The sequence below is a fragment of the Musca autumnalis genome, unplaced genomic scaffold (assembly GCF_047663935.1).
Source record: "Musca autumnalis isolate F117 unplaced genomic scaffold, ASM4766393v1 scaffold_4, whole genome shotgun sequence".
In the NCBI taxonomy this organism is placed as follows: Eukaryota; Metazoa; Arthropoda; class Insecta; order Diptera; family Muscidae; genus Musca; species Musca autumnalis.
In genome coordinates this window covers 1908091-1967105 of record NW_027411977.1, presented here as the reverse complement: position 1 = coordinate 1967105, position 59015 = coordinate 1908091, and the positions used below count along the sequence as shown (strand labels likewise).

Here is a 59015-nt window from a genome sequence, read left to right as displayed (position 1 = left end):
TAACGATTCAAGCAATGCAAATTTCTTAGTTCTTGCTCAAAAGATGATTTCGAACAAATTATTTTACAATTAAAACAAATACTTTTTTTGATTTTGAATGAGGAAAAAGTTGTCGTTGTCGTAAATTTTTCGTGATACCATAAAATAACCCTACGACAACGACAATAACTACAAAAACGTCTACGCCGAACAATTGTTTTGATTGTAAAAATTGTAGGCTTGGTTTTTCTTCTGGATTAAAAGTCTAAACATGATCTACTAACAATCCTATTAATTTTTTTACAAAAAGAATTCTTAAAATTTGATATATTGATATATTAGCTAGCAAATATATTCATAATACCAATCAGTCGTTTCGACGCGTCAACCGTAATATGGCTGCATATCTCCCAAATATGTATATTTTCGCCCGATTTTAGGTACTTGGTCCATAAACATCGATACGTGTCTCCAATGACGGAATGTGATGTTGGAAAAAGTTTGCCAAATTACATTGAAATCGGTTCAGATTTGGATATGCATAGCTCCCAACAAATTCCGCCTAGAAAGGCCCACACCTAGGCGGAATTTATTCCGCGTAGGGATATATGGCGTGCAGCACTAATTAGGCTTATATGAAGGCATTTTTTTAAATTTCTACAATGAATCCTTTGGGTCTCCGCATTTTCTGATAGCCGACGCATTGGCCTAATTAGTGGTGCGATTTTCTCAAAAATGCTTAGAACTCTTTACTTTTGGAAACTAGACACCTTCAGCTGTCCAACGCCACATTCGGGTATAGGCGCAGCATTTTTAGATTCTGTGTAATAGGCCAAAACATAAGATATCCTTGAAAAACTGACTTTTTTAATTTCCGATTTTCTCAAATTTTCTGCAATAAAATGCTTAGTGCTAAGCATGCGCGTATCATTTCTATGTATAATCGTCTAAAACATATATTTTAAAATAGTTTTTCAAAATCGTTTTTACCTTCGAACGAATCTGTTATACAACTGCTATACCACTAGTTCTGTGGGTTTTGTCTCCGCTAGTTAAAATCGATTTTATCTTCACACACATTCCAGCACCTCTCACATGACAATAAGTACACCTCCTACCAATACGCCTTCCTCACCACAACCAACAATCATAACTGTCAACCAAAACAACCACTCTAGCAATAACCCAGCCTCTTTACACCATGCTCCACAATCCTTCTTGATACTCCAGCTTAACTGCAGCGGTCTTAGGAACAAGATTGTATACACTCATCGGATTTTTCACCGATAAATGACGATTTCCCCACGCGACTCACGGTTCATTGCTCCAGCTCCCCTGACATTAGTATAGTCAGTTCGTCGCTTCTGCCCTTTACATCTTGGCAGACCAGTGTTTCGCTGGCATCGGACCATATTCCGATAATTATATCTGTGGAGAAATCGAGCGACTTTGTGGAGCCGGAAAAGCGTTCATTCATAAACTACAACAAAGCCAATTGGCCTGGCTTTATCAATGAAGTTGACGAAGCCATCAGTCAGTTGCTGCCCCCCTCATGTGCCAAAAAGGGAGAGAGTAAAGCTATAGTACTCCGGGCAGCAAAACGCTTTATCCTTTCAGGCAGAATTCCAAACTGGAGGCCCAATTTCCCAACACCTGCGGCACGTCTGGCCGAGCAAAGGGACTTATTACGCCAGACGACACCAGATGACCTGACAATACCAGCCCTGACGGACGAACCTCGTAAACCAGCATCGCATGGAAATATGGTTGAAGCACCTGGATACGCTGGTTCGCACAAGCTGTGGGCCACCATTAAGAGTCTATCGAGAGCGAAAACCAACAATGGAAATATTGCTTTCAATTTCGGAGGTGCTGATATATGGAATGCCAAGAAAAGCGCGTTTAAGTTCTGCCGACAATTTGAGGTTCACCCAACGGAGCAGAAAAGGGGCAAAAGGGCCGTCCTCATGAGAGCTAAGAACCTTAAAAAGAAAGCTCCCATCCAAATTTCGCCAGAGGACATTAGCGCAGCTATTATCAAGGCTAAGCCATCCAAAGCCTTAGGACCGGACGGCATATCGATGCTTATGCTAAAGCATATCGGTCCGGCAGCAAAGTGCTACCTTGCACAGATCCTGTCAGTGATTCCGGAGGTATGGAAGAGTGCGAGAATCATTCCGTTACCAAAACCAGATAAGACAGCCAGCCGAGGAGACTCGTACAAACCTATCTCCCTTCTGTCACCGCTGGCCAAGGTTTTGGAATCCCTCCTGCTGCCAAGTATGACAGAAGAATTAAAACTTGCACAACACCAGCATGGTGTTCCACAAGGCGGTGTCATCTCGCCGCTGCTTTTCAACTTTTATCTATCCAAATTCCTTACTCCTCCAGCAGGCATAAAACTAACAACGTATGCGGATGATTGCACCATAATTGCCCCTGGAGAGGAAGTCGATGAACTTGAGAACCGAATCAACAGCTACATCGCCACAGTCACCACTTTCCTCAAGGGAAGAAATTAAGAGCTCTCTGGACTAAAGAGGTGAAGCCGCAATTAAACATGCAAATCGGAGATAGGACAATTCCAACCGTCCAGCACCCAAAAATACTCGAGGTTACCTTCGACAGTATGCTCATATTCGCCAACCATGCATCAGTCCTGAAGTCCAAAGTCCAGAAGCGGAATAAGGTGCTCAAAGCCATCTCGGACACTACGTGGGGCAAAGATAAGGAGATCCTTCTGGCTACTTATAAAGCAGTTAGCAGATCGGTCCTTAAATATGCTGCACCCGTTTGGACTTCCTTCATTAGCGACACCCAATGGAACCGGTTACAGACAAAACAAAATAATGCCCTGCGAATCGCTACCGGATGCGTCCAGATGACGAGTTGTAACGTGGTTTTGTCGTCGGCTGGGGTAAGCTCAGTCGCGTCCAGGGTCTCCATAAGGACCCACTAAACCTTACGAAATGAGAAGACTAGTATTCTCCCTTTCCTGGGGGCTGAATCGGGGATTTATTGAATAAATACTAATTTACAATCTACTTGTGTTCAAATGAGATAAGAATGAATTCAATGGGTATATATTTAGATTAATAGTTGGCGTTGGATTGTGCAGACTCGCTGGGATTTGGCAGGTAGGAGCTCGTGTTGAGTTACCGGCTTCTTCTAGGAGGGAAACGGTGTTGTTTGTGTTTGGTGTTCGGCTGTAGATGATCGGGATGACGATGTATTCGGTGTTCGGCTGTAGATGATCGGGAAGACGATGAATTCGGTGTTCGGCTATAGATGATCGGGAAGACGATGAATTCGGTGTTCGGCTATAGATAATCGGGAAGACGATGAATTCGGTGTTCGGCTACAGATGATCGGGATGACGATGTATTCGGTGTTCGGCTGTAGATGATCGGGAAGACGCTGAATTCGGTGTTCGGCTGCAGATGATCGGGATGACGATGTATTCGGTGTTCGGCTGTAGATGATCGGGAAGACGATGAATTCGGTGTTCGGCTACAGATGATCGGGAAGACGATGAATTCGGTGTTCGGCTATAGATGATCGGGAAGACGATGGGCTCGGCAGTCGGATGTTGATGTTCGGGATAGCGGTGTGTTCGACAGTTGGCTGCTGTTGTTCGGGAATTCAACGGGTTCGGTGTTCGGCAACACGATGGGCTCGGCAGTCGGATGTTGATGTTCGGGAGTGCGATGAATGTCGGCTCCGGCGCTCGGCTGTTGATGTTCGGGAGTTAGTCTACCATGCGCTACTGAGTACGAAACAGCTGACCCGAAGGCCCTGTGGAACAGCTGGCACGAATGCCCTGTGGAACAGCTGACCCGAAGGCCCTGTGGAACTGCTGACCCGAAGGCCCAGTGGAACAGCTGACCCGAAGGTCCTGTGGAACTGCTGACCCGAAGGCCCAGTGGAACAGCTGACCCGAAGGCCCTGTGGAACAGCTGACCCGAAGGTCCTGTGGAGCTGCTGACCCGAAGGCCCAGTGGAACAGCTGACCCGAAGGCCCTGTGTATGTATCAGCCACCACAACTTAATGGGTAGCTCTCAAAAAGTATTCCCAACACTAGGCACCGAGGCGTAAGTTGGCGGAATTAGAGCAACCTTCTGTTCCAGCCCGTATAGCAAACTCCCTGCAGTAGTAAGCTCACCATTCTCAACCATTTCTGAATTCAATTCCTATCAACATCTTAGGCGGCCATCAGACCATCTGCTTTTTCATATGTATGTTGTCACTTTGGGTATACTAATATACAGAACAGCTGATTCATACATGTGAAAAAGCAGATGGTCTGATGGCGGCCTTATGGATCATTTCAGGGGAAACGGGGCAGCCAAACTGTTACAACAACAACAGATGAATGGCGCAGAGTGTGGACTAATTTTAAAGCTACAATAAAGAGAAAAATAACTAATAATAAGAATACCGCAACTACACCAACGTTTACACAATTTTTCCTCTATTGATTTCAACACTTCACAGATACCACTGAAAATGTGGGTTGAGCCATACCGAGGTAAAAGTCATTGCCATGGGATCTTTGAATACTTCATTCTGCAAAAAAAAGACGCAAAGCAGCACACACTTTAAGGAGTGGCTGTATGGGTGTTGACTTACGGTTTTTTTAAAATCGTTTTTAAAGCGTCTACTATATAAAGGACAGCGTCTGCTGCAAAAAAGGTTCCACTGTGCTTATAATTTTAGGAAAATATTCCTTTTGTTCTGATACTTTTTCATTTTTTTCAACTTGTTATCGGCGATTATTTTCTATCGCTTTACATAAAACAAATTTTAAATTTTATCGCAGAGACGACTGGCAACGCGACACGACTCGTGTCGCAATACAGAATCGACCCATAAGTTTCTGCTGAAGACCCTATAAGGCATCTGAAATTAGCGTTATATCTTTGTTAACTGTTGTTTTAGCTTATTTATGAGATGACATGTCTTCAGTCAAATTGAATGAGGATTATTCGAACTTCTAACTCGTTTCCTTCAATATCATTTTCGTCCTTTATTTTAAGAACCGCTATAAATGTTCTGCAAAAATGTCGCTCAGAAAATTTTAGTTACGGTTCTCATTGGCAACTTATCGATATTGTCGCGTTTTCATAGTCCTTTTGTGCATTTACCCGGTTTTCCTTGAGAGAAGGACTATATTCTGTTTTTTTGTGTATTTGTTATTTATTGGTTTTTCGAATATACAGAATATACAAAAACAAAAAACATAAGCTCTGTTCCTTTACGTGCAAGAATCTTCAATTTGTACCACTTTTTACTCGAAAAGCGTTCCTTTACTTCAGACACAATACCAATCATATGGGAGCTGTTTACAACTTTGACTACTTTTGCCGGTTTTACTATTTTCAAAACTAAAGGAACAGACCAATAGTGTTACGGAATTAGGTTTAACTAATCTCCGTGTAGACGTTTTATTCCCCGATACGATTGGTACCAAATAAAGTAGGGTTCGTTTAAGATTAAGTTTCTACAATGCTTAATTTAATTTATTACACTTATTCGGAACCGACTGTTATTGCTAAGTACACAGCTTTACTTTACTTCATTACTAGTCATTGTTTACACTTCGCGATAAAATCCATAACTGATCACTGTTTGTCAACCTTCTGGTATTTATATCCCGTGGTTTTTCGTTTGGAAGTAACTAGAGCATGCATCTGGCAACCTCGAGAAATATACGGGATGACGATATTGAACTTCCGAAAGAAAGCACAAGAAAACAATAGGTATGTACGACAACCCAAAAGTTTGTACAAACTTTTAAAAAATGCTGTTCGATAACAAACTTGTAAGTAAAAGAGAGCGAATTTGTAGAGAATTGTGAGAGAATTTTGGAGTCTTTTGTTACTGAGAACTTACAAGTTTTTGCAAGCAAAATTTTCCTTATAAGAATTTGCAAGTTTGATCAGCTGATTTAATTTCGAATGTTTTGTGGTGAACTTTGCAATTCTTGGCAAAAACATAAACATTTGGTTATTAAAATAATTGCAAGGTAAAATAGAGAAGAGATAACTAAATAAATTATGGAAGACGACTTATTTTGTAAAATAGCTTATTTTGTAGTTTGTGATGATTGTTTTATTTCTAAGGTATCAAATGCCAACAAAAAGCGGCGCATCTATGGAGTAGGAGGAACACTATGTGGACGTCCAGCCGTTAATTTATGATATGGAAAGAGAATTATTTTTGTAGCAATGGATAATCAAATAATATTCGTAAACAACCTTCGATTTTTAAATTAAATCTTATCCGCCAAACTTCTTGTTTGTCAAATCAACTGATTTATATATTAATCAACTTTACAATAATTCTAAGCCATCGGGCCAATTTCCAAAGTAAACATGGGAAGTAAGAACTGGAAAGATTAAGAAAATTCTACATGGTAGTTGTTGTTGCTTAAATAAAATAACTGCGTAATAAAACTTTACGTTACAATTCAAATTTTTAAATTAACGGAAATTCAACTAAATTAACTTAAACCTATCAGTTATATTCGTAACAATAGTTTTTCCTGAGCCAAAACGGGGTAAATGTCAAAAAAGACCATGAAAACGCGACAATATCGATAAGTTGTCAATAAGAACCGTACCTAAAATTTTCTGAGCGACATTTTTGCAGAAAATTTCATGCCCAAAAGGAATTATCTCTGCCCCAAAATTTCGATTCACAGTGTAATAAGTCAGTCTTTGAAAAATCAGCACATGTTAAGTTACTGCTCTTTGGGCCATTATTATATGTGTTCTTTTACTATCTGATGGATTTGAAAACGCAAAATAAATCAATTTGGAGGCATTAAAAATATAATTTTTACATTGAAAGTTAATGCCAAGAAGCTCCTCCTTAAAAGTCAATCATCACTTTTAACTTTAAGTTAAGCGGAAAGCTCTAAATCTGTTCGGTAAATCCAAAATATAACAAAAGAAGACTTGTAATAATGGGGGTTTGATTTTTTTTTTTTGTTATTGTTGTTCTTCTTTAACTGTTTTTATGGCTGGGGAGCCGAAGAAATATATCTGCATTTAAATAATGATTAATTGTTATATATTAATATATTAAAGTAAATTAAATTGAATTTATTATTTTATAACTCAGGTTTTTTGTCTTGAGATACGTTTATTTGGCCATTTAGGCTTTGTATCATGTGTTCAGACTTTCACATTGATTCAAAACTATATTTATGTTTAAACTCATAATAAATGTGTGCATTCATGAAATTGTTAATTACATACATATATTCACATCGTAATAGAGTTCAATAACTCAGACAGTATGTCATTGCGACAAAATAAACACACAAACAAAATATTCTAGTTGAAATGCAAACGCAGATTTACTGTTGTTATTGGCTAAAAAAGTAAAAATCAATGTTGTAATATGGTTGTGGGGCAATGAACTACAATGTTTCTTTCCGTAATTATTATTTTCTATATTAAGCAATTCTACCAACACACTAGACAATGATATCCAATGTGCAATTTAGCAATAATTTAGTATTTAAGAACAAATTTATCAATAAAGTGAGAACTTGAAAAAGCCTTCTTGTGCATACATCATTTCCTCTCCGATTTAACCAAGTTCATGTGCTTGTGTTAAAACTATAATTTATCTTGGTGACACTGCCTTGATAAACGACATCTACAACCTCATTTAATTTATCTTGGTGATCCGCCTTGATAAACGATATCTAAAACCTAATTGAAGGACAAAACAGTCCATTCAACAAACATCATGTATGAATTTTAAAATAAATAAATAAAAAATCATTTATTCATTTCATTTTAATACAATATTAGCTAATGGCCTTTGTAGCCAAAGATCCTACCTCATCTGTATATTATCCTTATACATATGTATGCATTCATAAATAAATCCTCGTATAAATCCAAAGAAGATTTGGTAACTGTAATAACCAGGGTTTCGGACTCTACGAGGCGGAGTCGAAAAAAATTTTTCTAACAAATTCGGTTTGTTTTATTCTTATATGAAAAGTAAGCGAACAAACAATTTTGTTGGTCCGTTTATTCATATTATAAGAAAGACCAGACTCAGCGCCCACAAATCGGACCAAAAAGCCAAAAATAAGCCATTGGAGCAAAAAACTGACCTCGCAGCTCATTGTTCGAAAGAAGGACACACACCAAACTTCAAAAATGTAGCTATTTTAGCACAAGAAAACAATTACAAAAGAAGATACTTTTTGGAAATGCTACATATTGTAAATGTCCCTACAGAAAACCGAATGAATTATAAAACCGATACGGAAAATTGCGCTCAAATTTATTGGAACATAATTGAAAAACACAAAAAGCATTAGTTGGAAATTCTTTGTCAAGAGGAGAGGATGGAACTCGCGGTTACCTACAAGAAAGATTTATAATCCAATGTAAAAATTGTTATATTATTGTTTTATATATTTATCTTAACGAAATGTTTTGTTCTTTTTAAGTAACACAAAATCCCTGATGATCACTATCAAAGATAGTCGAAATATTGGTAATAAAAAACAAAATTGAAAAACAAAAATTCATGTCCTTTCAATTTTACTGACCTCAAGCCAAATAAGCAGAAGAATAAATTATAAGAAAACTATGAAAACATGTAGGCAAAAAGAGGATGAGGCAGAGGATATTTACTATCATTTGTGCAACACCATAATCAATTTCTATGTCTATTTTTCCATGTCAATATGTCTTTTGAATTCAGTACAAAAATTTTAAGTAATATTTTTTAAATTCTTAAGTTATATATTCTAAATTCGTCTTATCAACCGAATTGTTTTACTTTCACATATTATATCCTATATATGTAGGTGAACGTTCTTATAACCCCTTCAAGCTGACAATGTTAAAAGCTTGAAGATTTTCTCACGGGGAAGTGTGCCAGAGGAACATAACTTCGGTTTAATGTTTTCATTTCAATTGGATAAGTTCAGTATTTATATGCAGGTTTTGTAGTTGAGTATTATATAAGGTCTGATTGATAACTTCGCAAGTAAAAAGTATTTGCAAGTTCTTGCAACTACTTCTCATTTCTCTTGTATTGAACAAGTTTGTTGTCGAACAGCATTTTGTAGAAGTTTGTACAAACTTTTGTGTTATCGAATAGACCTATTAGAACGAATGTTCTCTGATAGAATATCATATGCAGAATCCAACTTATAGAAAAAATGGAAATATGTACATATTAATTATTTTTGAGTGGTATTGAAAATTACCCTCGGAGTCGACTCCGGAGTCTGGAGTCGTGAAAAAAATCGACTCCAGAGTCGGGGTCGAACTAAAAATGGCTCGACTCCGAAACCCTGGCTGACTTTCTTTCGTCATTTGATTTGTGTTGTTTAAACTTCGTCAAAATATTTCAGTTGCACACTCATACATGGTCTGTTCCAGAACTGCAAGTATCTACTAATGTTTACTATATTTTCCGATAACATAAAGGAAAAAATGTTATCGTAGTAGAAAATAGTAGCTTCTTGTAGGTTCTGGAACAGACCAACATTGTTCCTCGAAAACGCAACTAAATTTATCAGAAATAAAAATGATACGTGTTTGCTTTTTACCTGCGTTGAAATTAGTATTATTGATGTTGTGAAACACGTAGCTTCGTAGTTGTTAATTGCAGCGGCGTTAAGTAACACCATATTTCGCAGATTTTCAGTCATTTGTAAATGCGCTTATTTGGCAAATGCTTAACTTGACAAATGATGATGTTTCGTTTCATTACGAAAAGGCTAGTTTTATAAGAATCATATTCAAATATAACCATATTACAGTAAAACGGCGTTCGCATTAGTGCATCTTAACCTTCTTTATGACGATTTATTTGACGTTTGCGCTATGGAATTGACATTTGAAGCATGAATACAAAGCAACTGACAATACGGAAGTCAGCCAAACTAAATGATGTTATAATAAAAGAAAAGCCATTAAACGATGTTCCATTCCATTCTTCGTCCATGGATCTAATATTATCATTATGCCGAATAATGGATAATATTATTGATATTCGACATAATAGCCAATAAAAATACAGATTAAAAACAATATTTTAGAAATAGTTTAAAGTATTTTATTAGTTAATAAAAATAAACCAAGATGACTTTTAAGCAACGATGAACCCTTTCATTCTGCGTTAAACGAGAGTAGTAATATTTCCCGCGTTCTATTGTTTTTCAATCTTATGTATCACTTAAAACTTAAATCAAAGATAGAATTGGAGAGGTGTTTGACTTTTTAGTTGTTATTTTTGTTTTCGACGAAATAGCAGCAGAAATCAAAAGTAAAAACATATTTTATAACATCAGTGACATACATACGAGGTTCGTAATATTTTGCAAATATGTATAGAAATAAATAATTAAGCAGCAGATGTGTAATCCCAGCCACATTATTTCATAGTTTAAAGCAATAAATAGTATTTTATTGGAAACAACTTGGATCGACAACAACAAATTGAAGCTTTCCTACTACGGATAATAAACCATGCTTTAGACTAAGAACATGGGCTAGTGCTCTGCCATATTATGTATTATATAGCTGGCGATGTTTAAAGTTTTCTTGTTGTTGGCTTCATCAATATGTTTTGTTGTTTGCTGACTTATAGCTGTTGTAAATGCTGCTGCAGTTGCTGCAACTAAAAACAGCTACCTTCTGGTGGTTGCGCCAATTTGAGGTTTTCTTTGCAAGTCATAATTCGGCGTATTTCTTGCAATAACGATTTGATAGTATATTCACGATTCCATCGTGAAAGCATGGGCACTAATCTCGGATCAACCTGTCAATAAAAAAGTTAATAAAACAGTGACCACACAATTCTTGCATCGAGTTTAACTCACCACTCCATTTTGAGTAATGCAGTTTATGTTGATTTTAGTTAAAAATTTTATCGTTGGAGGCTCATCAGGGTAACGTTCTCCACAATCAATCTTTAGAGAGTACATACGATTCTCATACGGTGTCTAAAGATATAGTAGAAAGGTAATTAAAATACATACATACATGCCAATTTATTCTACAAAACTGTTTGATATATAAGTACACAGAAATATGTACACTTACACGAGGAGGGCCAATAATCATTCCAATCCAATATGTAAGAGTCATGTCATCATCATTCTCAAGACCCCATGAAATAGTACCATCGCCAACACCTTTTTGGCCTTGATCTAATTCCTCAAGTAGACGGAAATTTCTTGGAACAACTGCAAAAATATTAACAGTGTACAAAGTATAATCAAATTTCGAAAACGGTACATGATGAAAAGTTCGTATTAATATGTTATATACTTATTTAAAAAGCAACTGAAATGAAACCTGTTGCGATTGAAATGAAACCTTGTAATATTTTTTTCCAAATTATTTATTTCTTATTAAAAGAATTTCTTATTAAGGTAGAAGCGGCAATCAGCTTTATTTTAACTTTTTTGTAAATTTGGTTTTTAAATTGTAATAGGGTCTACTCATGAAATTTTAAACTTCGAAATTTGCTACCGAAAAAGTGGAATTAATTATACCGTGATGTTTAATGCATTACAATGGTAACCCTGATCTCAAAAACAATTGTTTGCTGAAAACATAGAAGGGCTTTCTTGCACGCCAGCGTTGCTATGTTTTGTTTCTCTTTTTCGTTGTTACAACATAAATAAACATTTACGGGTAATTTTACAAATTTGTTTTTAATATAATAGTTTTTTGGACTTGTTAAGATACCGTCTGTGTTTGAAAAATATTAAAAAAGCAAAAAATTTTAACAAAATCCCTTTCTAATTTTCCCTTAAATTCTTTTTAAGAGTAATTTTGCCCATCTATGGCTGAAAACCTGGCTAAGCCGTTGAAACTTTGTTGCTTATTCTCTTTTCTGATATGTGTTGATCATGTGTGCTGCAAAATATGAGTATGTGTGTGCGATGCTTTTTTATTAGAGCAACCATATCAAATAGCATCAGCATCGCTAGCAATATTTTTGTGACATTTGTTGCTACGTGTTGCCGTTGTTCATTGTTGCTAAACATATTTCGAAGAAATTTTTGCAGGCAAACCTGCAAATATTCGGTGCTTTTGCTAATATGGCGTTAGCATTTTAAACCCTGGTTTTTCTAAATTTGTTAGTTGTTGTAATTCATGCATCTACCTTATATGAATATGCCTTGAAAATAACTATGTCTATATTTAATTTAGTCTAATGGCATGAAACGGGACATCGAACAGACCTAATATTTATCACCTGGGGCGTAATTACGACATTCGATTCGACCGAGTATTTGCTCGTGAATGAAAAAATCGAACTATGAAAGCTATGTGTCCTTCATGAAACATGTAGAACAATGGTGCACAAGAAGAGAATGCTATTTTGGGTTTTTGTATGGGAAAGAGAGTTGTAGTTAACTTTTTCGTAAAGACGCGTGCATGGCTGATGTAGAAGGAAGATGGTAAAATTGTGTTTATTTTAAAGCAAAAACTAAAAAAAAAACAAAATTATTAATGAAAAAATTTAAATATTTGTTGAATTCGTTGAACAATACTTTACTAGGCGTTTACACCAGACAGTTTGTCTTCAAATACAACTCTGATTTACTAACACATACATACATTTGTCGGCTGTCTCCCAGCTGTCCATCAGTTTTTCACAGACAGTAGGGTTAACAAATTGTTGACATCTTTGTAAAAATGTGTGAGATAATAATTGAATTGTGTTGAAAACAAAAGAACATGAACAAAATCAAAATGCAGTTTGTCAAGTAATTGTTTTCGAGCCAAGAAAATGAACATTATTTTGGTATTAATTGATGAAAAATGAGAGATGATTGTGATAAAATTGTCGGATTTTTTGCAAAAATTAGTTGGTCGACTTATTTCAGATAAGATTGGAAGTATAAATGAACAATTAACACAAGTAGTCTAACAAAAAATACCGAAAACCAATAACTACATGTAATGCAAGTTGCCAAATAAATGTTTCCGAAATATCCCAGCCAGCATTTTTTGAAAATTTAAAATCAAATTCGAGTCTTTTTTGATCCGAATGCACGATTAAAAAGCTGGAATATGAGCTCATTTTCTGATCATAAATGACTCATTCGTCGGGAGGAAAACGTAACTTCAGGCGACTCTTCTAAACAAATCACAAATGAGTCTTCGTCTGCATTAGTTTCGAGTCATTTTTGCTAATTTTTTGATGGTATACAAAGTATTTTTCGAGTCGTATTTCAATCATTTATTGTTGATTTGTTGATTAATTTGGGACTCTTCTTCGAGTCTTTTATGAGTAATGTTTATAACCGTTTGAGTCTTTAGGGATTCATTTATGAGTCTTTTTGTTAGACGAAATAAATTAAAAGAATTTTCTTTTTATTCTTTTATGTGTCTTTCATTTGTCTTATTGTCTTTTCTGCTGTGCTATGTCTTTTAATTATAATTATAATTTATACTGCTTCTTCATTTCACTAGGCAAAACCTGTACATGTGTTGTGTTTGCCTATACACTTAATAATATACGTTACATTTATATCAAAGTTTTATAGAAAGTGTATATGAGAATTATCTACAACCAAACAAAAATAAAAAAACAATCAGTTTCACTTTCGAGCCCCTTTCTGATCATACAAGTGACTTAATCAATTGTTGATCACCAAATGAACTCTAAAAAGACTCCGCAATGTGATTTTTGAAAAAACAATCTTCCAAATGCTAGCTGGGATAATGGAGATCCCAAAATACCGCATATTTTCGATAAATACTTGAAAATCATGACCTTTTTGAATTTTATTCTTAACAAGGATTAACTACTAACAAGTATCAACAATATTAGGCATAGAGTATCCCTACTAGTAGGGTTACCAAATGGACCAAGGGAGTACCAGGCCATATTACATGTAAACAGAGCCCTATAGGTTTTAAACGGGAATTATCTGAGAACTAAGACGTTTTATGAGTTTTCTAGTTCACGAGTATGGACTGCCATCAAATACAATAAATATTACCTACAGCATAATTATATCAGGAGGGTTGACAGATCGGCTTTAATGGACCGGGTTATATAAACAGTAAACGACACCACCTGGGTCTCAAAACAGGGCACCGAAGTTTGTTGCTTCACTTAAAATTAATTAAAAGACAATGTCATGTCACGAAACAATTGGAAACATCGCAGTAGGAGACCAATATTGTAAAGAAAATTATGGGGTAAAGACTTCAACAATTTTCCCAAATGCATACTACGACCTATTGGACACATTTCGCGTACTCTGCAGTACTACTGTAGCATTTTTTTGATGAGAAAATAATGCTTCAGTATTAACACGGAAGCCAAAAAACTTAGAGAATTCCTCTGAACTGGCTATAAACAGTTAAAATCAGATGTCTGATACAAAATCAGTATAGACTGACAATATCTTACATATGCATTTCTAAGCGATTTTTGTACTTTTATGTCATATTTTGGTTTGTTTTAGAAAATTCCTTTATTCCTTAATGAAATTTAAGTTAAAAAAATAAATTGTAAGACCTGGTTATGGATCCAGATGATCTCGTTTACTGTTTATATAATCTGGTACATTTGTAGAAGATCTGGCAACCCTCCTGATCTAATTATTCTGTAGGTAATATTTATTGTAACAGATGGCAGTCCATCCTGGTGAACTAAAAAAAAATAGAAAACGTCTTAGTTTGGTCTTAGATATTCGCTGTTTAAGACCTATAGGACCCTGTTTACATGTAATATGACCTGGTAGCCCCTTGGTCCATATCTTGACCCTCCTATTAGGGATATTCTATGACTAATATTGTTGATACTTGTTAGTAGTTAATCCTTGTTATCCCCCTGTTTTTGTAACTATTTTTTGTTCGTTCGTCAATATTCGTAATAATTTAGGCATCCATAGCTCAGCCCCTAGATGAAATACAGACCTAATTCTTCGTAGACACGTTCTATATATAGTTAAGAAGTCCTCATTCAAAAATCAATGTTCCACATTTTCGCCAAAGCGAGTAAATCAATCAACAAAATTTGACAATTCGTGTGAGAACAATAATTTTTTTATAAAAACAGGGGGTAAGAATAAAATTCATAAAATGTCATAATTTTCATGTATTTATGGAAAATATGGGGTATTTTAGAACACCCATTATATTTCGAAAACATTTATTTGACAACTTGCATTACATGTAGTTATTGGTTTTCGTTATTTTTTGTTGGACTACGTGGGTTAATTTTTTATTTATTCATCCTATCTTGTCTTTAATAAGTCGACCAACTATTCTTTACAAAAACCCCGAAATTTTTTCACAATTACACTGCTCAACAAAATTGAAAAAGTTGAATGTTTCAGACGAAGTTGCAGTTGTTTCTAGATGAAATCGGCGAGTTCCCAGCAAAATGTTCGATGCCAAAGATGTCATTCAATCATGGGTGAAATGATCCGGCATGTCATCTTTTTAGCATCTTCATCGATGAATTTTATATGAGCGTGGACCCCAAAAGATGCTATTCATTTTTGGATCCAAAGCATGTCATTTACACTAATGCCTTGACATGTCATTTTCACCAATGATTTGGCATGTCATTTCCACCAATGCTTTGGCATGTCATTTTCACCAACTCTTTGCAATGACATTATCATTACGACGAGAGTTTTAAAAACGTTGTTTGTGATTTCGAGTCTCCGACAACATGAAGCCTATTGTAAATAATTAATCTTATATATTTAGAAAAATGTGTATAAATAAAAACAAAATATTCATCTCTATTGGATCGATAGAATGGGTCCAAATGCTGGTGAAAAGATCGGATCTTTCACGACTTCCTTTGCATTTGTTCAAATGCTAATGAGAAGATCGGATCTTTCATGACTTCATTTGAACCAATGCAAAAGATGCCATGAAATCACGTCATCGCATGGAACCCCTTCCCTCAAATTTTGCTGGGTTATTTTCAAATCCGGTCCCGGGTTTTCTCCATCAGCTCTTGTTTTTGAGATATAGCTCAAAATCGGTTTTTACGAGTTTTACCCAGACATAAACCCAATTTGAAAGATGTGGAGATACTAGCAACGGAAAATAACTATAAAAGACGCTTTACGTTAGAGATGCTGCACATTATTAATATACCGAATGACAAAAGAATCAATTATAAAACAGACACAGACCACTGTGCGCATATGTATAGAAACTTAGTGCATAAACACGGACGAAAGAAAAACTTAGTTTGACGTTACCACTAGAAAGGAACGGATACTCTTCCAAAAATTCATGTAATTTGATTGTGTTATATTTAATATTTAACTTGTAATGAAAAATTGTGTTTTTAAAATACAGATCCCTGAAGATGATTGTCGAAGACAATTGAAATATTGGATAAAAATAAAATAACAATTTAACAACAAAAATATCAACAGCTTTTTAATGACCTTAAGCCAAACGATCGTCAACAAAAATTAGAACTCAACAGGTCAACAATAACAAACAACAACAATACAGAAAAATGTTAGCTTTCTTTGTTCGAAAACAATTACTTGACAAACTGTATCTGAACGGAAAACAAAAAGAAATTGATGATTTTCAGTCATAATTATACAACTGTTTTTGCAGTTGTCTGGACGCCTACGTCACATGGACAAGTTTTCGGTTTTTGACAATCAATATATGAACTCAACTGTCCTGTTATGTGTAAACGCAGGGTTAGGTAATCATTTTGGAATAAAGTTCTGCTAGAAAAATGTACCAAATTATTTTTGTAAAACTTTTTGATATTAGGTCTGTTCGATAATCCAAAAGTTTGTACAAATTTGTACAAACTTTTACAAAATGCTGTTCGACAACAAACTTGTTGAATAAAAGAGAAATGAGAAGTTGTTGCAAGTACTTGCAAATGCTTTTTACTTGCGAAGTTATCGAACAGGCCTATTATTGTAACAGATTGCTAATGCATCTACCGTAGTAAATGTATGGTTGGTGGTGCGAGTAGGTTTTCATAGTTCGATTTTTTCATTCACGAGCAAATACTCGATCGAATCGAATGTCGTAATTAGGCCCCTGCTCTTGCAGCACATTGTGCAAATACGGGGCATACTCCAAATTTCAAGGACGTGGAAATTTTAATTCAAGAAGGAAATTATAAACGCAGATATACGCTGGAAAATACTCAAGCCAGAATGATGTGTCGAATAGTTCGTTGTTTTGCAAATCAAAATTAAATGTAATTATCTCTCAATATTTATGTTCATACCTATATTTACAAGAAAGTTATTTGTTTTTTCTTTCAAAAAGTGAAAAATCCCAGATGATGACTTTCGAGGAAAGTCGAAATATTGGAACAATAAAAAAGTAAATAAAAAACAAGTGAGAAAAGGCTATAGTCGGTACGAAGCCGACTATGTGATACCCTACACCACTACTTCTGTGCATTATCTTTTCACTCGAAAACATTTCGTTTAGTAAGATACGAAAGTTTTCACATATGTATCTGGCTTTTATAACAAATGACTTAAGGCGAACTGAACCAAAATAATTAATATTTAATTTTATATTTGACTACTATCGACATCACCAACATCAATATGCCTCTATCTCTGTGAGAAAATTTCGTGATGATCCGATCAAAATTCCGACCTGTAGTGTGATTGCAGAAAAAGTGGAAAAAAGGGATGTATTACAGACTATTGCGATATCTCTATTATTTGACCACCTACGCCAACCTATCCATAATTTTAAAGATGGGATTTTCTACTTTCTTAGTCAGGCTTTGCTTTTAGATGGTCCCCAACCAAAGCACTATAGGTAATTTGCCCAGTTTTTGAGGCAAAAAGTCAAATTTGCAACTTTTTATAATAATAATTTTTTAGTTGGCATTGGAAATAGAACATGTCAAAATTTATTAATATGAATGATATTTTTAAAAATAGCGTCATTATCGCGGTTTAAATTGCCGTCAAAGTGAGAATTTCGAAGAAAAACTAAAAAAATATAATTTGTAAGGCATATTTCAATGTATTTAAAATGGCCGAAAAGTAAACCAAATATAAATATATGTAAAATGGAGTAGATTGGCAATTGCGAGAGGAATTTATTTAATATATAATATAGCTGAAACATTTTGGGTAGCGACCAAAAAACACAAAAAGTCAGAAATAAATATGTTATTTTTCTTAAACTCACTTCATATAGACTTATACTAAATTGGCCGTGTTTGGCCGTGATTTTGCCACGTAGAACACATTACTGAAAGTCTTCTGCAATGGTATTACTAGGTTTCAAAACCCGATTTTGCCCGTTTTTTGATATTTATGAGATTTTATTAGGTTACTTCTCAATAAAAAGTCTTAAAATTGTGGAAGTTTGGTTTGAGGAAATAAACAATAAATGTAAAAATATTGTTGTTTACAATTTCATTGCAAGTAAAATAAGTAATGGCGACAAATTGTTCGGTATATACGTGGTTTTCTATAAACGGTGCGGCAGTAGTAAGCTTTATTTTATCTCTCTATTACATATTAATCATTGATACGGTTTAAGGGAATACTAAACTCGTCTTTATTAGCGTACTAGCTGAACCCGGTGCGCTTCGCTACCCCGACTCAAGTATAATATAGTTTGACACATTTATTTGTAGGCCAATTTGCTTCCAAATTTCATTAAAATCGGGTACACATAGCGTGTGTGGTACATGAAATCAGCCGAATATATGTATGGGAGCTATATCCAAATCTGAACCGATTTCAATATATTTTAGCACACTGTTTTTTAGTCCAAATACCGTCACACATTCCAAATTTCATTTAAATCGGGAATATATAGCGTGCTTGTTGCATCAAATACACGAAATCGGACAAAAATATATATAGGAGCTATATCCAAATCTGAACCGATTTCGATATATTTTGGCACATTTTGGCACAATTCCATCGCACATACCAAATTTGGAGTCTGTATCCGTAACCGTTCTACAGATATTTGCATACAAAATCGAAATTTTTGGAGGTACCTCCGATTCTGATGCTATATCTCCGGATCGGGCGGAATTTTAAAACTTTTTATAGCCTATGTTACTTTCAGGCCATATAGTGATATACCCTAAAAATTTCAGGAAGTTCGGTTCAGTGGTTTTTGAGTCCATAAACTTCAAACAAACAAATAAACAAACATACAAACATTTTTCTATTTTATATATGGCGAAAAACAAAAATTTTTTACAATCGATGAATCCGAGTTTCACCCTTTCAGAATTCGCGAACTGTTAACATATTCTATATAGTATGATATACATTCTTTAAACTGAAGTGTTTTAGGAGGAATCCCATAAGGTCGACCATTAAAATTAATTTACGTGGAAGCTGTGTTGGCATCAATGTAGAAAAATAGGTAAAAATGGGTTGAAGCCAACAAGTTTTTTTATGCTCCCTTCCGATTTTAGGCTTAACCTTACATTTTATAGACATATGCCCAAAGAAAGACTCAAAGAATACTTCATGGGCAATATGATACTAGTGTATCATTTTTCGATATATCCACTGCATCCACCTAAAATTGATGCTGACATTTTGAAGCCGGAATTTCGGGTTTTTTTGAATTGTTTTAATAATTCGGACGCGCAACAAGATAATATTCAAAACTCACATTAGGATTATAAAACTCGTGATTCTACGTCGTTTAATGCATATCTCATGAGTGTGCTCCTTACAGCATCCTAGTAATTGGAGTCTAAAGGCCAATATTTGATGCGTGATTTTTTTAAAAAAACTTATTTTTTGCGTTTGAAATTTACAAGTGCCATTCAATTTCCTTTGTACCCCGCGTGAATTTAGTTTTTTTACGCGACGGATCTAATGAGACCTTCCGCGATCGAATCCATCCACTAAAACCGCGGATATAGATACCCTGAAAATAGGAAAAGCAGCAAAAAATTATTTCGACAAATCCGCGTACTAAACCGCGATTTTCTTGAAATTTTTTTACGCAAATGGAATCCTTTATACGCGGTTATAATATTTGCGAAAACGCGTGTCATAAATTACAGAGATTCGCGTGTAATATGGGTTTTTCGCCAAAAATAGAATGGGGAGGCACATCCGCGGTTCTTGAAGAATCTAATTAAAATTGGTATATTTGGACGTGTTTTTGATAGGCGCTGATGAAACCGGATGCGCATCAAAATCGTATGCACATTGCGCGACTTTTACCAACTTTAAGGTTTTTTGCAGTGTATGATGCAACTGGTGGCACACAATGGCCCCTGAGTGAAACATCGAAATATGCATAAATTTTGACAGAGATTGATTCGCTGTATCCAAAAACGGATGCGCATCAACCGACTTTAACTAATTCGCGAATAACAGGCTTTTTAATTATAATATTAATTGAATGATTGTAATTTCAATATTACTCTTAATTTCCTACCCTTATAAGTTATCACAGTAATCAGTTAAACTCTCGCGATGGTAAACCATATGTTTTGATGAAGTTTTAACTGTATACATTCATTATTCTATGGGATTTTAGCAAAATAGTTGGAGAACTCCCAAATATTTTTTTCTAATTTTTAGAATCAAACCAAAAAAATATTTGCAACAATATTTTCCAACAATAAGTTTTTCTCGTTTGTTGTTGCTATAATATGCAATTTATGTACCCAATCTCTATAAATTTGGTATCATATTTTTCTACACATTGTCTAGATTCCGCATATATTCTTTAATTTATTTTTTGAGGGTTTGTACGGATTCTGGGACAGGATAATTTGGATTTACTTCAAAATTTTTTTATTATTTGTTGACTTTCCGCGAAAATAATAATAAATTTAATAACTATTTAAACATCTACGAATAGATATGGAATGCTGTTAACGATTTATGCATACATTTTCTCATAACAACAAAAAAGATATTTTTAAATATTTTTTCTTTATATGAGAATAAAAACCGCTATAACTTTTGCGCGCATTGGCCAATTTCGTGAACGCGAGCAGATTTGAAAGCGGATTTTTTTCCTTTACCTCTGTACCAAAAATCGTAGATGTGCTCGTAAAAAAAATTTTTAATTTTTTTCAAATGGAATTGTAAAGGAATTTTGTTATTCGCCATATATAGATATTCAAAAAATAAACAAAACTGTCGTAACAATTCATTGGAAAATCTACTCGCGGGGACAAAATTTTTGTTACTCACTACCGTGATCGTTTTCAACAGTTTGTTGTGTATAAGAAAAGTAATAAAAATTGCATTGGAAAAAATAGCTTTGTTCGTTATATACGTAGTTGCTTATAACCGTTGTTCGTTATATCCGAATTTATCTGCAAAAATCTTTGTTTTATCTCACTTTTACACATAAATAATTTAAAAAGTTAAAAAATCCTTTAATTCCACTGTTATTAATTTTTGTCTCAAAAACAGGGCAAATTACCTATAGTGCAAAGGTGTGATATCCGTCATTATTATTAAAATCGCAAAAATGAAAAGTTGGGTTTTATTTGCGACTATTGTGATATCTTCGTTGTTTGATCACTTACGAGAACCTACTTTACATCATTAAAAAGGTGATATTTTCGTGATTTCATGACGATCCGATCAAAATTGTGACCTGTAGCGTGATTTCCAAAAAAAAATTAAAAATGGGATGTATTACCGACTGTTGCGATATCTCCGTTATTTGGTCACCTACGCCGACCTAGTTTGCATCATTGTAAAGATGGGATCTTCTACTTTCATAGTCAGGCTTTGCTTTCGGAAAGTCCCCAACCAAAGCTGTGATATTCGTCATTATAATTAAAATCGCAAAAATGAAAAGTTGGGTTTTATTTGTGATATCTTCGTTGTTTGATCACCTACGAGAACCTACTTTACATCATTAGAAAGGTGATATTTTCTACTTTCATTGTCATTGTGTGCTTTTGCTTTTGGTATACCCCATAAAGAAGCGGAGATATTCGCTTTGAAAAAACGTCTTTTTATCCACATAAGTTTTTTGCCCATTCCGACCCCTGAATATTATCCGACCATCACCAAAATTAATTAGATGGACGGACGGACGCACATAGCCAGATCGACTCAGCTCGTCTAGACATTCATTGTGATATATATAAGTATGGGTCTACGATCATTATTTCGATGCGTTACAAACTTTTTGGCCAAAACCAACTTATAATACCCTCCCCACATAGTGGTGTAGGGTATAACAAAACCAAAATTGTTTTTAATTATTCTGACCTAGAGCCAAACAAAGAAGCATAAGTTTAAGCAAATCAATAATTGCAACCGGATGTAAAATTGACGAAAAATAGGAATAAACATACATATATAGGTACATGCCGTATAGCAGGCAGCTAAGAATAATCCTATCTCCAGTATTCAAACTTGGTATTCATATGACGCTCCACTATTGAGTCATCACAACTATTGCATAAACGAAGACATCACAAACATCGAACATTTGGATATTACTGTTCTGATTCAACACCCGATTAGACATTCTGAATATTACCAATTTAACTAATTTAATTAATAATTGTCTACAATGCAACATAACACCGTGCATTTCAAAATGACCCACTCATTTTGCTAATATCGGCTCAAAACGAAGAACGTTAGTTTCTATGAACAATTTGGTCCAACAAATTGTCAATAAATCCATACTTGGATGGATTCACTTATTCTTTTGCAAGGCACAGGCGCACATCTAAACTCATATTTGGGTTGTAGGTGGGAGGGGAAATGTCTTTTTCAATAATTTGTCGCCTTAACCAATTTTCTGCAGACCTTAAACCATGGAAGAATGTGTGAAATCTCAACAATTATACTCTTATCAAAACACACACGTAAAAATCACATAAAATCATACAAATAAAAATGCATTTTCTCTCGACTTTGGAAAAGAAAATTTGCAAACCACAGGAGGACAAGCCCAGTGTGAAAATCGGCTAATATAATCTTTATGATCACTAGGTCGATTAAGTAGGTTGTGTTTTCGAATATGTTGCACATTTCGGTTAAATATTGCACATATAAACACATATTATCAAAATATTAACAATAAATAATAATTTCTTACCTACACCGGATTGATTCGCCATTTTCACTCTTCTTTTTCAATCTTTCAATCTACTCTACACACCACACTCACACAAACAAGTTATGGGATGAGGTAGGGATACACAAGTCGACTTTCGAATAATCGATTAGTCGACTCATTGTTTTAAGCGGGGTACACACGATCAGTTTTGACTGTCGATTTTCAGGAATTATCGATAACTCCAACAGTGCAGCAACCACAAAATATTTTGTGGATGCCTGATGACAGACAAAAGTGAACGGCCACACTGACAAGCAACCGATTATTTCAGCAAAACTGACATTCAAAACTGATCGTGTATACCCCGCATAATATTTTGTGGTTGCTGGACAGTTTCACATTTATCGATATTTCCGAAAAATCGACAGTCAAAACTGATCGTATGTACCCCGCTTTAAAAACAACAACCACATGATAACTTTAAAGTGGGGTACACACTATCAGTTTTGACTTTCGACATGGACTCCAACTTCTTTCCATTAAAAATGTCAGTCTCGTGAATTACCGCAAAAATGTTCGCAACTTAAGTTATTTCTTTATTTTATAACAAATTCTTCGAAATGTATACACTCTTGTTTATCTTTTGAAGAAATGTGTAGGGATCAACTAACTGTTTTTTCTGTAGGGATCTGTACAGCAACTGTAAAATGTATTGAACGGAGTGCATTTTTCATAACTCTGTTGGACTACATCGAAAGATGTTGTGAAATCATAAATCCAATTGCACAACTTCCAAAAATTTTTGCCGGGAATGTGTACCCAGCTTAAAATAAAACTTGTCATCATTTAGGCCCCTGCACATACGGCGCGTTGAGCTTTGCGTTACAACAACCACATGAAAACTTCAAGAACAAACTTGGCATTACTTACACATTTTTGATGTCTTTGTTGTTTTCAACGCGCAACGCGTAGCACAACGGACCGTATGTATTTGGCCCAATAAGGTTTGCATCCGTGGATGCTCCCAGCAAAATGAAACGTCAAATGAAATCTCATCTGGATTTCATTTGACGTTTAACCTATGGATTTGACAGTTGAAATCGAGTGGATTTCGTAAATGTAAACCAAGCATAAGATGCAGTGCTTTGTATTGAATTTATATGCATTCTTCGGACTGCATTTTTAATCAGTCTAAAGATGCAATTCAAATGCAAGCCATTGCGAAATATCCCAAAATAAATAAAATGCATTTATTATTTGTGTAAAACAAGAATACAAAGAACTTTATTTCATAAACACAAATTAAAAAAGTTTCCATTAAATTCAATCGCAATTGAGCTTACTTCCTCCGTTCTCCATTTAACCCAAGGCAATCTGATTTTACTTCATCATCCTAAAGGTTTTTTATGTTGTCTTCCCATCACTAGTTCCTCATTCGACATGGACTCCAACTCAACTCCATTAAAAATTTCCGTCTCGTGAATTACCGCAAAAATGTTCGCAACTTAAGTTTTTATTTCTTTATTTTATATAAAAATTTTAATGGCTAAGTACCTTGCTTACTTCTGCTAAAAGAATAAAAAAAGGAAAGGGCAACCCAGGGGCCTAATTACGACATTCTATTCGATCGAGTATTTACTCGTGAATGAAAAAATCGAACTAAGAAAACCTATTCGCGCCACCAACCGTACATTTACTAATGTCAAGTTTACACTTACGCTCCAAAATCCACTGGATTTCACGAAATCCTGAAATACACCCCGGTGTTTATACTTATTTTTTTTGTTGATTTCAAACATATCACAATTATCAAGGTAGATGCATATGTATGTGCAGCTGATCGAACATTAATTTTCAAAACAAGCTGTTGTGAGTTGAATTAGTCATCAAAAAAATACGACAATATAGAACTTTAAAGCTTTATTTCGAAAATTATAGTAAAATTATCAATATATCGTATTAATTGTGTATTGTACTAACAAATGAAAAAATAAAAAATGATTTCATCGTTGAAACATCATAATAATAAATTTTTGTAGATAAAAGTTGTGATCAGAACCTGCAAAATATTACTACTTGCTGTAGTTTTCCCGTTTAGTGCTACAAACGCGTTCCCGTATTCCGAAATTTAGCAAGACTTGCACTTCTCTTTAAACGAAAATGGCGCTGAATAACAAACACCATCTGCTCCTGTTTTCTGTCACACAAATTTGGCATAGTAGAAAGTAGCAGCATGTTTATTAGTACCTGAATATGTTAGCTGATACGTTGATTTTGACCTTTCTGGAGTTATTGCAATTTCCGTCAGATTTCCTTTCACGCATTTTTTAAGAAATTTGTATGGGAAAGCAATTTTTGACAACTTGATCTTTTTTCTAACATTACCGTTAAAAAAGTACTGGAACACAATGGAAAATAACATTGTAACAAAGTAACTTAATATTTTTTTCACATTGTTTACACATTTTTATAATAACATTTTTTGTTACAGCAATTGACCATCTACCTTGTTTATTGTGACACGTGAAAAGTGTTGCAACTTTTGGTACTTTTTTAAGCAAAGACAGTTGCTCTGTTCCAGAACCTGCAAGAAGCTACCATTTTTTACTACGATAACATTTTTTCCTTTATGTTATCGAAAAATATAGCAAAAATTAGTAGATTCTTGCAGTACTGGAACATACCAAAAGTTGTATATCATGGGTACTGTGATTTCGATGTTGATTTCGCTGAAATCACGAAATGAGATGATTTCATTTTTGTATGCGAAATCATGATAAATTTTGCTTGATTTCGCTCGAAATCACGAAACGCCTTCCAAATCACGAAACGACGCCGAATGTAAACCAAACATAAAGCGGGGTACACACGATCAGTTTTGACTGTCGATTTTTCGGAATTATCGATAACTGTCCAACCGTTCAGCAACCACAAAATATTTTGTGGTTGCCTGATGACTGACAAAAGTGAACGGCCACACTGGCAAGCAACCGATTATTTGAGCAAAACTGACAGTCAAAACTGATCGTGTGTACTCCACTTAGTCTTTGTTTAAAAATAAACCCATTTTTTACCATCTACTTTCTTAATGTTTTTTGAAAAACACATAGGTTTTCATAGTTCGATTTGTTCATTCACGAGCAAATACTCGATCGAATGGAATGCGGTAATTAGGTCCCAATTCGAAATTTTCTCGGCCTTCTTTATTCTTTTATTTTTATTATGTCATCGAAGGATGTAGTGAAATCATAACTCCACAAGCACAACTTCCAAAATTTGCTGGGTTGTTAATGAACACTTTTCGAGTAAAAGGTGGTAAAACTTGAAGATTCTAGCACATAAAACATGGTAGAACAAACCAGGTAAAGTAAGTACTACAACAAATACAGCTCAACAACAACCACATAGGAATTTGTTTTTGTTTGTAACTTTACCCAGCAAAAAGTTTGCATCCGCGGATGTAGTTGAATCACTACAAGTGTACGGTACATTTGCCGTTGGAGTACATCTTTACCTATGAATTCACTTATAAATTTTACAAGAGAGCGCGCAGCCAGGATACACTCCATTTTGCTTCCACAGCACATAGCTAGGATGCACTCCATTTTCGATCCAAATCACAACTATTGATGTAGTGTTTTGGATTGAATTTATATGTGTTCTTCGGATTGCATTTTTAATCAGTCTAAATATGCAATTAAAATACAAGCCATTGCGAAATATCCCAAAATAAATAAAATGCATTTATTATTTGTGTAAAACAAGAACACAAAGAACTTTATTATATAAACACAAAATAAAAAAAAAGTTTCCATTAAATTCAGTCACATTTCAGCTTACTTCCTCCATTCTCGATTTAATCCAAGCCCATCTGATTTTCTTTCATCATCCTAAAGTTTTTTATGTTTCCTTCCCATCACTAGTTCAGCTTTCGACATGGACTCCAAGTCCACTCCATTAAAAATGTCCTTCTAGTGAATTACCGCAAAAATGTCCGCAACTTAAGTTGTTATTGTGTGTGTGTACCCCACTTAAATCTCTTGCTATTGGTCCTCATCAACGCACATTAAAGAAGGTAGGTCGATGGTCAGACTAGCACGATTTCAACATGGCGACGTCAAGTTTATAGGAGAGGGGTATGAAGTAGTGAAACCCATGTACATGGTTTTCTGTGTTTGTTGTGTTGCCTCTTCTTGTTCTTCGTTGCAAAATTTTTTCTTCAATTCTCTTTCATTTTTATTTTCTCAAGCAAACGTTAACAACAAAACAAACATAGATGTATTTAATAAAAACATTTAACTAATGAAATAGTGAAAATTTAACTATTAATATTAATTTAATTATTAATGTTAATTATTTTATGTTGTTTTTTGGTTTATTTATGTCTTTTATTGTTTTTATTGGTATGAGAAACACAACAAACGCGAATGGTGAAATAAAGAGGACACGCAAAGATCTTAAATTTCACGTTAACGTGTGTGGACATTAACGAAATTTGAAAAGAAACTTTAACGAAATTGGTTTCATGAAACCTTGCTAGTCTGACCATCGACTAGCCGACTCGTATCAGCTGATTGAACATGAAATGTCAAATAAAATTGTTGTAATTGTGAAATGTAAACAAACATCTTGTTCTGATTGGCCGAAGCTAAATCGCTGCAAATTTAAGCGCCAAGGCGAATTGATTCTCTTTACAAATTTTGACGTATTATGTTACGACAAAAGTTGCTTTGTTGTAGCAATTCGCCGAATAGGCTACCTTCTATATTTGCCTTGGTCCTCATAACAATATTCCGTTAAAATATACAAATTTTTTGTGATTTATAACAAACGCAGATTAAAATAAGTGGTCTGTTCCAGTACTGCAAGAATCTATTAATTTTTACTATTTTAGTTGGAGTACATCTTTTCCTACCCAGAAAAAAGTTTGCATCCGCGGATGCAGTTGAATCACTACAAGTGTACGGTACATTTGCCGTTGGAGTACATCTTTCCCAGCAAAAAGTTTGCATCCGCAGATGCAGTTGAATCACTACAAGTGTACAGTAAACTTGCCGTAGGAGTACATATTTTCCTATGAATTCACTTATGAATTTTACAAGAGAGCGCGCAGTTATGATGCACTCTATTTTGCTTCCGTAGCACACAGCTAGGATGTACTCCGTTTTTTATCCAAATCACAGCTTTTGATGTAGTCGTTTGGATTGAATTTAAAGACACTCTTCGGATTGTGTTTTGCGAAATATCCTAGAATAAATAAAATGAATTTATTATTTGTGTAAAACAAGAATACAAAGAACTTTATTATATAAACACAAATTAAAAAAGTTTCCATTAAATTCAATCACATATGAGCTTACTTCCTCCATTCTCGATTTAATCCAAACACATCTGATTTTCTTGCTTTTCTTTTCAGTAGGGATCTCTACAGCAACTGCTTATAAAATGTATCGAACGGAGTGCATTTTTCATAACTCTGTTGGACTACATCGAAAGATGTTGTGAAATCCAATTGCACAACTTCCAAATTTTTTTGCTGGGAATAGGCCTGTTCAATAACTTCGCAAGTAAAAAGTGCTTGCAAGTTTTTACAAGTACTTGCAACTACTTCTCATTTCTCGTTCACTGAACAAGTTTGTTATCGAACAGCATAGCTCTGTTCCTTTACGTGCAAGAATCTTCAATTTTTACCATTTTTTACTCAAAAAGCGTTCCTTTAATTCAGACATCATAGGCGTTTACACCAGACAGTTTGTCTTCAAATACAACTCTGATTTACTAACACATGCATACATTTGTCATTTGTCTCTCAGCTGTCCATCAGTTTTTCACAGACAGTCGGGTTGACAAATTTTTGACATTTTTGTGAAAAAGAAGTTAGATGATAATTCAAATGTGCTGAAAACAAAAGAATGTGTACAAAACAAAATATGTGAACGGAAAACAAAAAGAAATCTGTGATTTTCATTCATAATTTTACAACTGTTTTCGCAGTTGTCTGGACGCCTACGTCACACAGGCAAGTTGTGGGATTTTGACAATCAATACATGAAGTCAACTGTCCTGTCATTTGTAAACGCAGGGTAAAGGCCTCGGTACATACAGTCCGTTTATTGACACGTTGGGACACGCGTTGTCCCAAAACAGTTAAATTATGTTTAACTTTAAGGCGTTTCTACACGATATGTTTTTTACATATTCATGCATAGCAACTGTCACTTTTTTTCGCCCATATGTAATTCCTTCTGCACGGCAAAATTTTATTTTTCATTCGTTTTCTGTGGTTTTCTTTATTTATATCACGTACAAACAAAACAGCTGTTTACCTTTGGTTGTACAGACGAAAATAGAGCGCGTTCTATTCGAAAAAATACATATGTATTCACATAACACTTTGATGCATTGAAATTTCTGTAAGGTTCACACCATGTGTACAAAATTCAGATTTGTAAAAAGTGACAGTTGGTATGCACAAAAATGTAAAAAACATACCGTGTAGAACACCTTTTAATGTGTCAGTGATATTAGCTCTGTTCCAGAACTAAAAAGTTTTTACAATTTTTACCACTGCGTTCCCGTACACAAAATTTATATGGAAATCGTTTACGACTTTTACAACTTTTACGACTTTTACCACTTTATAAAGTACGGGAACAGGCCAATTGTTGTTTTTCAAAAAACTTGGCTTCACTTACACTTTATTCATGTGGTTGTTGTAACGCAACGCTCAACGCACCGTATGTGCCGAGCGCTTATGTGGCTAACGCATTGAATTTAAACATAATTTAACTTTTTTGGGACAACGCGTGTCCCAACGTGTCACTAAACGGACCGTATGTGCCGAGGGCTTTAGGCCGGAATTTAATGTGGTGTTTATATTAGAGCTTTTTGCAGGGTTAACCTTCTTTATGAGGATTTGTTTGAAATATAAGCAATGGAATTGACATTTAAAACCCAGTCGGTTTGTTAAATCCGGTTATATATAAACGGGGTATAAGACTTTCTCCTATGGACAAGTGCAAATCTCGGGAACGGAAACAAAATTGTCTTTTAAATTTAATTTTTTTGGAGGAGTATATCTCGGGAAGTATACATACCCTTCAACAAAATAATACATCGTTGAAATCAGTATAAACATCACCATTTGTGGTAATTTTTTAATATTTTTTTGCGGTGGTTTGCCAAAATTTTAGACTAGGGGAACACGAAGGAACTTTGGAGGCCCATATCATGGGAAGTATACACTTCCGCAACAAAAGCAATACTTCGTTGGATTCGGTGTAAAAAGTACTATCTGTTGTAATTTTTTAATAATTTTCTGCGGTGGTTTGCCAACATTTTAGGCTAGGGCATGGTACAATTACTTAGGTAGAAACATCGGCGAATTGCTACAACAAAGCAACTTTTTTTGTAATATAAACTGTCAAAATTTTCGCCAAAAGGTTTCTTGTTGTCTCTTTTTATCGCTTGTGTTTGTACAGTGAACACATGCTATCTCTTACTTAGGGGTACTTTACACGGTATGTTTTTTACATATGAGTTGTCACTTCTCCAATACAAAATGTATATGCAAAGTGACAACTCATATGTAAAAAACATATCGTGTAAAGTACCCATTACCGAATCATATGGTTTTTGTTTTAATTTTAATGACGAATTCCTAGTTTTTTGACGTTTTAGATTCGATCAGCTGGGCTGAGGCATCTACCTAAGTAATTGTACCATGGGCTAGGGCCTTTGTGGAACTTTGGAGGCCTATATCTCTGGAAGGATACACTTTCGCAACAAAAGGAATACATAGTTGGAATCGGACTATTTTTTCACAATCTGTGGTAATTTTTTCATAATTTTCTGAGGTGGGTCGGTAAAGAAAATATAAGCCTACAATTCATATGGGAGCAGTTTACAACTTTTACTACTTTTGTCGGTTTTACCATTTTCCATTTTATAAAAGTTTGTACAAATTGTTGGGTTATCGAACAGACCTAATAAGGAAATTCGCCTCAGAAATATTCCGTCGCGGCGAACATTTGTTCGCCTTTGTTTATAAATTTTGACCATGGTACAATAAGAAAGGTAGATGCATCGGCGAATTGCTACAACAAAGCAACTTTTTTGTAATGTAAACTGTCAAAATTTTCGCCAAATGGTCTCTTGTTGTCTCTTTTTATCGCTTGTGTTTGTCTACATGGTACAATTACTTAGGTAGAAACAACGGCGAATTGCTACAACAAAGCAACTTTTTTTGTAATGTAAACTGTCAAAAATTTCGCCAAATGGTTTCTTGTTGTCTCTTTTTATCGCTTGTGTTTGTACAGTGAAGTGAACACATGCTATCTCTTACTTACCGAATCATATGGTTTTTGTTTTGATTTTTCACGGCGAATTTCTAGTTTTTTGACGTTTTAGATTCGATCAGCTGGGCTGAGGCATCTACCTAAGTAATTGTACCATGTGTTTGTCTATAAAGTGTAGCATGGTACAATAAGAAAGGTAGATGCATCGGCGAATTGCTACAACAAAGCAACTTTTTTGTAATGTAAACTGTCAAAATTTTCGCCAAATGATCTCATGTTGTCTCTTTTTATCGCTTGTGTTTGCCTATAAAGTGTAGACATGCTGTCTCTTACTTACCGAATCATATGGTTTCGGTTTTGATTTTTCAGGGCGAATACCTAGTTTTTTGACGTTTTAGATTCGATCAGCTGGGCTGAGGCATCTACCTTTCTAATTACACCTTGAAGTGTACACATGCTATCTCTTAGTCCCGGTCCACACTAGCGTGAATTTCATTAAAAAATTTCATGAAATTAGGTGTTCTTAAATCGAATTCCCCACTACAGCAATTTTATGATTTTACTATACTATGGACGTCGATCTAGAGACGCATAATTTCATATCAAAATTGCAATGAAATTACTGTAGTGTGGCCCGGGACTTACATACCGAATCATATGGTTTTTTGTTTTGATTTTTCAGGGCGAATTCATAGTTTTTTGACGTTTTAGATTCGATCAGCTGGGCTGAGGCATCTACCTTTCTAATTGTACCATGATTTTGACATTTCAAATCTGTGTTTTTGTTTGAATTGGGCCATGTATATAAACAAACGAGTCATACTTCTTCTTCGCTGTGTACTTAATTCTTATCCTGTATATGTATTTGATAATTCAAGGTTTATATAAAATTCGCTGATGCCTACTGAAAACGTCGTTATTTACGGAATATAAACGACCACCACTTCAGTATATGTACATTTGGAGTACATAATAGTCGTGTTCCTTAACGTGCCTGAGGTTACCAGTTTTGGAGCAAGTTGAATGTAGTGGCTGGATTTAAAACTTTGGCTTAATTTTTACCACAGGTAGGTCTCGTTGCCCTGATCACAAAAATATATATATCGTCTAGATGTAGTCCATACTTTCCGAGATATAGGCCTTTAAAGTTCCGAAAATATGTAGCCGAAGGCCGGCTAATTAGAGAAAAATTAATAATATAAAATAAAGTTTTGTTTCCATTCCCTAGATTTGCACTTGTCCATAGATGAAAGTCTTAAGTCCCCGGCCGAAGGCCGGATATTTAGAAAAAAATTTAATTTAAAAGAAAATTTTGTGCCCGTTCCCGAGACTTGTACCTGTCCATAGCAGAAAGTCTTAAATCCCCGGCCGAAGGCCGGCAAATTAAAAACATTTATAATTTAAACTAAATTTTTGTTCCCGTTCCCTAGATTTGCCCCTGTCCATAGGAGAAAGTCTTAAATTCCTGGAGGAGGACGGCTATTGCAAAAGAAAATTATAATTTAAAAGAAAATTTGGAATTTTTAATGGCCTATATCTCGGGAAGTATGGACTACATCTAGACGATATATATATTATTGTGATCAGGGCAACGAGACCTACCTGTGGTAAAAAAATCGGGTGTGCGCTCGTATTCCCGTCTTATTCCAAAACTTTTTCCACAGAAAGTTTTCAAAAATTAAATTTTTGTCGAAAATAGCAGGCCTTCGGCCGGGATGTAAGACTTTCTCCTATGGACAGATGCTAAACAGGACTAACGCGATCATAACTTTTTTTCAAAATTGTTTTTTTTTTGTCAAAGAAATATAGGGGTTTTCTGAAGATTCGAAGCCTATATCCCGGGAAATACAAACTTCCCAAACATGCGTAATCAGCATTCCAAGATCTACTTATAGACAAATTTTCAAAATTTGCTGAGTCCAGCCACTACATCCATCTTATGCCCCAGTTTTTACCACTGTTTACCCTCAGTCTTCTCTTACTTTTAAAAGCATACAATTTATATGAGAGCAGTTCACCACTTTTACCATTTTTTGCCGCTGTTACCATTTTTAAAAGTAAAGGAAAAGACCAAAAAATTGGCAATTAAATGTACTGTCACCTAATAGTATATACGCGTATTATTATTACAACAATGATAATAATAACATGTTTATTGGGTGATAATTTTGTTGAGCTGACCCAGCATCCACTTCTCAAAGCTTTGGCCGATAATGCTATTCACGCCTCAATCGGTGCGCTGTCTGGCATTGCATTTACAGTACAATTCTACGAAAAAACTACACATTTCTTTGGTTGGATCCTGATTTTTACTTGTTTTGCATGTTCTTCCCTTATTGATATAGATCACTTCATTGTAGCCAGAAGTTGGAATTTGGAGGTAAGAGGATATGTATTTGGTGGAGCGAATGTTTTCCACAGTTAGGTTTTATCACCCTGATCACACATATACATACATACCGACAGTACGAAATTTTGTTTTAATCGTAGTTTCTTTAATAGCTGGCCTTTCTCCTGTAGACAGGTGCAAATCTCGGGAACGGTCATTATACAAGGGCATTTTCGGAACTTCAGTGATCAGGTTGACAAGACCTATCTGCGGAAAAAATATACAGGGCAATCATGAATAAAAATTCCGTGCGGAATTTGTTCTCTTTCCTCGATTAGTCGAGAGTATTCCACAAATAAGTGATTGCAATAGTTTTCAACGTTTCAAAATATTGATTTTAAACAATTTCAATTTTCAAATTATTTTTCGTGCAAAAAATTCCGAGGAAAATATTTATGATTGCTGGTAGTAGCCTTATGCGTTAACTTAAAACTATTTTTTATTATCACTTGCTCTGTTCCAGAAGCTACTATTTTTTAATACGATAACATTTTTTCCTTTATGTTATCGGAAAAAAATAGTAAAAAATAGTAGATTCTTGCAGTACTGGAACAGACCAAATATGTTTGATTCCTTTTGAAGAGAAAGCAAAAATGTTATCGTGCTAAGATTATTTATTAATTTCAGGATGCTACAAATCTTTCTCGGCGCCCTTTTCTGCATTGCTCAACCATTGTTGTTCTGCTTTTGGTAACTTATCTTTGCACATCTTGCCTTAATTATTTCAAATCGAGTCTATTGTTGGGAGTTTTACTGTGTGCTTTCATAACACATCATACTCGAGATGCTATACGTCGTGGATACTGGTTTTATCCATGGGGACATACCGATAAATTACCGAATCTAGTCTATATTATTATAACAATATTGACGCCTTACGTTGTGAGCAATTTGCATAACATTTGTCGTAGTATCGTTATACAACAATTCCTTAGCCAGTATATAAAACTTAATGAAGGATATCATGAAAAAGACCCTAAAGGTTATCGTTATATGCAGGTATAATTGAATGAAGAATACTCCTTATAATGATAATATTGTAACTAAAAATGTGATCTGAAAATTTACATAGTAAAAATAGCTAATGTATATCAATAATACCTTTAAAAGGACGTAATAGCTTTATTATAGTAGATCTAGTAGATTGTCCTACTAATTATAAATTTAAAAGATGTCGCCTCCATTTCAAATGTCTTATACACATATTTAATATGTGATATTACAAGCAAGCACTGCTTCAAGAAGCCAGAATTATAGGCATTTAAGAATTTAGCTATAGAATTATTTTATTATAACAATATAAGATTAACTTCCATAACGTCATATGCTTTCTAAAAGTCTTAAGCACCCTATTCCATATCCCAGTGATAGAGAAATAATGCGAAGTACTGCGCCCCAAAACGTCACTGTTGCGCGTTTGAACCGCAGAATACATACAAAATAAGCATCAGTAGTGGAATTCGGCCATTCATTTTTCGAGTAACCGACAAAAATGCTTATAATTTCGGTAATAAAAGAAATTTTTCGGTAAATGAGCAATCAAAATAAAGCTGTCGCTATGTCCTACCAATAGCAACAGTGTTTTCAGCTTTATTTATACTTTTAATTCATAATTTTGCATTTTAATGTTACCATTTATTGTCAGTAACTCAAAAAATGAGTTACAGAATTCAACTACAGGTAAAAAAAAACTGATGCATTAGATTTTGTAACGGTGTGCATTTTTAAATAATTTTACATTGCACGAGCAATAACTGAGCCAACGTAGTTTTATGACGTTTCGGAAACCATACTAAATTTTAATTTAACTATTTATTGAAAGCGTTTATAACTATACGAAAATCACTTCATTTTTTTGACAAGTGCTGATTATCTTGGGAATGCACCGCCGTGCAGAAGGGCATTTATAAAGTCAGTCGTTATACGGAAGATAAGGGATGTGTTTCAAGAAATCGTTTTATTTCAATATGATAAATACAACAGGAATTATTCGACTTCACACAGAGCGAATTTTTGTGCTCACGCTTCAAGATTGCATAGATTATTATTAATATTTTAAGATATATGCAAAATAAAATTTAAATACATACACATAATTTTAAAATTTAAGTCTTTTTATTAAAATATGTTTCTTAAAAATAGTTATTTGCACTTTAATTTTGTTCACCAATAACACCAAAAAAATATTACTGACTTAAGACAATCTAAAATTTTGTATTTTACAATTGAACTGAATGCTATTCAAAAATAGACCTTAAAAAAATCTTATAACGCATTGCAAAATGAATTGCATAGAAATATGTTAATTTAAGGGTCAATTATCGATAGCAACCCACCTTTAGTTGCGTTGCCGACAACTACAGTTGAATTACTACCCATAATCGACCCCTAAAGCAATTATGAGCAAATACATAGCCTAATGAATTTGTACCAGTTACATACGTTTCCCTTTTAAGACAGATAATTGAAAAACTCAAAGTCATAATTTAGTTAAACAGATTCCTCTCTGTTTCGACTTCATCATAGACACCCTCTATATTCTTCAATTCAGCTAAATTTGGATATTTAACGATGACTTCATCTTCATTTCTAAATTCATTTCGATTGAATTTGTTTTCTTCGCCATCGCGCAAGCGTTGGTAAATTAAAATATGTTTTCCGGTCCTCGAATTAATGTACTGCAAAAGAGAATCTGTATTTAACTGTTTTTCTTTCACAAGGACGGACCAATGATTTAGGAGGATTTGGGGGTCAACATTGTTTACCTCCGCGTTCGGAACCCTTTCCAAAAGTTTGTAGTCAACAAGAAATTCGTTTATTGTTTCTGCTAATGGTTCGTACAATACTACGTGAGAAGGTTTTGCAGACCGTGGATATGATGGAATATGCGAACGTAGCCAATGTACTGGGGACTCGAAGAAGAGTTCTGCTTCATCCTTGTAGTTGGAAGTCCGTTTCAAATTTGGTTCGCAAGTCAAAAATCTCATTGTGACGTTTTGATGAATATGGCTGTAACGATGTAAATAATACAATACCAGTAGTATAGTATACCAGTTGCATCATTATTATGAAATCGGACTTACCTATAGTAGGGTGTTGAGTGGCAGGGCATTAAGAAAAGTATACTTGTGGGACGGTTTTGTTCGATTTTATATTCAGAAGCAATGTTATCAAGCTTCGACATAACATCAATACGTCCTCTTTGATGAATTGTGCTTAAGTACCAGGCTGGGACGGCATTTCCAACAATAATTAGTATGGCAACAGCCCACAAAGATAACCTTAAATTGAATATATAAATAAATATGTTATTTTAAAAGTAAGGTTGTGTAAAAAATCATACCTTGAAGCCTTGTAACTCCACCTAGTTAAGGTATCTGAGGCGACATAGAGACACAATGGCAACAAAATACATACAAATCGGAACTCCTTATGTTCTACAGTGCTTAACACAATGAGGGATAGCAAAACCGTCAACAGCAAATATTTTCTTGTTGGGTAAGCATTGCTATTCCGAATAGTTTCAATGACACCAAACAGGAATGGTAGAAAAGTAATGCCCAATACAGTAGGCAAACCAACTGTAAAATACCAGTGCCTAGAAAAAATATTTTAATTAGATTTATTGATTAATCCCCAGTATTCATGAAATGCTTCAACATAACAATTTGAAAACAAACCCGTTCGTCATTCAAAACATGAACTTGGTCCAAACAAAAATTGTATGGTGCACATATATTTTAAAATTCCAATTTAATTAAATAGGATATGTTCTCGTTTTTGCTCTTGGTATCTTCCAGTACTGCAAGAATCTACTAATTTTTACTATTTTTTCGATAACAAAGAGGAAAAAAAAATGTTATCATAGTAAACAGTAGCTGCTTGCAGGATCTGGAAGAGGTCATTTTTCTTTGTTTGCATTTTTGCTAACTTTTTACAACTTACCAAGGGTGGGAGCCATAGAAACTACCAATATTTTGAATAACATTGTACTTGAGGAATTCGTAGGGAGTAATCAGAAGTCGACCGTGCATGTAGGAATCGATACCTACGGATAAAGTTGCAACAAGTAATCTGAAATACAAACAGTAACGAATGTAGTAACTCGCATATAGTTGGCATTGTATATGGATGACACTACTTACCCAATAATTATGAATTTCTTAAATACTAATTCGGTCCACCTCAGCTTGGACTTATGAAGGTGATAAATAACCAGCGGCAACCAAATGATTCCAGCAGTTGGTCTAAGGAAACAGCACAAAGCGGCAGGCCACAAATAAGCTATTCCTTCGCCATGCCAAGGAAAATAACTTAAAGCAATAGTTGTCAATGATGTCTCCAATGTGTTACTTAAGGTTCTAGAGCCCGTATAAAACCAAAACCATGATACAGCGATCAGGAACAACCCCCACTTCTTCTTACCCGTCCATATATAGAACCGGTAATCGGAATAAGCTGATAATGTAGCTTGTAATAGACGAGGTAGGACTACCAGCCATTTTACTGTATCCAGACTCAATAGGGCCAATACTTTATAAATGCCGGCTATTAAAACTGGATATAAATAGCTGCGTAAGCCTTGCACCCATTCCCATGTTAAGTAACCATATCTATAAATAGCATTTATTAGTACGTATTATAGAGAAATTGGAAGGATTCAACTTTAAACTTACCCGAATGTGATTTTGTGTGCAACCTCTAAACTTTGCCAATATTCATCTGGAACATAAAAAGTTTTTACAACAAAAACAGAGGCCGTGCGTACTGCTAAGCAAAATAGAAACACGAGAATCAAATTCATCTTTTTAGTGATGAAAAAGTGAAATACAAAACATTTATTTGAGGGTACAGCTGATGTTTTTTATTTCACGCTCCACTTATGAATTTTCCTCCCGATAAGAAAAATATTCATGTAAATGCCACGCAAATGAGAACAATAGAAAAACAAGAACATACACGCTCTTTCTTTACGCACTAATTTAAAATATAAAGGCTAAGTCTAAAAATAAATAATATAAGTAAAAATAATATCTGGTTTTAGTGTTGTTGTTTTTAAATATTTATGTATATGACGTCACCAAGTGACGCGACTGTATAAAACAGATGTGGCAACGTCGTAGTTTTTATGGATGTATAAAATGGTAGTTGGTACCATGGCATATTTATATTACAAAAACCAAGGCACATTTATAGAAGGTAGAAGTGACAATCAGCTGTATTTTTTAACTGTGTTTGTGAAATCAGTTGTCAAATTCAAATACTGACGTAAAGACTTTTCAAATTTATGTCGATTTAATTAAACTTCTTTGTTAAACAAATATTTTTGGTTTTAATTTTAATTTGCATAAAAATAAAAATGCGAAAGTGTATCGTTTGCAAAAACGAGAAGTTCACGGAAACTGATCTTTTTTACTGTCCCGAAGGACGAAAAGAGGAGACGTAACTACTGCTTATTGATGCTGCATAAATATGTTCAAGAGCGGTTTTCTATGAGTTACATTCTAATTGATCGTCTAAACCAAGACATCATAGAACATTTCTTTCGGCGCTATCCGTAGCAAGGATGGTTTAAACGTCCACCCAACACCAAAGGAATTCAGGTATAGGCTAAGGAAATACATCCTAGGTATTTATAATAAAAGTGTTACATAGTAGTATTTAAAAGCATTAATATTCCTTTAGCTCGTGGCACCGAAATCTTACGAGGATCTGGATCTGTACAATCTGACACTACAAAATGGTGTAATCCTACAAATACATAAGTTTAATAGTAGAAATGCTAATACATCAACAATCCAGAATGATTTTGAATTTGAAGAAAATACTCCATTGTATGTGCAAGAGAACAACGCTGATGAATGGGAAGTGGAATTTCTTGAAGACATCCAAAATATGGTATTTGAAGAATAAGGTACATTGCAAGAACATGCTCTACAGTACTTTTAATCAAAAAGTTAAGTCTTCGCGAATATGAAACCTTATAGCACGGTTACACTACAGCTTTTTGCCGGGTTAGCCCACTTCATGAGGATTTATTGCTTAATCTGGTCAAATCTGACTAGATTTGCCATACAAAAATTAAATCCTGTCACGGCTGGGTTTATTTTAAATCCGGCACAAATCCGGCACAAATCCACCAAAAATACAGTGTTGTATTCGGTATTTGTGCAAAAAAATCCAACTCTACTCAAAAAGTACCAAAAGTTGCAACTGTTTTTGCAACAGAGTTTGTCGTGTTTTACACATTTGCGATTGGTCGCATGAGATGTTATGGAGTTAATAAATCTAAAGTTATTAGAAAATCATAAAACTATTTATTTTTTACATTATACAATTTTTTACAAAAAGTACGCTTGATACCAAGTTACAAAAAATGTATCCCTGCGTGTAAAATAATCGAATATGACCAAAGAGGGGCGATATCTCATACGAGAAATCGTAAAAGTGTAAAACACGACTTTATTAGTTATTTTGTATGTATACGTAAACAAACATCAGCTGACAGTTTATATCCTCGAAAAGCTAATGGGTACTTTACACGATATGTATTTTACATATGGGTTGTCACTTTGCGTATACATTTTGTATATCGATTTCTGCCATACAATTTTGGCCTAGTAGAAACTAGCAGCAAGCATGATCATGGTATGATTGCTGATACGTTGATTTTGACATTTATGCTGGAGTTTTTGCAATTTCCGTCATTTTTCCGTTCCCGGAATTTTTAATAAATTTTTGACAATTCGCTTTTTTCTAACATTACCATTAAAAAAGTACGGGAACACAATGAAAAATAGCATTTAAGAAAAGTAATTTAATATTTTATTCACATTGTTTACAAATTTTGATACTAAAATTTTTTGTTGCAGCAATTGACCATCTACCTTGTTTATTGTGATACGTGAAAAGTGTTGCAACTTTAGGTACTTTTTTAGGCAAACACAGGGTTGTATATCATGTGTACTGTGATTTCGATGTTGATTTCGCTGAAATCACGAAATGAGATGATTTCATTTTTGTATGGGAAATCATGATAAATTTTGCATGATTCCGCGCGAAATCACGAAACGCCTTCGAAATCACGAAACGATGCCGAATGTAAACCAGACATTATGCCGGATTTAAAATAAACCCAGTCGTGAGAGGATTTAATTTTTGTATGGCAAATCTGGTCAGATTTGACCAGATTAAGCAATAAATCCTCATAAAGTGGGTTAACCCGGCAAAAAACTGTAGTGTAACCGCACTATAAATGTAAACTTGACAATACACTCCGTTTCTTTCCTTTGGACATCTGAAATATTATTATTATTTCTTTTTTTGCTGAAAAAAACTAAAAGCATTTCAAATTGCTTACCTTTGTTGACATATTTGACATATTATCCATTTTTATATTTCAAAAAAACGTAAACAAATTGACACCAGCTGATTGATTTTCTACAGTATTGCCATATGGTATTCAGGTATTTCAACCTAAATTCAGTTTAAATTTCCTTTGATTTTGTGCATTAAGAATGTGGATAATTCACGAATTAATTTGAATTAAGGCAGTTAATGCAAATTAACGCTGCCATCTGTCTAGGGTATTATGCTTCCTGACAAATGACCCAACAACTCTAAAACCCCACGGCGACCAATTAATTTCTTTTACAATCAAATCATGTTCCAATATTGACTTTATCTCATGGTACAATAATACAGGTAGCATTATCATGCCAGCTGATGGTAACATAATGTGTCAATTGCATTCAATTGATGTCAAATTTTGACATCTTATGTTACCAACAATTACCGATGCGGCTACCTGTGTATTTGTACCATGCTTTATCTGTTTACTCCTTTGGGTACCACCCAGACACATTTTTGCGCAATGTGCAGTTCAAGGACTTGCCTCAGATCATATTAAAATGGTTACAGTAAGTAATCCTTATATACAACAATATAATTTTTATCGCGCTAAGTCCATGGATCTGTCTCTTCTGAAGCAACATCCACTTGTTTATAATAGCTGTGTTCCAGAACTAAAAAGTTTTTACAATTTGTAAGACTTTTACACATTTTACTCGGAAAAGCGTTCCCGTACACAAAAAAGTTGTAAAATGTTCACTTCTCTTTAAACAAAAATGGCGCTGAATGACGCTTGCTTTAAAAACTTTTTACACGACAAATTTGGGCGAGTAAAAAAATAGTAACATGGTTGCCGGCGTCTGATTGGCTGATACGCCGACTTTGGCATTTGTTCCAGTCTTTTTGACGTATTTTCCATTTTTCAGTTCCCGAACTATTTCAAAAAACTTGTGTGTGAGAACAAATTTTTTGCAGTTCTCTCTTTTACGAGTTTTACCATTAAAAAGTACGGGAACGAAGCTAATATATCTTCGATTTAAAAGAGTTTAAGGCCTGCGTACATAAGCTGCCTTGCCTGCTTACCTTGCTTACTTCTGATAAAAGAATAAAAAAGAAAAGGGCAATCCAGTTCGAAATTTCCTCGGCCTTCTTTATTCTTTTATTTTTATTATGTCAAAAATGAAGCAGGAAAGCAAGGCAATCAGGCAGAGCAGCTTATGTACGCAGGCCTTAACAGCCTCAAGGAGATATGTAGGTTATCAAATGCTAGCGAGTTTCGAGGATCATCACATGAATCTTGAAATTACATCTATTGTAGACACATCAGCGTAAAGTAGACGAAATTGTTTTCATTTCAGCCATGTAACTCTTCTATAAAAGAAGGTGTCATATTGTATTAAAGGAGACTTTGTGAAAATTCGTTAGAAACATGTGTCTGTAAATGAGTTTGTGGGCAGAGTCCTTTGGAAAGATTAGCGGTTAAAGACAAAAAGTATATAAATACATTATATAGCATACATACGTATATTTCGACGTTTTTGCAGTCATTTTTAATTTACTTTTTTGTTATTTTCTCCATTATTTGAAAGAATAAGCTTTATTTTTGTTTCTTATTTACTTTTATTTTCATGTCAAAGAAATCCAAATAAGTTTGACAATCGATTTGCTATAACAATAATGTTGTTTTTGTAAAAAAATAGTTGTTGTAATTCATGCAACTACCTTATATGAATATGCTTTGGGCCAAACCTATAAAGGCCTGTGTACATAAGCTGCCTTGCCTGCTTACCTTGCTTACTTCTGATAAAAGAATAAAAAGAAAAGGGCAACCCAGTTCGGAATTTCCTCGGCCTTCTTTACAGCAATACCTAATTTAAGTCGTGACGTACAAAAAATATTCACCTACCTATAACAACAACGCTCTCTGAGCGTCCGTATTACCCAAATACGTTGTATCCGAAATCCCATTTAAAACACAAAAACCGCGACTGAAACTTTATTAAATGTTTTCATTCCTAAAACAAACATTTTTCCTTTGAAATAAATTGTATTTCATGTTTGGTTGGGCTTTTGTTTTCAAAATACAAAACACACACATACATACATTCAACAACATATCGTACGTTCTGTCAAAGTTAAAAATGTTCAACTTACAAAAAGTATACGCTCGACGTATTTCGGTAGTTCTCATAAGAATACATGTGTTCTACTTTTTTCACCACAAACGCCCTGGGAATACGGTCGTATTTAGGCATATCAGTTATTCTTTTATTTTTATTATGCTCAAACATAGCTCAAACGTCAAATGAAATCTCATCTGGATTTCATTTGACGTTTAACCTATGACAGTTGAAATCGAGTGGATTTCGTAAATGTACGTTGTTTTTGTATTTTTGAACGCACACGCAGACTTATAGGTTTGGCCCTGAAGGATGAAAATCACTCACTGATAAATGAGACCCCAATAACAACGCGAATGAAAAATCATTCACTGCAGAATGAATACCTTACAAAGATACTCCATCTCTGTGCCAGATACTAAGAGAGCAGCGGTGAGGAAGCTCCCTTCTTACCCATAAGCTATTCACAGCTTTCGGGGAGAACGCGGATGAAGAGTTGTGTAAATAAATAAGTGGAAGGGTTGGTTATTTATATACAGTACAGTGTGTTTGGGATTCTAAAATGTTTACTCGCGTTCCTTTATGTAGACTACAGGCTCGTTCGTATTATCTTACGAAAACTAAGCCAGATTCGAAGTCGACTATAAAGCAATTCACTAATTCACTCACTATAACAAACAATATAAATAAGTGTCGCTTGTTCCAACCTCATAGACTGAAAGTAAGCAATGCCAGCAATAACAGAGGTACAGGTCTATGGAATCTTATTTTCGGCAAATATTTGTTGCTTACAAATATTGTTGGATCTGGGTTGCTTATGGTCGTTGGAGATGTTGCGGCACAAGAAATCGAACATCGTAGAGGCCAAGCAGGTTCCAAGCGTTATGACCTGGAAAGAGTTTGTCGGATGTTTGTTGTTGGTGCATTGCAGGGTCCACTTCATCACTATGTCTACAATTGGATGGATCGAGTAATGCCTGTTGCCAATTTACGAAATATCGCGAAGAAAATTCTTATTGATCAGTTGTTCATGTCACCAATATGCATATTCATATTCTTCTATTCAGCTTGTTATTTAGAAAAGAAAACTTTGAAGGAAACTAACGATGAGTTGCGCGAAAAATTCTTATTTATCTACTGTATGGACTGGCTACTTTGGCCCGGTGCTCAATATGTTAATTTCCGCTACTTGGATACAAAATATCGCGTAACATTTGTTAACGTTTGTACAGCATTATATAATGTCTTTATGTCATATGTTAAGCACGATTATTAGTACAATTTAGGTGAAATTGCTTATTGTATTACAAGTTAAATTGACACCTTCTGTAAAATTAATTAATGGGTTAAAGTTTAAAACTAGTATCTTAATGAGGCAATATGTAACAAAACAAAGTACCTGTAATCTAAGTCAGGTCGCAAATACATACACATAACCCAGAAAGTCTGCGTTCACCTTACTACTTTTTAAAAATGATGCTAAAACTTTAATAAATAGGTAAATGAGATCAGTTGTTCTTTCATAAATATGTTACTGGCACTCTTTAGTACCAGAATAAAAAGAAAAATTCCAGGAAATATATTATTTTTGCGAAGATAACGGTAAAAAAGTGTTGCAACTGCTAAATTAGAGCCCCAAAAAGTCTGCGTTCACTTTGTATGTTGCAATAATACTGTTAGTTTTTTTTGAAGTTTTCTCCCATTTTTAATCAATATTGTCACAACTGGTCATTCTGTGAGGTCGTTTGCACACTTAACTTAAAAAAGTAAAGTATTTTAAGAATGGAAAACAAGGGCAAAGAAATTAGCATCGATAAAAGGAAAATTCTAAGTAAATTATGGAAAATGCTATCGAAATATTGGCGAAACTGTAGGTAGAACATATTAGTCTATACATAGAGTGATAATTAACTATAAACAAACCGGAATTTTTACGTCAAAACCCAGATCTGGGCATTATATAGGAGCCAAAACCTTACAATCTCAGCAGTATGCTTTGAAACGTTATGTTGTTGCAACCAAAATTTCGTAGCTAAACCAAGTTCTTCTGCATTTTTGGTTCAAATTGCGCTTCATGATGTTTAGGTAACCATACTTGTCCATTGTCGATTCAATAAATACAAGTTGGTCCACTCCAGAAGCTGCTACACACCCCCAAACCAAAACAGCACCCTCGCCATTTTTTACAGTGTAAATCAAGATTTTGTTTTTCAAGCGATGTTCGAGCTTTCTCCAAACAGTTTGAAGTCCTTTCATTGCAAACATATAGAACATGCTTTCGTCCGAAAATATGACTTGATTCCGGAATACTGGAGGCTTGTTTATGTATTCATTAGCAAATTCAATATGCTTCTGCCTGTTAACTAGTGATATGTACTGCTTTCGCCGTGCGACTATACCGTGATATCCAGCTTTATGCAGTATTTTTCTGGCGGTTTGTGCACAAATACTTTTTTTGGATGCCATTTTCAAATTTTCAACAATTTTCGAAGTAATTATCGGACTGTTTGTTTTAACTATATTAGTTATGTTACGCTCCTCCCGTTCTGATAATATTTTTGACCGTCCAAAACTGAGCTTTGACCGTCCAGATCTGGGCTTTGACTTCAAAATTCCGATTTGTTTATAGTTAATTATCACTCTATGTATAGACTAATATGTTCTACCTACAGTTCGCCAATATTTCGATAGCTTTTTCCATAATTTACCTAGAATTTTCCTTTTATCGATGCCAATTTCTTTGCCCTTGTTTTCCATTCTTAAAATACTTTACTTTTTTAAGTTAATGTGCAAACGACCTCAAAGAATGACCAGTTGTGACAATATTGATTAAAAATGGGAGAAAACTACAAAAAAAAATTCAAAAAAACTAACGGTATTATTGCAACATACAAAGTGAACGCAGACTTTATGGGGCTCTAATCTAGCAGTTGTAACACTTTTTTGCCGTTCTCTTCGTAATAATAATATATTTTCTGGAATTTTTCTTTTTATTTTGGTAGTAAAGAGTGCCAATAACATATTTATGAAAGAAAAACTGATCTCATTTACCTATTTATTAAAGTTTTAGCATCGTTTTTGAAAAGTAGTAAGGTGAACGCACAATTTCTGGGCTATGTGTAGATATTAAGAAAAATCACATATCATTTTGTATATAGTTTAGTTTTTATTTACATATGCATGTAGTTCTGTTTTAGCGAAATTAAAATTGGTTTACCTCCACATCAAATAAAAAGTGCATTAAACGCATATGTTCCTGACTTATAAAATTAACTAAAAGTAATGTTAAGTTCTCGTTACAGCGCGATAGTTGCTGTTTGATCATCGCTCGAAAATCATCTCGCACTCCTTTTTCAGTACCTCGTGTACGTCGGGATGTTCCTGAAGCACTCACATCTAAAGGAGTAAAATCAAAATTGTACTCTTCGTTGTGTGAATTCCACATCGCCATAAATTCTTCTATAAAGTCAACTGTTATTATGAATGCCGAGAAATTATTGAAGGTAAAATTTCTCCTGGTTGCTATAATGGAAAATATCTGTTCAGCCAATTCTTTTTCTCTTGGATACTCTAATTGTAGTAATATAAGCAAATCACCCAAAACCTCATCAGGACAATTTGGTTCGTAGATACGACGCTATTCACAAAGAACAAGAGAATATATATAATACACAAATATTTTCAATTTTAGTCAAGTAATTCCTTACACATAAGTTCGTAACGATAGCTTTGCAGCAATATTGAAGTAAAGCCTTCTGCGTCAAAGGTATAAAAATCATATGACGGGGAACTTTCAACGTCAAGTGTTCCAAAAACTGTCCTGATGTTGTTGGAAGCTCTTTCAGTATTTTCAATATGCATTCGAAACCCTCGAACTAAAAAGGAATAAGTAAACTCTCTCAACAACATAAGTAAAATTAAAAAAGATTTACCGTTAATTTGCCTTGCAATAAATTTAAGCCCAACTTCAAAATATGGTGTACCAAACTACTTTTTATAGTCATCTCAAGCATCAGCTTTTTGGCTTCTTCTTGATGTCCAAAATAGATTGCCAAGTCGAAGAGAAATCTAGAAATCCAAGGAGATAGTGGAAGTGTTAAAAGCAGTTTACTAAATTCTCGCTGAAATTGTTCTGTGTTTAGTAATTGCCAACATTGTGCAGCATGGACAAATGCTTTCGAAATATCTTTGCTGGTTGGCGTCGTTAGTGATATCTGTGGTGGCTCCATTTGAGTGTCTGATCGTTCTACCTTCCAGTCGCTGAATCCCTCAACTAAAACATGATTGATTTCCACGTCTTCCGGTCGTGTGTTGCAGTTTTTAATGTAACAATGCAAGGAGTAAATGAAGAGAGTCGTTGCATAGAAAAGAACATGAGTACTTCCTGCCGGACTTGTTGATACAATTTCAATAAGTTTATCCCAATAGATGTTTTGACCCCTACAATTGGACATTCTTAAGCACTTTTACAAACACAAAGATGATCTCGGGAACATACCAGGATTTATTGAAAGGCAAAAATGCTTCCCATCGTTGTATTTTTCCACATAACATCAACACTTGGAATATTTTCTTCCATATATCGTTGGTATCGCATTTTACCTCGTCTAATATCTGTCGAATATAATACTCAAGCGATATCGTGAAAAGTCGACAAACTAAGTTTGGATTTGTTGCCAGATCTGGTGTTTTGTGATAAATTAATGGCAGGGCTTCCTCTACCAACATTTCCTGATATTTTTGGGGATTTTGCTTCATGCCGTCGGCAATCATTTCTAAAAGGCGGGGCTTCAAACAACAACAACAACATCAATGATTTACAACTTTATCCGTAATTGATGTTTACTTACCGAATGTGTTACTGCGGCCTGTGGAAAACGCTTAAAAACAAGCAGCAACAGTTTACACTGATTTAAACTATTTTCGGTATTATTGACCGTCATCATAAGGATCTTGTGCTGAACTTCATAGGAAACATGTTGGAACATCTTAACATAGAATTCTTGCTGTGATGTAATTTCGTTCTCATTTTTTAAGGCATTCGTTAATTCTCTGATCTCCTCTTCCAGTAGTTGTACATTTGGATTTTGAACGGTCAAAATTCTACAATTACATATTCAGGCAAAAATAACTATGTATATAACATAAACATATTAGCACGTTCGCGGATGTGGATGCTATAGTACTCATTTTTATGACGGCGCAAGATGACGTGAATGCTATAGCATTCACATGCAAAGCCAATTCTTATTCATTTACTTGTATGTATACAATCGTCAGTTTTTGAGATTAGTAAATATAATACGACTACTTTCAGAAATATCCATAATATAATAAATAAAAAATACTAACCCCCATTATTACAAGTCTTCTTTTGTTATATTTTGGATTTACCGAACAGATTTAGAGCGTTCCGCTCAACTTAAAGTTAAAAGTGATGATTGAATTTTAAGGAGGAGCTTCTTGACATTAACTTTCAATCTAAAAATTATATTTTTAATGCCTCCAAATTGGTTTATTTTGTGTTTTCAAATCCATCAGATAGTAAAAGAATACATATAGCAATGGCCCTAATATTTATAATTAATAAATACAATTACAATTAATTTCGAAAATTTTTTGCACCTCTCTGATATTTTTTTGTCTGCGAACAAATTAACATTTAAGGACTTTTACACTGACGTTATTTTTGAATTCTTCATAAACATACTTAGTCAACTAAATTATTGCAAAACCAAAATTACAAAATTTTAAATAAAACAATTGTTGGTATAAATGACTCACATTATTCATATATTTGTTAACAAATATTTGCTCCAGCGACCGACAGTGTGCGCTTACTGAGAGCAAGTGAGAGTAAATAATACATTGAAATTTAAGCTCACTTGTTCTCAGTAAGCGCACATTGCCGGTCGATGGAGCGAAAATTTGCCTAATGTTACCTTAACTTTACACATGTTTAAATGTTCTTAAAATTACCACAAAGGAGAACAACTCATTGTTTGTACAATAGCAGCTTGTAAACCTCTCTGAATTGAATAAGTTTTGGAATGGCATATTCCAATGTTGTTGTAACAGAATAGAAACCTAGGTAGAAGCATAAATTTTATGCTGTCCGCTTGCCGAAACACTATGGTTTCGGGTTAATCCGGTACTAAAAACCGCTCTGCCGTGGGATTGAACATATTATAATGGTATTTTTCTTTAATGTATTTTATGAAAATTTTAAACGGAGTCGTTTGAGTACGAACGATACGTTTGAAAAATATTTTTTTACAAAAACTGGCTGTTCTTTCCGAAATTTTTTTCATGTGTTCCATAAATTTTCGATGGGATTAATCTCCGTACTTTGGGCCAGGAGATAAGAATTATGTCTGATTGTATTTATGCATATAGCAATTTGTTTGAATTTCTAGGGTCAACAAAACAAAGTTTTTTAACTCTGTTGGTTAAATAATTTTTTAAAACATATGTGGTCTGTTCCAGTAATACAAGAATCTGCGAATTTTTACTATTTTTTCCAATAACATAAAGGAAAAAATTGTATCATAGTAAAAAATAGTAGCTTCTTGAAGGTTCTGGAAAAGAGCAATGGAGTCAATTGACGTGTTAATATATCACATTACTACTTTTATTTTTTTACAAATTGGTTAGGAACCAATGTCGTCGTTTCTTGGTATCATCTTTTCATTTTTCTAATATCACGGTTATACTAGAGGTTTTTGCCTGGTTAACCCACATTATGAGGATTTATTTGACATTTGCGCTATGGAATTGACATTTGCAACACAAACCCACTGGGTTAATCCGGTTAAGTGTAACCGGGTTATATATATATAGGGGACCCGGCGAACTTCGTCTCGCAGTTTTTTAGGTACAGAACTTGATGGCTTTGGTTCAAACCTATAATTTTTTATTTGGTGCTTATTTAAATTTGCGTTTTAATCAACTAACCCATTTTAACCTATTTACCCATTTTGATCCGATCGTTATCAGGTAACCACCTTCGTATGTTTTTATACCATCCACCATGGTATGGAGGGTATATTTAATTTGTTTTTCTGTTTGTAACACATCGAACTAATCATTTGCACATATATTCTTGATCAGGATAAAATTCTAAGACGATATAGCTATGACCGTCTGTCTGTGTGTCCGTCTGTTGTAATCACTGTAGCGTTCGCAATAATTGAGCTAGAGCGCTATATTTTTGCACCCGAGTGTCTTTTTTTCCATAGGCAGGGCAAGTTCGAAGATGGGTTATATCGGAACACTTTTTGGTATAGCCCCCATATAACGCTACTTCCCGATTTTCGGTATTTTGGGGATTTTACCTACATTTTTTGACCGAACTACCTGTAATTTCAGGTTTGGGGTTCCCAGTGTTCACAAAACATCTCCACCAAAAATCGTCAGCATAGGTCCATGTTTTGGCCTCCATATAACGGTACCTCCCGATTATCGGTATTTTGAGGATATTAGCTAAAATTTTTAACCGAACTACCAGTAATTTGACAGTTGAGGTTCATAGTAATCACAAAACATCTCCACTAAAAACTGTCAACATAAGTCCATGTTTTGGTAGAGCCCCTACATAACGGAACTTCCCGATTTTCTTTATTTTTAATTACATTTCTTGACCGAACTATCTGTAATTTCAGGTTTGGGGTTCCCAGTGGTTCCCAAAGAATATCCACTAAAAACAGTCAAGGTCCATGTTTAGGTATAGCCCCCCTATATAACTGTACCTCCCGATTTTTGGTATTTTGAGTATTTTAGCTTAAATTTTTGATCGAACTACCTGTAATTTGACCGTTGAAGTATCTAGTAATCACAAAATATCTCCACCAAAAACTGTCAACATAGGTCCATGTTTAGGTATAGCCCCCTATATAACTGTACCTCCCGATTTTCACTTTGATATAGCCCTATATAAGGTTCCTTACCGATTGAATAATATTTTTTTTATGTTTTTTACCTTATTTAGCTATCAGAGGTCATAAAAAGGCGGAACAATACTTCTGGAGAAGTTAAATGTCTTTGGAATCTTTCCGCGTTGCAAATGTTCAGATGATTCAAAAACATTTCATTTTCTTTTGATTGTTTTTATCGCACTCAGCAAATTTTGACAGGAGGTTTCATTCACGCATTGTGATAAATTCAAAATGTTCAAACGAAATTAGTTTGTTTTCCCTAGCCTATGTTTACATTTACGAAATCCACTCGATTTTAACTGTCAATTCCATTGCGCAAACGTCAAATGAAATCCAATCGATTTCAGATGAGTTTTCATTTGACGTATACATAAAGGAATTGACAGATGAAATCGAGTGGATTTCGTAAATGTAAACATTGTATTAATAACAGCTGTTCCACACCTTCAATGTTAACAATGTTCACAGTTGCGTTGTTGTGTACAATGCATGAGTGTGCAACTGAAATATTTTGTCTAGGTTTGCAAAACACAAAGCAATTGACAATACGGAAGTCAGCCAAAGGCACTATCATCTAGAAACCATACAACAATATTAGCCATCGATTTTGACAAAGCGTTTGATCGCATAGACATTCACATTATACTTGAAGCTTTATCATCATGTGGAGTTGGATCAAAGATTTTAAACTATATTAAATATTTTTTAACAAATCGACATTTTCGTGTTAAGATAAACAACAAGCTTTCTCAACAATTCCCGTTACACAATGGTATACCCCAAGGCACACCACTCTCTGTCGTCCCTTTCCAAATAGCATTTAATGAAATAAGCGGTATCATCAATAAACACAACATTTACCATTGCTTATATGCTGACGACTTGTATATCGTTAGCATACGGGCATGTTCTGGAATTCACCGTGTATCCATTTCACATCACACATGCACTTCACCTTTGAAAGCAATTGCTGTTCTGTATTTCACGTGAAAAGAGCTTTCATATTTCACGAAAGAACTTTGGAAAGCTTTATTACAGCTTTCAAACTTTATCATTAACAATGAAAAAATACCATTCTGTGTTGGCGCATCAACGAATACCTATGCGTGTGTGGGTACACAGCAAACCAATCGTACAGACATCGTAACGAAATTCGGACGATACGTCCGATATCTGATCTGAAATTGTAACGATATCTTAACGAAAGTTGTATGAAGTGGTTTTGACATAATTTCGGAACGAAATGTCGGAGCGACATCGGATCGATTTCGGTCCGATTTCGTAACGAAATCTGAAGAAAATCCTTGGGAAATTCGGAAAGGAAATTTCTTTCCGACATTCGTTCTGAAATCGGAACGAAATCGGTACAAAATCTGAACTATTTCCTCTCCGAAAAATCGTTTAGAAATCGGAGCGAAATCTGAACGACTTTACTTCCGAAATTGTTCAGACGTGTCTGACATCAGACATTTGGTTTGCTGGGAAACTATGACTGGCTTTTTGGCCACAAACAAAAATGTGAATATGGAACATGTAAATTTTTTGAACAAGTTGAGAAATGAAATAAATAACAGCTGCATAGAAATGAATATACACTTGCTAAAAAAGGGAATAGAAGAGCAAAACAAAGAAATTAATAAAAAAGTAATATCTTAATTAATCATGAAATTATTACAATTAAATATACAAAGTTTGAGTAATGATAATAATAATAATAAAACACTGTAAAAACCTGTTGGAGTTATTTCTAAGAAATAATAACATACGTATAGCATTGATAAGTGAAACGTGGTTAAACGATAATACATCTTTTAGCCTTTGTAATTATAACTTTGCATACAAGAATAGACCCGACGGATATGGAGGTGTTGGTATTTATCTGAAAAGGAAGGGATATTTCCTTTTCTTTGGTAAATATTAACATCAAGAGATGTATTTGAGAAGATGGTAGATGATCTTTTTAGGTTGTTTGAAAACTCTAACCATCCGACAATAAATGCAAGATCAATGCTGTAGGGTGATTCGATTTCAGACTACCGTGGTATTTTTTTTGGGTGACACGGCGGCAAAGTATGACTTTTTCTACTTAAATAACGGACAACCAACGTATCGTCTGCAGGACAGACATGCGTCTGTGCTCGATATTACCTTTGCGAAAAATGTAGACATGATGCCGGAATGGAAAATTTGTTAACCATCTCATCCCCAATGTTGCATATATGCAACATTGTGTTTATGAGCTTCTAAGTACCGTTATTTTACATATTTTTCTTTGAACCTTTCGCAAAAATATAGCCTCGTGTGTTATTTAAGCTTACAACTTATTAGTTTGTAGTCAGCTCTACACGTGTTCAATTATCGTGAGATTGAAATTTACTAATTGATTTTGCAAAAAATCGTTGTTTTCTAAAAGGGTTAAAAAACATTAATGTAATTAATTAACCCCAGAACCAAGTTGAACAACTTAATATAGAAAGGTAAGTAAGTAATTAGATAAAAACACGGCATGAAAATATTATTTAGATTGCCTGTAATAATTTTGTAAATGTGGTGTTGCGTATATGCAACATTGGTTCATTATGGAAATTTTAAAAATAAAAACATGTATTTGTATACACATTCTAAGATGCGCCCTTGGTACAATAAGAAGCAACCGACTGAAAAATTGTACTCTAAGTAGTGAGAAGGAACTTCAAAAACGAGGACGTGGGTCAAGCGATTTCCAATATGAAGCAACGCACAACTTGTTCGCTTGTCGTTGGTACGATAATAAGAATGTACAATTGGTTTATAATTATGTAGGTAAGAATCCCATGAGTGAATGCCAGAGATGGTGCCGCAAAGAGAAGAAGTTTATAACAGCCATAGTAGAATGCTACAACAAACACATGGGAGGGGTAGATCTTGCGGATATGCTGCTTGAATTGTACAAAATCAATCACCGCTCAAATAAATGGTACATGTGCATAGTGTACTGGTGCATAATTTCGAGTTTAGTAAACAGTTGGTTGTTGTACCGCAGAGACATCATACACACGAACGGCGAGTTGAAGCATATGCCACTAATAAATTTCCAATTGGATGTTGCTACAGAGCTTTTGAACGCAAGTCAAGCTACAGTTGTTGCAAAAAAGAGGGGCCATCCATCATCACCAGCTGCTTCTACGGGCTCTGAGTCAACCCCATATAAAAGAGCATACGCTTAAAACCCTGCACAATCCATACGATTTGATGGTAATAATCATTGACCGGAATGGGGAACACGGTACAGTTGTAGGGTATGCAGCATTGGGTTTCCAAGCTGTAAATGCAGCAAATGCAAGGTGCTCCTGGGCTCCAATCCTCAAAAAAATTGTTTTGTATCCTACCATACATAAATTTAAATAATAAAATAAATAAACGCCATTTGAAAAAAATCAACTTGTATTTAAATTTATTCCACCATGTTGCATATACGCAACATCCTGTAGCTCTTGAACCAGGACACCTAGGACGTTGAAAATTTTTTCAGTCGATATTAAGGTTAACCCTCTCTTATATGTATACTCAAAAAAAAATTTAGCTACCCCCATTTTAATTCGGGGATGAGAGGGTTAAAACAAACTGACAAACAGCAATCATTTGCCAATAATAATTGATTTTCTATCACTTTCAGGTGCCCCAAGGCTACAAAGAGAATTAAACGTAAAGCGATTTTGGATGAAATGTCTAGACTTGAGGTAGGGAATTCAATTCAGGATTTCAATGAAAGAGTACGTAATATAGTTGAGAAGAACACGATCACGATAGGACCGAGGAACAGATATATCCCTAAGATGTGGTGGAATGAAGAAATTCAAAAACTGTATAGATTGAGACAGGCGTCAAAGGCAAAATACTTTAAAACTAATACGTTAGAAGACCTTAGGGTTTACCAACTAGCGGAGGATGCTTGGAGGGAGAAATCGAAAGAACGGAAGAGGCAGAATTTCCTCGCCGTTTTGGACGAACTCTCATCTAGTCCACCATCCAAACATTTTTGGAAAACAATTAAGAAAGTGAGAAAATACAAGCAAAGTAAAAATGTGAATAACTCATGGGACGATGAACAGAAGGGCAAATTCCTGCAACATGAAGCCTCAGCGTCGGTGCAGCAAGGGTTAGGATCATATCCAACACAATTGATTACGAATATTTCTTCCCAGAGCGACACCAATAATGACCCCAGAAATGTCGCATTATTATTATGACATGTTTATAAATGATTATCATATTACAAACTTAGTCTATTTACAAAGTTTCGCCATGTGTTTCTATTATTAGCTAAAAATTGTAATTGATCTAGATTTTGGTTAGTTTCTGACATGATTGTTCTTCTCCATGTAGTTCTTGGTCTGCCTCTTTTGCGACGTCCTTGTGGATTCCATCTAAGAGCCGAGTGGGAAATTTCGTCCTCGCTTTTCCCCAATGTATAGCCCAGCCAACCGTATTTTTTCCTGGTTATATCGGATTCTATTTCATGTTGCCGTGTAACGATCCACAATCGCTCATTAGACATGGTTTGCGGCCACCATATTTTCAAAATTCTCCGGAGACATCTGTTTATGAAAACCTGTAATTTGTTGATGTCGCATCACAGCTTAATAATAATGCAACGACAATGAACACTGGGGATGTTCATGGACATTCACTTTCAGTTCTTCGAAGCAGGATCTGTGGAGGACTTACACCCACCACCGATTCATGGATTCAGAATCCAACGAGAGTCTAGGAGCCTCACATAATGATAAGGACATCCCCAAGCAGTCATTTGAGAATTTTAAATGCTTCCTCCAAACAAGAAGTTCAGTTTCAGCGCCAGGCGCTGATCTAGTATCATACGACTATCTTAAAAAACTCTGACCTGAGGAATTAAATAAATTTTTCAATATTTTGTCAGAGATATGGAAGAGTGGAAGAATCCCTGAAAACTAGAGGGATATCAAAATTTCTCCTATCCCGAAACCGGGTAAAGACATATCCAAAATCGAAAACTATAGACCTATATCTCTATTGTCGGTACCACTTAAATGCTTGGAAGCTAACCTAAATGACATGATACAAGAACATATTGAATCTAACAACTTATTACCTGCCAGATCATACGCCTTCCGACCCGGGCACTCAACGTCCATGTGTATAAATGACCTTATAAAATAAGTGTACTCACTTAAGGCTAATGGAGATCATGTATTAGGTCTGTGTGTAGATGTTGAGAAAGCATATGATTGTGTAGATGTCGGAAAATGGGAAGCACAGTTAATTCAATTTAATTTAAACAAAGCTATTGTCTCCTGGGTGGGTGCCACCGTGGTGCACGCTGAAGGTCGCGGGTTCGATTCCCCGGCCAGTCAACATCAAAATTTTCAACGGTGGCAAAATACCCCTCAGTAATGTTGGCGACATTTCCTGAGTATTTCAGCCATGTAAAACTTCTCTACAAATGGTGTCTTAGGACACGCCGTTCGGACTCGGCAATAAACTGTAGGTCCCTTATCATTGAGCTAATATGAATCGGGGTGCACTCATTGGTATGAGAGAAGTCTCCCTTGTCCCGTATGGGATGTTTGTGGAACAATTATTATATATTGTCTCCTGGAAAGAGACTTCCTCCAAAGGAGGAATCTCATTCTAGGGACACATAAAATTACTGGAAATGGTGGCCTAGCGCAAGGAAGTGCGCTTAGCCCCATATTTTTTAACGCATATACGCATCGGCAGCATTGGCAAACGCGGACAAAGGATCCGTGAACAGGGTCAAAACATATATCAATGGTTGCTTGAGAAAGTCACTAGGAACGATTAGATCCACACCCGTCGCATGCTTATATAATTTAGCAGGGGAATTACCACTAAAATATAGATTTTGTCTAACAGCGGCAAAAGAGTTGATAAAGTCTTTCGCGTATAGAAGACCTATAAGAGAAACTCTTCACAATTTGAGACACTCAATTAATACAGGCATATACAAGACATACATAAGATATAAAGACGTTATAGAAAGGGTTGGAAAACCCTCACCCATGGGAATAATGGCAGATAATATATTTCTTTAAGGGCATATCATCCAAAAAGTCAAACGCAGGACAGACAGTTATTGACCAATTGTATCAGCAAAAAATAGAAGACTTGAAAAACAATGATTTTTTCTGGTTCGGCTTTTGTCCATGAGGGCGTTGTGTTTGCTTATTATAGCAGTGAAACAGTTTCGTCCATGTCGGCTGAGCTAATTAATTAAATTAAAATTAATCAAATCTCTTGAATATGTTTTGAATAACAAAATTAATAAGGCGGCAATCCTATCAGATAGCTTGAGTGGTATTCCAGCTATCGAGAGTAGGGGAAAAGGCAATTTTTTAATAGATCGAATAAACTGGTTGGCTAAAGAAATTGAGGGTGACGTCCAACTGCATTACATACCTGGTCATGCCAATATCCGTATGAACGAAACCGTGGACCAAGCAGCAAAACGAGCTAGTGAAATTGGAGCAGAGATTGAAATGCCTCTAACGATTATCTAAATAACAAATGACCTTTGGTCAGAATGGTCGAGTGAATACAAGGACCTTGGCCGGGCGACTTCTTCACCATCTGCCCTGACATTACTAAGCGACCTTGGTTCCGAAATACCAAAGCTAAACCTGCCGAGATAAAGCAAATAAAAGCACATTACAAAGAATGAAAGTTGTAACATCAGCACTCTGTGAAGCATGCAACTGTGAAGAAAGCGTTGACCACATTATATTCCAATGTCAAAAATTCTCAACAAAAAGAAGCCTACACGCCTTCATCCAGAGCTCGAGATCCACATATGAATTCATCAAAAGATATGGATTTGACAGTCTACCTCCCATTGTGAAATTTCTTAAGGATGTTAAATTTCATCTCTAGAATAGACGCGAAATAAGCTTTAAATTGATCCTGAAGGATATCAATTTTTTCATCAGATTATTTGAGGAGTAATCCCTCTTATACGTGTTGTGGCGATATCTCAGAGGGACTGGGCAACTCAACCGTCTCTCACCATTAAAATAAAAAAAACTTGTAACCTAAAAGGCATCTCGATGACTAGCATGATTAGCCCCCATACAGTTAAGACTGGAGGTTCTCTTCGTACGTATCATAAGTATATTTCCAACAATTCATTTACTTACATATAACTAAAACATTTTGCAGCTTCCTCGAAGTTATTTGCTTCCTTCTCTAATTGGTATGCTTCGAACTGAAATATGTTTTCAAAAAGGCAAAAAGGAATGATTGTGACAAAGTTTCGAATTGCAAACCAACCTGCACGTTGAAGTTGTTGGGATACAAGGTTTTAGCGGTGATAATCCATGATTTTGCCGATGCCGGATCGGTTGTTTTCAACCTTTTCGCCTGTTCTATTATATAGGATTCATCCATAATTGTTTATCTCCAATTGCTATTTTTTGTTTACTTGTGGACGATGTGCGGAAAGAAAGGTTCAAAATAGCATTTCCGTGAAACAAACTATCGGAACTACATACTGTCAAGTAAATTTTCAATTCAACAGGCCTGTTCGATAACTTTGCAAGTAAAAAGTTGGTCTGTTCCAGTACTGCAAGAATCTATTATTTTTTCCGATAACATAAAGAAAAAAGTGTTATCGAAGTAAAAAATAGTAGCTTCTTGCAGGTTCTGGAACAGAGCAAGTGTTTGCAACTACTTCTCATTTCTCTTTTACTGTACAAGATTGTTATCGAACAGCATTTTGTATAAATTTGTGCAAACTTTTGGATTATCGAACATACCTAATGTCATGTTCACACGAGCGTTTCAATTACGTTGTTCGCCTGTCGAACGACGTACACGAATTAACCCGTTTCCACGACACCATTCGTAATTAACAGAAACATAAACAACATTTCCTTCATTTTTG

General features: G+C 34.9%; 5 protein-coding genes across 14 annotated transcripts; 2 read left to right on the top strand and 3 right to left on the bottom strand.

The window, feature by feature from the left end:
* Positions 1 to 10058: 10058 nt before the first annotated feature.
* On the bottom strand, positions 10059 to 23174 carry Uev1A (Ubiquitin-conjugating enzyme variant 1A). The gene is made up of 4 exons (XM_073979931.1): positions 23047 to 23174; positions 11071 to 11213; positions 10848 to 10970; positions 10059 to 10786 (listed from the first exon to the last, which is right to left on the bottom strand). Exons 1-4 carry the CDS (start codon positions 23066 to 23068, stop codon positions 10646 to 10648), a joined length of 429 nt encoding a protein of 142 aa, XP_073836032.1. The 5' UTR covers positions 23069 to 23174; the 3' UTR covers positions 10059 to 10645.
* Positions 23175 to 32052: 8878 nt separating this feature from the next.
* Positions 32053 to 35797, top strand: LOC141403847 (transmembrane protein 267). Of its 7 annotated transcripts, none has more exons than XM_073986877.1 (3): positions 32053 to 32182; positions 33296 to 33684; positions 34321 to 35797. In XM_073986877.1, the coding sequence occupies exons 2-3, from the start codon at positions 33394 to 33396 to the stop codon at positions 34696 to 34698; spliced, it is 669 nt and encodes a 222-aa protein (XP_073842978.1). In that variant the 5' UTR covers positions 32053 to 32182; positions 33296 to 33393; the 3' UTR covers positions 34699 to 35797. The 7 variants fall into 7 exon arrangements, with proteins under 7 accessions (XP_073842978.1, XP_073842980.1, XP_073842979.1 ...); XM_073986879.1 differs by having other exon boundaries at positions 32077 to 32216; XM_073986878.1 differs by having other exon boundaries at positions 32080 to 32258.
* On the bottom strand, positions 35790 to 38827 carry PIG-B (phosphatidylinositol glycan anchor biosynthesis class B). 2 transcript variants are annotated; one of them, XM_073986873.1, is made up of 7 exons: positions 38370 to 38827; positions 37839 to 38306; positions 37639 to 37767; positions 37037 to 37291; positions 36777 to 36974; positions 36459 to 36702; positions 35790 to 36371 (listed from the first exon to the last, which is right to left on the bottom strand). In XM_073986873.1, exons 1-7 carry the CDS (start codon positions 38495 to 38497, stop codon positions 36180 to 36182), a joined length of 1614 nt encoding a protein of 537 aa, XP_073842974.1. In that variant the 5' UTR covers positions 38498 to 38827; the 3' UTR covers positions 35790 to 36179. The 2 variants fall into 2 exon arrangements, with proteins under 2 accessions (XP_073842974.1, XP_073842973.1); XM_073986872.1 differs by having other exon boundaries at positions 35790 to 36702.
* A 4758-nt stretch (positions 38828 to 43585) lies between these two features.
* Positions 43586 to 46412, top strand: LOC141400965 (mpv17-like protein 2). The gene has a single exon (XM_073980689.1). It carries the CDS (start codon positions 43726 to 43728, stop codon positions 44437 to 44439), a length of 714 nt encoding a protein of 237 aa, XP_073836790.1. The 5' UTR covers positions 43586 to 43725; the 3' UTR covers positions 44440 to 46412.
* Positions 46310 to 58644, bottom strand: IntS10 (integrator complex subunit 10). 3 transcript variants are annotated; one of them, XM_073980685.1, is made up of 7 exons: positions 58403 to 58644; positions 58270 to 58337; positions 48014 to 48266; positions 47662 to 47951; positions 47096 to 47603; positions 46871 to 47038; positions 46310 to 46800 (listed from the first exon to the last, which is right to left on the bottom strand). In XM_073980685.1, the coding sequence occupies exons 1-7, from the start codon at positions 58517 to 58519 to the stop codon at positions 46366 to 46368; spliced, it is 1839 nt and encodes a 612-aa protein (XP_073836786.1). In that variant the 5' UTR covers positions 58520 to 58644; the 3' UTR covers positions 46310 to 46365. The 3 variants fall into 3 exon arrangements, with proteins under 3 accessions (XP_073836786.1, XP_073836788.1, XP_073836789.1); XM_073980687.1 differs by lacking the exons at positions 58270 to 58337; positions 58403 to 58644 and adding an exon at positions 53246 to 54534; XM_073980688.1 differs by lacking the exons at positions 58270 to 58337; positions 58403 to 58644 and adding an exon at positions 48516 to 50316.
* Positions 58645 to 59015: the final 371 nt, after the last annotated feature.

Excerpts from the sequence above, each read along its gene's own strand:
- Uev1A (XM_073979931.1), bottom strand. The coding sequence starts at position 23,068 with ATGGCGAATCAATCCGGTGTAG. Across the intron at positions 11,214-23,046 it reads GGCGAATCAATCCGGTGTAG|TTGTTCCAAGAAATTTCCGT; the intron begins GTAAGAAATTAT and ends ATATTTTTGCAG. Across the intron at positions 10,787-10,847 it reads GCATTACTCAAAATGGAGTG|GTTGATCCGAGATTAGTGCC; the intron begins GTGAGTTAAACT and ends TTTTATTGACAG.
- LOC141403847 (XM_073986877.1), top strand. The coding sequence starts at position 33,394 with ATGTACTGTCACCTAATAGTATATACGCGTATTATTATTACAACAATG. Across the intron at positions 33,685-34,320 it reads CCAGAAGTTGGAATTTGGAG|GATGCTACAAATCTTTCTCG; the intron begins GTAAGAGGATAT and ends TATTAATTTCAG.
- PIG-B (XM_073986872.1), bottom strand. The coding sequence starts at position 38,497 with ATGAATTTGATTCTCGTGTTTCTATTTTGCTTAGCAGTACGCACGGCC. Across the intron at positions 38,307-38,369 it reads GCACACAAAATCACATTCGG|ATATGGTTACTTAACATGGG; the intron begins GTAAGTTTAAAG and ends TGCTATTTATAG. Across the intron at positions 37,768-37,838 it reads AAGAAATTCATAATTATTGG|ATTACTTGTTGCAACTTTAT; the intron begins GTAAGTAGTGTC and ends TTTGTATTTCAG.
- LOC141400965 (XM_073980689.1), top strand. The coding sequence starts at position 43,726 with ATGTTTACTCGCGTTCCTTTATGTAGACTACAGGCTCGTTCGTATTAT.
- IntS10 (XM_073980685.1), bottom strand. The coding sequence starts at position 58,519 with ATGGATGAATCCTATATAATAGAACAGGCGAAAAGGTTGAAAACAACC. Across the intron at positions 47,039-47,095 it reads TATTGCAAGGCAAATTAACG|TTCGAGGGTTTCGAATGCAT; the intron begins GTAAATCTTTTT and ends ATTCCTTTTTAG. Across the intron at positions 46,801-46,870 it reads CTATCGTTACGAACTTATGT|CGTCGTATCTACGAACCAAA; the intron begins GTAAGGAATTAC and ends CTTTGTGAATAG.